Below are 72089 nucleotides of genomic sequence, written 5' to 3'. Positions count from 1 at the left end.
TAGAGTTTAAGGGTTGTGCATTTTTCAGGCTTCAAGGGATAAATGTTGAGATTCTTTGGTGCACCGTATTTACGGTGCAAGGAGGGATATGTAGTGTTCTGCAACATTTATGTTATATTAAAATAGGTTAGTAAGGTTTGAGGTAATACAGAAAAGCAATAACTGCACCACAACACACACAGGTCACACAGTGACCTTACAGACGGCAACAACAACTGTTGCAGACACAGCAGAATATAGGAACACGATTGCGAGACCTGGCTTCTATTAAAAGCACACGATTGCTAATAAGGCTTGATATAAGATCTGTCACACACACACACACACACACACACACAGTCACCCACAGACACACATACACACATACTCTCACTCACACACACACACACACATGCACACACACACACTCCCACAGACACACATACACACACACTCTCACTCACACACACACACACACATGCACACACACACACTCACACAGACACACACACACATGCACACGTATACAGACACACACACACACCCAGACAGATAGTGTATTTAACCAACCGCCTTCACTAGATCTTGGCCTTGGCCTTTGCCTACGCCCGAGGAATGAGGACTGCTGAGGGGGGTACTCCTTACCCCCAGAGTTGAGGCTAGATAACTAGGACAGGGTAGGATGAGATCTGAACTATTGTAATGAATAAGTACCTTTGTGTTCATAGTAGAAGTTGTCTACTAAGCTGATATCCTGTTATGTCAACCCTTCAATAAAGTACCCGTTAGACTGAACTCCTACTTCTCCGTGTCTATCTGAAGCCTGTGAGATGACTCCTCTCTCTCTAGTAATATCAAATGTAGGTAAACAATTGGCCCACTCGGCCACGCCAACACCTCCTTGTTTACACTACAACAGCAATTTTCAAGTCTTGGCAGATATTCTCAATTGGATTAAGGTCTGGATATTAACTGGGCCATTCTAACATATATGACTATGCTTTGATCTAAACCATTTCATTGTAGATCTGGCTGTATGTTTGGGGTAGTTGTCCTTCTGGAAGGTGAACCTCCGCCCCAGTCCCAAGAAAACAAATTTAGTTATGAAATGTGTTCTCATACCCCTCAGGTAACACAACAACCAACTATTTATTTATATGATTCTCTTGAGGTTCATTTAAATTGAGGGGCAGACACAAAAAAGAGGCCCAGCGACATACACCAAAAATATTAAAAAACAATAATTTCAAGGTAACCAAGAGATGAGAAAAAAATTGGATGACAGATAATTGTTTTTAGTTTTTTTTACAGCTGATTTCAGACACGCATCAAAACCGACCCGTTAACACAAGAGATGGTAACAGAAAGTTAACACAGGAGGAAGGTTAAATATTTCATCCCAATTGATTAAATACACATTGCTACTGTCTTCCTCTCATGATACCATCACAGTAGTATCATATCCCTTTGTCCTCTGTCCCTCCAGAGCTCCCACAGCAACATGTCTGTACGGAGGAGGAGGAGGTTCTCGCTGACCAGCAGCTCTGTGTTCAGGAGAGGAACTCCAGTCTGGACCAAGAGGAGCCAGAGCCTCCACAGATTAAAGAGGAACAGGAGGAACTCTGCAGCAGTCAGGAGGGAGAGCAGCTTGGACTGAAGCAGGAGACTGATGCCTTTATGTTGACTCCTACTAATGAGGAAAGTGACCACAGTGAAGATCAGACTATGTACCTGAATGCTGGAAACACTCTACGTGAACCAGAGAAACAGGCTGTTGTCAAAATGCCAGTTATAAGCTCTATTGTATCAGAAGCAAACAGGGACCAGCAGCTCCTCCCCAACAACTCTCATTTAGCTGAGAGCCAATATCACAAAGGAGGCAAAGATGGAGACTCAGGTTTGACTAGACACACACAGCCTGAACGGAAGAAGAGACGACGCAAAAAGGAAAGTAACAATGCTCACACAGGGGAAAAGTCTTTGAAATGTGAAACTTGTGGGAAAGGTTTTCTGTTTAAGTCAAAATTCAAGATACACATGATCACCCATACAGGTGAGAAGCCGTTCCTTTGCAAGACCTGCGGGAAAACATTTAGTCAACAGTATACATTGAAAAGGCACATGACCATCCATACAGGTGTGAAGCCGTTTACTTGCACAACATGTGGGAAAGGTTTCAGAGTCCTCTGTACATTGAAAGGCCACATGACAACACATACAGGTGAGAAGCCGTTCCTTTGCAAGACCTGCGGTAAAACATTTAGTCAACAGTCTACATTGAACTCACACATGACCATCCATACAGGTGTGAAGCCGTATACTTGCACAACATGTGGGCAAGGATTCAGATTCCACAGTGCATTGAAAGGCCACATGACAACACATACAGGTGAGAAGCCGTTCCTTTGCAAGACATGCGGGAAAACATTTAGTGACCAGCCTACATTGAACACGCACATGACCTTCCATACAGGTGTGAAGCCGTTTATTTGCACAACATGCGGGAAAGCTTTTCGGCGTACTCGTGACTTGAAAATCCACATAAGAGTCCACACAGGTGAGAAGCCGTACGTCTGCAAGATCTGTGGGAAAAGATTTGCTGATTTGTCTAATTTCTCACGTCACAAGAGATGTCATACTGTCAAGTAGCCTTGTATTCACTAAAGTTGTGGGGTCGTTTCAGTTCTAGTGGTTCATGGTGAGAACACACAGGAACAGATAGGGGTGAGCATACACACAATTGCAGCTCTTTAGGGAAAAGCTGGACTCAAATCTCAAACTTGAAAAAATTATTGAAGATTATTATATACAATAGAAACCATATAATTGTACCTCCAGTCCAGACTTGTTTATTTACTGAAGATACATATTTGCCATTGCTACATCCCCGTAAGTGAATTGTAAAAAATTTCCTTAAAGATGATGTCCTTAATTTAATGTGAAATTGCCCAACATATTTCTGTTAGAAATAGGTGTCCCACAGGGCTCAATTTTAGGTCTAGTTCTTTTCACAATTTATATAAATAAAATTGTTTCATCGCTAAAAAACTGTCACGCCCATCTATACGCTGACGACACAGTACTGTATTGCATTTCCGATTCGGTGCACCAATCTATTCAGAACCTACTAAGCTCTTTTAGCACCCTGCAGGACTGTCTAGTGTACCTCAGGCTTGTTCTTAATACAGACAAAACCAAATATATGCGTTTCTCCAGAGCAAGAACTACACATTTTAACTAGAACTGCAAGCAGTTGTGAACGGGGGCCAAGCCTCCCACGCGACTCGGGATCGGCCGGCGTCGTCCACGGCGCCGGCCCCTTGCTTCACGGAATCCGGGGATGTAAAATTTTTGAATGTGGGATGTTCGGTTTGGGAGTTATAGACCAAAAGGCAAAGAAATCGCAGAGAAAGATGCTCAAGCGGATAAGGAGATGTTTTTGGCGCCCCCTTTTGGAGCAATTTTCCAATTCTTTTTGAGGATGTTCGTTAGGACAGTACGACCATATTTCTGACATTTTGTCTTGATACGATGTATAGTTTTGGATTCATGATCACTTACGTAAAAGGTATTACAAGGAAGCTAATCGGCGAATCTTTTAAGCGCTACCGTTTGGTCTTCCGATGGTCGTAGAAAAATTGTGGGAGTCGGTAGAGCATAATGCTTTTGGTTTCATGCAAATTGGGCAAAAACTGTAGGAGGAGTATGTTTTGGTGACTGACACAGTTTTTGCCATGTAGCGACAATTCCATACTGGCGGAAATGGGCGTGGCCATCTCCAAAGATGCAGCTGACTTGTGGGCATCTGTGGATATAAAGTTTTTGACTGTCGGACATTCGGTGTGGGAGTTATAGCCCCAACCGCGTTTTCTTTGCTGCTGTTACAAGATATACATTTTTTGTGGTTTCGGCGCCCCCTTTTGATAAATTTTGCAAAACTTTCTAAGGTAGAAAGCTGCAGCTCAACGTACCGAACAAGTGGATGTCAAGTTTTTGAATGTGCGATGTTTGGTTGGGGAGTTATGAGCAAAAGCAGATTGTCAGCCTCTCCATAGTTAAAGCTCCCATATTATACACTTTTCGGTTCTATTATACACCATATTATATGGTCTTAGTGGTCCCTAATACGTTTTTCTTCAATTGTTTGCTGAAAAAAACTTTCAGATAATTTATTGTACTATGCTGATGTTCAGCTAATCTCACAATGGCCTATTTTTTAAAAAGTGCTGCGGCTCCCCTCGTAAATATACAATCTTTGAGCTCCCCCCGCCCCCTGTTCGGAAGCGAAGCCAGATACGCCTCGCCCTCTGTCTGTTTGTAAACAATGATGACGTATAGCCCGTTAGCTCAGTTAGGTTTAGCCTACCCATGAGAAGAACCAAGTCTAGTGCTAGTAACGCACTTTGAACAGTTTGACATGACCTATCCTTGTCTACATGAAAGACTATGTTCATACAGATGCACTGACAGCCACACGCTAATGGTAACGGCATGTTCACAATAAAAATGCTGCAAAAGATGGTGGCTACTGCGAAGCTAGCTCAGGAGCTAGCTGCTAACAATACCACTAAAATCAGTGAAAAAAGTATCTTCAAAGTCAGACTTCTTCAGTATACTTTCCAATCCTTTGTCCTGTTAAAAACGAGGCATTTCCAGACTGGTGTGGGGAATATAAATATGTTTTTATGAGCAAAAGCTGAATGCTTGTCCCAAAGCTAATAGCTATACACCAGTCAGGCAAAAATACCAATAAAACATTTATTTCAGTTTCACTGTTTGAAAAAAAGCAAAAGTAGCTTTCTATCCGTTGTGTTATTAAAAACAAGGCTGCTGTGGTTAAGATAAATTAGTGGATTATGCAACATTCATCATGTTTTGCGTACTACAGGCATCTTGTCGCTTAGCAACAAGCAAACAACATGGGGGTGAAGGAATATTTTTCCAGAGGATCTCGGGGCCGTGGACCAATAAGAAATAGGGGTGTGGTCTGCACAGTGGAAGCTTCTGCCTTTCCAGTTTTTGACGTCAGAAACGAGGAGAATTCTGACTGGAGTATATTGGGGGGGGAGGAGTGGGGGTTTCAGAAAGGGGGAGAGTGAGAAAAGGAGAGATTGTTATTTTATTTGATATTTTGGCAGTCTCTAGGCACACCGTGGATCCATGGATATGTTAGAATACATTTAAAAAGTGCATTTAGCATAATATGTGACCTTTAAGACACTGTTTTGAATTTCCCTCCAAAAGACTTGTAAAATGGCGAAAACAGGAGAAAAAATTAAAAAAAAAATGTTTTAATAAGTCCCGCCCACATAGGAATTTATTGGACATATTTTTTTATAGACTCAGGTATGCCCCATGATAGTCTCCCGTGAGTTTCAAGAAAATCCCTTTTCTTTTTTTTTAAAGGGATTTGCGCGAAATCGCAAATCTTTAAAGCGCTACCTTTAGGTCTTCCGATGGTCGTAGAACAATTATTTATACAACTTTTACTCGTGGGAGTCGGTAGAGCATAATGCTTTTGGTTTCGTCCAAATCGGGCGAAAACTGTAGGAGGAGTATGTTGTGTTATGTTATGTAGCGAAAAATCTATATATACGCAAATGGGCGTAGCCTATCTCAAATCTCAGATGCAGCTGACTTGTGTGCATATGTGGATATAAAGTTTTTGACTGTCGGACGTTCGGTGTGGGAGTTATAGCCCCAAACGCGTTTTCCTTTGTTGTAGCGCCACCTAGTGGCCAGCATGTCTGAATTTTTTCGTCTACGTACCAGGCACAGACCTGGATCTAGTCATGCAAGTGGCATGTCCCAACCCTTTACGGTTTGGCCTGCAGCACCAGTTTTGCACGACGCCAAATAATAAGAATAATCCCAGCAAAAACAATAGGGTTCCCTGCCCAGCAGGGCTATGGAACCGCGTTGCTCTGCAAAACGCGGTCCGAGGCCCTTCTCGGGCTTGGCCCCCTAATGATTTTAATATTTTTACAAAGAATGGATTTTTAATTGAAAGAGTCACAGAGTACAAATATCTCGGCATCTGGTTAGATGATAAACTCACTTTTAATTTTCATATAAATAATCTTGTTTGTCGACTACGACAAAAAATTGGCTATTTTTATAGGAACAAAACCACCTTCCCTTTATTTAGTAGGAAAAGGATTATTGAGGCAGTTTTCATGTCTGTCCTTGATTACGGTGATGTGGTTTACCGGCATGCATCTCATTCATGTCTTAAACTCCTAGACTCTGTTTTTCACTCTGCTTAAAGATTCATCACAGGAGATGCTTATGACACACACCATTGTCTTTTATATGAAAAGGTTGGGTGGTCCTTCCTTAAAGAGAGACGTGACGCACATTGGCACATTTGTATTTACAAAGCCTTGACCGGGAAGCTTCCTCGTTATTTAACAGAAATGTTGCAAATTTCAGATGGGCTTTATCAGACCCGCTCCACTGACATGCTTATGCTTTATGTCCCACAAGCCCGGTCTGAGCTGGGAAAGACAGCTTTTAGCTTCAGTGCCCCCGACTCCTGGAACAACTTACAGCAAAAAATTAAACTAAATACCTTCATATCCTTTAACCAATTTAAACAAACTATCTTAAATCTGCCAAACTCTACCTGTAACCCATTTCATTTTAATTGCTGCCGCTCTTCACCACTGTGTAAATGTTTCAATAGTTTTTTTTCTCTTCACCTGTTGTTGTGTATTTGATGTATTTGCATTGAATATTTTGCATGTATTGTTGTTTTTCCTTTGAATTTGTTTTGAACTCGACGTCATTGTAAATGAGGGTCACCCCTCAATTGGTCTCTCGAGGATATATAAAAGTTAAATGAAAATTAAATGAAAATTTCAGCTTGATTAATTGGTCATGAATATAGTGTTGGATATTCAAGCTGGTAAAGTTGCATTAAAGTGTATTTAATGCTCTGTTAGTCTCTGAGTGGTGTGTTTGTTTCAATGAGCCAAAAATAACCTAAAATAATATATTTTGGTTAGGGCTGTCAAGTGATTAAAAAAATTAATCTAATTAATTACAGGCTCTGTTATTAATTAATCTAAATTAATCGCATACTTATATGACACTTTTATGCCTTTTTATAAACAGCTGTATAGCCTACAGTTTCTCTCTCTCTCTCTCTCTCGTAACTTCTGTCTCCTCCCCTCAGCCAGCTTTCTACATTAAATAAAATTAGGAACTTCGACGAATTTTCTACTTAAAACCACAAAAAAACAAGCAGGCTAAATGAAGACTGTCTATCTCCCACAACAGACAGCGCTGCACTGCCACAGGTTCGCTTAGCCTACGCCCTACGCCGACTCATTTACCATCGTCCTACTCATAGCCAAAAATATTGACACACACACACACACACAAGAGGAAAAAAGGCAGGCTGCATATGCTGGGAAGACTGACAGGGGGTGGGGGGGTGGGGTCCGTTTATGGGGGAGACGAGGCAGCTAGCAAACAAAAGTGAGGCGGAAGATTGAGAGATACTGAGAGTTTTGAAACTACATTGTTAATTAGGCACCCACTAAATCAATAATGCACAGACACTGTGGAGAATAACATAAAATAACTTCCTACCTTCATGCTTATTTGCCCGAAGCTTCCCATAAAATGTCCATAGAACCCTCTCTATGCTTCTTTCTTTACTCTTTAATCCCCTTTTGCACCGGGTCAAAGGGCACTATAAAAGTGCGATTAATCTGCGTTAATTTTTTTAATCGCGTTAATTTTTCTGTGATTAATTAATCGAAATTAACGCGTTAAGCCCTAATTTTGGTATTCTTAAAATGATTCGATATAGTTTTTTCATATTTTGTACTTGACTATAAGTAAAGCTGCTATTTCCAAGAAGTCCTTTTGTGGACTGTGTTTTGTGTGCTTTCAATTTCCACCAGAAAATCAAGTTACAGAACAATACTCAGAACTAATGAGCTGGATGCACAAGTTATTTGCTCATTGTTTTGAATGGTGTGCTAAGGCATTTCTTTTTACACTATGATTTGCCTTGCTGTTTTAAATGTGCTATATAGAGGAAATTGCCTTGAACAGCAATTTAAATACACGTGAGATTTAAAAACATTTAAATACATTATTGTCATACAGTACATCACAGTATGTTTGAGCGACCTTAGGCTCAACTTATCAGTTGAAGGCGGAAAGTAAATCTCCAGCTTTCATACTGTCGGAACTTATCAGTGTAACATCCAGCGGAAGTAAACAACACAGGCGCTCGTAGCGTTAGCAAAGGAGCTACAGTACTTTATTGATTGAGCTCGAGGACGATATTGTAGTGGCGGCTCACAGTTTAATCTGTTACTAAGGGAAAATGTCTTCAGCTGAGAGTTTTAGAGAGTTTGTCAACGAGCGACTCACTTCTGCTGCTGAAGAAATATTCGGAGTTTTTGAAAAAACTATTGTCGGGTTCCAGGAAGAGATAGATCGTCAGCGCAGACTGCTGGATATCGCTTGGAAACCTGAAATAAAGTTACACCGGATAGGTGAGGAACACTGCGTTATTTTGATAATAATAAATGCTTACTTTGGCTTAAGGCGAGACACGCCCTGCATTCCAATAGTAGTTGCACTTCCCCTTGTTCATTTACCCTTGGCATGACGTAACAGCATACGTTGCACGGAGGGAACTTGGAGAGCGGAGGGAGACTGGGCGGGGGAGGAGCGGAGGATTTAAATGGAACCCACTTGCCCACTTGCCCTTGTAGTCGCAATGGACCGTCAGTTACATAGGTAAATCTGAATGCAAATAATACAGAATTATAACATTCTGCTAAGGTAGCCTATGTTGCAGAAAGCCATTTCCATAGCATAACAAACATTGAATTACGACACGGTAACTCAGATTATCAAGATATTGTTACTTACACATGTAAATAGTTTGTTCCGACATATTTTCTTATTTATACTTTCAACCAAAAACATTTGTTTTAAATAGTCCTCTAATTGGCAGCCATCGGTGTTATAGCAGCAATGTGTAAACTGCAATACATTCACTGGATTGTTCGTATGGAAATAGGATAGCCTAATTGAGGCGTTTTGGAATATATTTATATATATATATTTGTCCTGCGGGTGGCCGCGATGTCCCTAAAAGCATACAGTCTACCGGAAAATAAAAGGAGAAGAAGAAGAAGACGAACTGCAATGCACTGTGGGTGATATCCACCTCGGAGTGACCATCCATGTTGACTTGATCACTCAGCCCTCCGAGGGTCTATCTCACGAAGTTCACTTCAGTTTCCAGACTATTGGAACGACACTTAAGATGGCAGCGGGGATTCCCCCGAGGGCAAGTGCCTAGGGCAAGTGAACGAGGGCCTGTTGAACGGGTATTGGAACGTACCTATGGTGTGTCAGGGCAACTGGTGATCAGGGTAGCTGGTGGCATTTGCAGATGTTTCGTAGGCGTGTCTAGTTAGGACCCCTTGTCTAAAAACCCGGAAATAAACCTATTCAAAACATCGTCTCTCTCTGGTCTCTCTTTGCATTCATTTATCGATTTATTTTAAAACATGATGCTATAAACCGTTTGCAGGATCATTACCTTTGGTCCCAAAGTACATATACAATTTGTTGTCTTCTGCGCGGGGGGAAAGAAAACTAATTCGTGGCGGAGTCGAACCAGCGATCTCATCTACTCATTCATAATAAACTACACAGGCCGAATTTTACACGGTGCGCCACTAAGTCGGACTAGTTGCACGGTGCTAGTATTGCGATAGGAAAATAATGAAGTATAAAAGTACAATTGTCAAATATGAGCAAATTGCAGAATAGTGTAGTACAAATAAACGGTCCAAAATGTAGGCTACAAGGTGTTTCTTTGACTAATCCTTTTCTGTTTGCATCTGTATATTTCTCCCATCTTTGAAGGACATTATCTCAACATTAGGCCTAGTTATTTTCTTTTTCGATAACATTCACTTGTACACCTCAAATTCTTAGCACTATTCTGGAGTTTATTAGGCCTACAGAATAATTCTTTATGTTGTTAGTTGTATGATTTATGATACATTTATTCTGGAAATAGGCTACATGTAGCCTAGAAAATGCATGTATAAAGGCCTATAGCAAAGTTGAATATCCATTCAAACATTTCTGTAAAAATTGTAATACATAAAATCTATTTTTTTAATCTAAGTAATCAACTGGCAACGTTTTATGATGATCTATTATTTAGCCTTTTCACATACAGTGTTTCAAATCAAAGTTCAAATATGCAATACAAGCTCTGTAGAGACGAGCATCACAAAAGAAAAGACAACAACAATGATCATTAAAACGAGATTTTATTGAACACAAGCAGTGCAGAAATAGTGTCAGTAAAAGAACAGTAGGCTACTCCCAGTGTGGTAGAACTTCCACAGACTGCACGCAGAAACTCAAGCACTCTAGATCCACTCCACAGTGTCCAGCAAAATGTCTGAATTAAACTCAAATATTAGACTTGTGTCTTATGCTTTCACCTCTCTCTGCACCTACCTCTACCTGGCTCACCTACAGTATCTCCTGCACATCATTTCCTACTAGCACCACTGTTTACGCTCACCTGTTCACTCACACAGACTAATAAATAGGCCTACAACAAAGCAAAATAACAGATACAGGCCTACATGAACCACACTGTCACTGTCATTACAAATATAGGCTACTCCTCAAACAAAAATACACACCTCAATGCGCACTACTGTCAGTAAGCAAACAGAAAGAATATCAACACTCCGTCGCGTCGTAGGCTATGCCTAACTGTCACCATATCTCGCTTCAACTATCGCTCTCCGAACCCCTTAAACCATATGATTAAAACCCACAAATGTGTAAAATAGCATCCTTTTAAGAAAGACTGCACGCCCCTGATCATTTGTTTTCTACACTTACCTAGTCTCTCAAAGCCAGACCAAACTACAGCAAGTAACAATAGCCTACTATCATTCAATCTTCATACTCGAATTTGACCATGTAGGCTAACATCTACATTGGTTCTAAGCAATGACTGTGGTTCCGAGTAGTGAATAACACATTGTAGTGATGATGGAAATACCATCGTATTTCAGACGTTTTTCTAAGTGTAATCACAAATTAAACTGGTTCTATCACACTTAGCCACAGCTAACACAGCCAACCTCACGCTTAACTTGTGACACAAATATCTTACCCGTGGCTACATTTCACTAAAAAGCTGAATGGAAGAATAATCCCAGACCCTTCTCAAGTATATCCGAATATAGCGATATATGTCCAACTTTTTAAAACTGACGAGAACATCTTGTATTCAACCACACACAGCCTATCAACTTATTTACGTTTGCGTTATTTTCACAAGGCATCGACACAGTCACCTACACGCTCCTATAGCTGTCACCAGATAACCCAACAAATAAACCAGGAATAGTTCGTCTATGTCGCATTCATTTGTCGGTTTATTTTTAAAACATCATGATAAGCTTATTTCAGTCACATAACCAAAGTAGACAACATGAACAATAGGACGTATTCAGTACGAAATTATAATTACAAGAAAAGTATCCCGTGCGTGCCGATGTGCTGTCACAAATTAATCTGATCGCCACGATTTGCCCCAAAACCAACAACTGACTCCAAACTTCGTGCTGTTACGCACATGTGTGACATAAATCTTACCTCACACTGTTCCACTAACAAGCTGTAGGCTATGGAAGTCTAAATATTAAGTAGATCGGATATGTAGGCATAATCATTTCACGTTTGCGGGCATCGAGTCTGCTGTCACCAGTTGCCCTGATCTGGATGATTACATTTTCCCCCAACCAAAAAAGAAAAATAATTAGTATCTGTCAGATTCTAACCACCAACCTCATATCTATCTCGACTACTCGGTGTCAGAATTTTATCAGTACGCCACTAGTTTGGTGAACAACGTCTGTGCTAGTTTGTTATTATCACCATTTAAAAAAATAATAATAATAAAAAAAAAAACTCATGTCAAATGAGCGAATTGCAGTTCTATGTCCACCTCGACTAACTAGCCTACGTAGGCTACAATAGCAAAATGCTGCTGTTTTCCTTATACATTGACAATAGTGTAATGTGATATCAGTCACATCATCGATAGGCTCCGAGTATTGAAAAACACATTAGTGATGATATGAAAACGGTATGAAACACGGTAGTACAGATCATTCACAAGTTAAACTGATATCACAGTAAACCCCAGCTAGCACACACCTCCACGCTTCAATGGTTACACACAAATAGCTTACCACAAACAACATTTCACTAAAAGCGTATGGACAAATACTCACCAATCCTTCTGAAGTAGGCTATGCCTAGGCCTAAATCTGAATAATAGCGTTAAATGTACAATTTAAAACTGACAAGGCATCGACAGTCTAGCTCCATATCCTCCCAAGCCTGTCACCACCAGATAATCCAACACATGAACCAGGACTAGGTCTCTATGTCGCATTCATTTGTCGGTTTATTTTAAAACATCATGATAAAAACAGTTTTCAGTCACATAGCCTACCCAAAGTATGCCATACGCACAGTAGGATGTATTCAGTAGCCTAAGAAAGAAAAAAGAAAAGTCTACCACGCAACGCGTTAGTTTTCTGAATTTACTGTCCTCCGATTTTCAAACTGAGAGTCATACAATCTGGACGGGTTCCGAGTAATGTATAGTGATGAGTGGGAAACATAGGTGATGCATATTAAATACGATCGGTGGTATTTGTTGATGTGCTATCACGAACTAATCTGGTCGTGTCAGGGCAACTGGTGATCGGCCACCACAGCCAACAGCTGGCTCGAAGCTTCGTGCTGGTTACGCACACTGTGACACAAATCTTACCTCAAATTGTATATTCCACTCAAAGGCTATGGAAGTGTAAACCGATATTGAGTAGATTGGATTCTTACGGCCAACATGAACATATTAAACATTTGACGTTTACGGGTTTTTGATCAGGCATCTACGTAGCTACCGCCACCAGCTACCCTGATCACCAGCTGCCCTGACACACCGGCAGGCAAAAACATCGTTTTTTTAAGCACTGGTCAATTTTGAGATTTGTGTCTATTTAGCTTCCATAACATGTCTTCTTTCATACTAGTATGGATAAAAGGTCCAAAATATACGTTTTAGGTGTTTGTTTTACTAAACCTTGACTGCTTGCGTCTGTATTTTGCTTCTAAATTCGTCAAAAGTGAGCGTACTACGGTGGCCCTGAGAGCTCACGGCACTGCAACATCAGAAAACACATGCAAGAAGACAAAACGCAAGCAAATTAAGAAAACATCTTCATCAATTTGACAACACATGCGCACCATTTAGAAAACACATGCAAGAAGAGAAAACGCAAGCAAATTAAGAAAGCACGACGGAAGTGTTTCCAGAGGACACTTAAAAGTGATGCACATGTCCAGACAGGCTTTTTGCAAGCACCGGTGTTGCACTGAAAGCTGTGACCTGTCAGAATGTGTGACCCTAGAGGGCGCTGTTCTTATTTCTTAACTGATTTCAATAGACTGTGTAGGCATATAACGACCCTGTCTCACAGTGAAATGTTTTAATAATTATGTTGGTCCACAGCTGAAAACATAGTTTCACAAAAACAGCCCTGCAATTGAGAGATTATTAAAGGGGACATATTATGAAAAACAAAACATTGCAGGTGTTTGGGCACCCTTTTAGGTTATTGGGGTCTCTACCAGCACACACAAGCTTCAAAAAAACAAATGTGTCAGTTTCTTCAGGGATGCTTTTTTAGAAAAAAGGGGGATTTGAAGGTTTCTTCCAAAAAACACAGACTGGTGACGAAACCGGTCGGTTTTCATTACCATAAATACTCCCACGGGAAAGCTTACCAGAAACTCGGTAGTTGATTGGCAAATCAAGACGCCCCGTTGGTAATCACACACAGCTGAGTCTCCACTCGCTCATGCAACAACAGAGGAGAAGCAAGCTGCAGTGTTAGCTCATCCTCAAGCTACCATCACACCCCAGCCTCGAAGCAGACCGGGGCTGAATGGATTTTTTGTTTGGCTATGCCCAGCAAAGGTTGGCAATCTAGTGTGATCTGCTGTTATACTGGAGTGTGGAGGAGATTGTGCCTGGAAGACAGAGAGACACCATCTCTCCTCTGGAAATGTAAGTAGTCCTATTTAAAAACAAATCTGTCCGTTTATGAGTTCAATGTGTGTAATGTGCTTTAATTTATCCCTCCTATAATAACCAACGCCGACTGAAACGAGAGAATGTCTCTGGGTTAAGTAGTTAGCGTTAGCGTTAGCGCCCGTTAGCTTTTATGCTAACGGTTAGATCTGTGAGTCTGTCCGTGACAGCCCCTGTGTGAAAACACGGTGAAACTGTACGGTGTGTTGGAAACTGAAGAGTATTTGTTTGTTGTTGACAGTGTGTAGTTATGCAAGCAGTCGTGGTACATGCAGCAGTACGCCTATTACATCTCCAGTGTCATATAATAGACAGGAATAGCCTACTGTAAGTTGCCTCTGCTGCTGTTTGTTTCCTGTCCATTATATTTCAAAAAGCACACAGTATCACTCAGAACTCGTTTCTTCTTGAGCAAGGGCTATACTGAACTTATTAGTGGCCCATCTTATTTAATAATGGAAGAAAAAATATATTTTCATTAGTTTGTAGCTTTGCCATAACTACAGATGTATCATGTATGTAGGCTACACATGATGTAACATTGAATGTGCCATGTTTTACAGCTATCTGGGTGACCTGACGGAGCGTTGACCCACAAGGACCGTCACACTATCTGTTCCATCAGAGGACTGTTCACTGGGTGGAACAGGTGGTCTTCTTCAGGGCCCACCAGCAACAACTGGACAGTTACATACAATATGGCTTTGCTTCTGTTTGAATTATGTACACTTTATATTTCCATTTCACTGGCTATGAATAAACTGCTTTATTTTTAAGTATGGTTTTGGTCATTTTAAAATGTAATGATACTGTTTCAAAGAAAACATCTTCAGAGAGATAAAGGGTTGAATTAAAAAACGTATAAGTCAATGCATGTAGATCGGTCTGAAAACTAGTCCAACATCCTGACTATGAAAATGTGAGTTTCAAGTAATCCTTTACTACACGAAGCAAACAGTGACAGTAAGCAACACAATACATGTTTCAACAGTAAAACTTTATTATAAATGAGTGATCACAATACAAATGATACATTACCTACTAGATATTGAAAGGGTGTCAGATAATTTGCAGCTCTGACTGTAATTGTTTCTATATATTTTTTTTTTACAAAAGATAATGTCTTTCCAGTGGATCTTGACATGATACATTCCTTTCCTGCCACGTTACTGTACATTTACAGCATGGCTTCACAAGCAAAGCTTTTTCACTCCACTGGGTTGTAGATCATTCCCTAGTTTAACCTGTAGAGACATACATAAAACGTTGTATGTTACAAGTTTAGAGAGTTTATTCATAAATACTTAGCTCATATTCTGTTACTGACTGTGACATATTTAAACTGTATTTACCTGAGGATTATGTCAGGGAAACCAGAAATCTTGATGCAATTTTCACAGTTTTCAGCTCAGACTCCTGCCTGACCAGGTTCAGTTGTAAAGCTTTTGGTTTAGAAGTGATAAGTGTGCTGATATTTGCTGTAGAAATGAAGGTAAACATGGTAACATCGATCTCCATGCTGCATTGGCCAAAAGTAAACAAAACTGACAGCTGGGCGTGTGCCATGCCCATATAGGTAGGTATAGAGTAAATGAGCAGGGCGGTGCATGCACGCCCATGTAGATAGGAGGGGGGTAGATGTCAAAACCAAATTTTTTAGGGAGAGGCCAAAAAAGGCCTGAAAAGGCAATGAAGAAATGGGCATTGGTAGAAAACTAATGGGCTTTTTGTACAATAGACCATTAAAACCTTTTCTAGTAGACCTCGGAAATACACATTTAAACCCGAGTTTTTGCATAATATGTCCCCTTTAAGTTGTTTGCTTCCAATTTAAAATGATTGTGCAGTGGAAAAAGTATAGCCTACACATTTCACTGTGATGGGTAAATAGGTTGGTTATTCACCTTTAAAAAAACAATCTGACCATTTCAGTGCCAATTTTGAGAAACTTCTACGATTTGCGCAATGGACCAACTTTTTTACATAGCCTATATTTCCCTATGAGACTGGGTTAATCAATAAGAACAGCGCCCTCTAGGGTCACACATTCTGACAGGTCACAGCTTTCGGTGCAACACCGGTGCTTGCAAAAAGCCTGTCTGGACATGTGCATCACTTTTAAGTGTCCTCTGGAAACACTTCCATCGTGTTTTCTTAATTTGCTTGCGTTTTCTCTTCTTGCATGTGTTTTCTAAATGGTGCGCATGTGTTGTCAAATTGATGAAGATGTTTTCTTAATTTGCTTGCGTTTTGTCTTCTTGCATGTGTTTTCTGATGTTGCAGTGCCGTGAGCTCTCAGGGCCACCGTAGCATTCTAACGTAACATACAGCACCGCGGCCGCTGTCTGAACCATAATAATCTTGGTACTCTTGGAAAGCTCTGAATCTCAAGCACAGCATTATCGGATCCAAATATGGCAATTTCCTTTGTATCAGTAACCAATCGTGAAATTGTGAGGAGGGATTTAGTGCTAGTAACGTGACCTCATTGGCTAATGTATATTTCTGACTATGTGATTCGCTAAAAGGCATCACGTGATGCTAGCCGCGGGTAGCTCGAAAATCACAAAATAAAATGGGAAAAACGCCGAAAATATGCCAAACCAACACAAAAAAAATACTTTATCAATTGGCTACGGACATAACATGATCGCCATTTGAAGGGGAGACGTGTTAAAGACGTGTAAATCACGCCGATCACGTCGGAGAGACACAGACGATCAGAGGGGGAGATGGTGGGGAGAGAGGGCGTCTGTGCCGACTGCGGAGCAGGTTGACAGACAGTGGCTAATAATGAATGAATCACGTTTAAATTAGGGTGTGGATGTAAATGTTTGCTATGCTATGGTTTATATATGTTGAGCAGTGATATGCCTATATGGTATTGAGGGGTGTAGGGCCTAATTCAATAAATGACTGTAGCTATAATCAGTGATCATCAGTAGAATTCACGTCTTTATCTTTAACGGCCGTTTTCTCAAAATGAGCTTTTTCCAATACTCTGAACAAAATATCTCAACTTCTAGACAACTGTTTTTACACAATGATTTGTTAATATATTGTTAATTGTCTGATTTATGATACATTTTCCTCCTAAAAACATGCATTTCTAAGACATATACATAGTATTTTTTGATTTACTAAATGAAAAAAGGCTGTATCTAAAATCTGTTGTGTAAAAACTTTAGAAACTAATATGTGGTTAAAATAAAATAGAGATTTTAACTCTGGCTTTATCCAACATCTAGATTTTTTTTGGATTTTTTTTTACGCATACTTGGTTAAATATTGCCATATTTGCATATTTAATAAAATATTAAAGAAAAACATGTAATACAAAAAATAATTGTGTTAATGTCAGTAATCAACTGGCAAAGTTTCATGATGATATCTATAAGTTAAAAAAAAATCCCTATTCACCTGGGGTGTCTCGCCTTAACCTTCCTCAAGTGTTAAGGCCAGGACACACCGGCCAGATAATCGCCGTCGTAGTGTCGGTAGGGGGTCGGGACACGAATCTGTTTGGTGTGTGCCGTGACGTCGGCCGACGTAGAGGTCGTCGGGGCATGTTCAATTGGCGGCCGACTGTCTTTCATTTGGAACAATTTGATTGGTGGAGGGCTAGCGAATCAGTGAAGCCCGGAAGTGAGGCGGGTAGCACAAACAGCTAACAACAGCTAGCCATCATTTTATGTGTTTGTTCGTTTCGTTTTGCAAGTACTCACATGCATCAACCCTTGTTGACTGCTTGACACCATGCTCGACACTCTCTGCTAAAAATTGTGCTCTTATGGTCCATAAATATAAATACGTATTTCTATCTATGTTTATGCTCTAGAGAGCTGTCCCATCATTTCCGGCTTTCGTATTTTTTCGGGCCACAATACAGATTAGCGCCGCCTGCTGTTGTGGAGACATTACGTCCCGCGCAAGCGCAGAGCGTACGGAAAATAAGCAGTCGTCTCGGTGTGTTTTTTGGCCGCGACGGGAAGACTGGAGCTTCCTGAAACGGCGACTCCATTTTTTGGGTAGTCGGAACGAGTCGGACTGGTGTGTCCTGGCCTTTAGGGTCGCCACCAACCAGTTTTGAATTTCAAAAGCATAAAAGAACCACATACATTTTTTATTGCATCAAGTCTTCTTGACTTTGTCAGGAACCTCTATTTCAACAAAATAAAAATAAATCACTTAATTATAAAATGCTCTGGTGGAAATTATAATCTCTGTGGTTTTTAGGGTCGGTTTTGACCCGGTTCGAAAATAAGATTTAAAAAACAATAATTAGAGCCAAGACTGAAATCATAAGTGCACTGTCAGCCAACACAATGCCAGCCAGCTCCTCTCCCAATCATGTGAACTTTAAGGGATTGCCTTCTTTTACCGTATACCTGCAGTAAAGCAAAACAAACAGACGGACATATCCAGACATGTGAGGTCAATTCAGTATAGAGTTGGTGACTTGACTTGCAGAGTGCACATCTACTATTTGCAGTATTCAAAAATGAGGAGATTTACAGCGAGCCAAGTTCTGGAATATGTTTTTGGTGAAAATTGCGGCCTGATTGTAAAAGAAAGAGGTGTCAGGTCTGTCGAAGCACTAAGGATAGAAAGACAAACGTATTGTGCTTCACCTGCAAGAAATATATCTGCAAAGAACACTAAAAGTGATGCTTTTTGCCACACATCTGAACACATATACATACACATGATCACAGAGACTTTTACGCTGTTTTTTTTACTCGGTTTGGAACAAGTAATTTATTTTCGATTGGTTTGATTGGTTGTTGTTTGACCTTACAAATCTATATTTTGTGTTATGACTTGTGTGTATTTATATTTCTTTCAACTTTTTTTTTATTGAAATTGAGGGGTATACTGACAAAAAAAAACAGCGGCATACACTGAAAATATTAAAAGGCAATAATTTCATGGATATGGAATCCTAACAAGGTAACCAAGAGATGAGAAACAAATTGGATGATAGATAATTGTTTGTGGGTTTTTTACACCTGATTTCATACACGGGTCAAAACCGACCCATTAACACAAGAGATGGTAACAGAAAGTTAACACAGGAGGAAGGTTAAATATTTCATCCCAATTGATTAAATATATTTTGCTACTGTCTTCCTCTCATGATACCATCACAGTAGTATCATATCCCTTTGTCCTCTGTCCCTCCAGAGCTCCCACAGCAACATGTCTGTACGGAGGAGGAGGAGGTTCTCGCTGACCAGCAGCTCTGTGTTCAGGAGAGGAACTCCAGTCTGGACCAAGAGGAGCCAGAGCCTCCACAGATTAAAGAGGAACAGGAGGAACTCTGCAGCAGTCAGGAGGGAGAGCAGCTTGGACTGAAGCAGGAGACTGATGCCTTTATGTTGACTCCTACTAATGAGGAAAGTGACCACAGTGAAGATCAGACTATGTACCTGGATGCTGGAAACACTCTACGTGAACCAGAGAAACAGGCTGTAGTCAAAATGCCAGTTATAAGCTCTGTGGTATCAGAAGCAAACAGGGACCAGCAGCTCCTCCCCAACAACTCTCATTTAGCTGAGAGCCAAGATCACAAAGGAGGCAAAGATGGAGACTCAGGTTTGACTAGACACACACAGCCTGAACGGAAGAAGAGACGTCGCAAAAAGGAAAGTCAAAGTAACAATGCTCACACAGGTGAAAAGTCTTTGAAATGTGACACTTGTGGGAAAGGTTTTCTGTTTAAGTCAAAATTCAAGAAACACATGATCACCCATACAGGTGAGAAGCCGTTCCTTTGCAAGACATGCGGAAAAACATTCAGTTACCAGGATAAATTGAACAGGCACATGACCATCCATACAGGTGAGAAGCCGTTCCTTTGCAAGACATGTGGGAAAGGTTTCAGACTCCTCTTTGTATTGAAAGTCCATATGAGAACGCACACAGGTGAGAAGCCGTGCCTTTGTAAGACCTGCGGTAAAACATTTAGTCAACAGTCTACATTGAACTCACACATGACCATCCATACAGGTGTGAAGCCGTATACTTGCACAACATGCGGTAAAGCTTTTCGGCTTACTCGTGACTTGAAAACCCACATAAGAGCCCACACAGGTGAGAAGCCGTACGTCTGCAAGATCTGTGGGAAAAGATTTGCTGATTCGTCTAATTTGTCACATCACAAGAGATGTCATACTGTCAAGTAGCCTTGTATTCACTAAAGTTGTGGGGGTCGTTTCAGTTCTAGTGGTTAATGGTGAGAACACAGAAGAACAGATAGGGGTGAGGATACACATAATTGCAGCTCTTGGGGGAAAAGCTTGACTCAAATCTCAAACTTGAAAAAATCATTGAATATTATTATATACAATAGAAACCAGAGTTGTTTATTTACTGAAGATACATATTTGCCATTGCTACATTCCTGTAAGTGAATTGTAAAATGTTTTCTGTAAAGATGATGTCATTAATTTAATTTTAAGTTTCCCAACATATTTCTGTTACAAACATGTATTTTACTTGATTGATTGGTCATGAATATAGTGTTGGATATTCAAGTTGGTCAAGTTGCATTAAAGTTTATTTAATGGTCTGTTAGTCTCTGAATGGTGTGTTTTTTTTCAATGATAAAAAAATAACCTAAAATAATATAGGGGAGAACTGGGTAATGTGAGACACTTTTTACATTGGCTTCCCTCTAAGGGAGCTAAAATGATTTATCAGTCAAATTTACACATTTCCCATTAATTCAGGATGTTTCCTAGAAGATGGCATTAGCAGAATTTATTCATGACAAAGGGCAGTGAAAATATGATTGTTTTAAAAAAAGTTGTCTTGTGTCTCAGTTTACCCCAGCTGTGGGGTAAACTGAGACAGACCAGAGAAATCATGGGGGTAAACTGATCCACTTACCTTTTCCACCATAACAACAAATGTTGTAACAGTTACAGTAATCCTGACAGCTAGCTTGAAAACCAAATATTCCAAAACTAATGTCGGACGAGTAACAGAATCATGGGGTTTGGTCAATTAAGAAAAAAAAATTCTAAACAATTGAAAGTAACTCTGATCAAATAAACCATATCATTCATATTCAATAATTAACATTCAAACGACATATAGAACCAGTTAGATTAAAACACAGTCTGTGGGTGAGAACACAGGACCCTTAGAGCCAGCTAGTGTCTGGGGGTCGGAGCAAAGAACAATCAGAACCAGCTAGAAAAGCCTGGGACTCAGAACACAGGACTAGACCCAGCTGTCATTTTCCATCTTTTGAGTATTTGATTAATATTTTTCTGCATTTGTTTTATTGGGATCATTCATTGAATAAAGACATATTACTTGGAGTATATTGGTGTTAAAGGTCACTCTCCTGTCCCCCATATACATACGTGCCAAACCATGCCCTTGCTGACACCCCTTCAACCATCAACCCCCACCTCCAGCCCACATTGTCTTTTGTCTTATTTAAACTAGTCTCGTTGCTACCTCAAATATAATGGATTCATTAAAAGAGGGCACATACACTGTCTCACTTTACCCTACAGCATTTGTCTCACTTTACCCCACTGCCACAATTGGAGAAAAAACTACCTCTTTCAGCAAATCAGGCTAATCTTCAGTTATCATCATCACATGGTTTCATATGTTGGTAGTTCATCAACATGTATGATAGAAGCTTTTCTACCTGAAGCAATTTGTTTTGGCACAACAATCGATTAAGTTGACAGCAAGAAAATTTACTTTTTCATGCAAAAAAGACATTTTTGTGAAAAAAACATGTTTACAACATCACTAAAAGGTCCTCTCTTTCATGGCCAAGGGGAAATGAGAGGGGCTTGAAAACATATATCTCACATGACCAAAAATGTGTTCCATTGCCTAGATACAGGGGGTGTCACACAGTCCCCCGTTCTCCCCTATTTTGGTATTCTTACAATTATTTTATATAGTTTTTTCATATTTTGTACTTGACTATAATAAGTAAACCTGCTATTTCCAAGATTTCCTTTTGTGGACTGTGTTTTGTGTGCTTTTAATTTCCACCAGATAATCAAGTTACAGAACAATACTCAGAACTAATGAGCTTGATGCACTACTTATTTGCTCATTGTTTTGAATGGTGTGCTAAGGCTTTTCTTTTTACACTATGATTTGCCTTGCTGTTTTAAATGTGTTATATAGAGGACATTTCCTTGAAAAGCATTTCCATGTCTGTATATGCAGTGACCAGATATAACTTACAATTTAGGCTGATTGTCTCCAAACTGTTTGAAAGTCAAGTTGTGTCTACGATATGTTTGATGATAACGATAGATTGGAATCATCTTAGACAAAGAATGATCCATGTATAATTATCATGTAAGAACCCTTTGTCTGTCCACAAATAAAACAACCTTTTATTCACAGACACGAGTAGACAGAAATTATATACAACTCTGCATCTATATTTTCACTCAATATAAAATGTTTAACTAACAGAGTAAACCTGATAATGATAGCCTACATTACTTATATAATCCTACCATGTAAAAGACTCAATGGAATATTCTCATAGGTCAAAAGTATTTAAATAAAACACATTCGATTAAAAACAATTTAAATAAATTATTTTCAATTTTAAAGAGTAGCAAGGACACTCTCAGCTAGAAATCCAGTGGTCCCAGCAGAGACCTCACAAAAGATAAAGATACATTCCGTATACGACACGTGGGATTTTCTTTTAAAATTCTAAGTTAATTATTTTCATACATTACAGTCTGAGAGTATGTTTGAGCAACAGTAGGCTATCAGTTGAAGGCGGAAAGTAAATCTCCAGCTCTCATACTGTCGGAACTTATCAGTGTAACATCCACCGGAAGTAAACAATACAGGCGCTCGTAGCAGTAGCAAAGGAGCTACAGTAGCTTATTGATTGAGCTCGAGGACGATATTGTAGTGGCGGCTCACAGTTTAATCTGTTACTAAGGGAACATGTCTTCAGCTGAGAGTTTTAGAGAGTTTGTCAACGAGCGACTCACTTCTGCTGCCGAAGAAATATTCGGAGTTTTTGAAAAAACTATTGTCAAGTTCCAGGAGGAGATAGATCGTCAGCGCAGACTGCTGGATATCGCTTGGAAACCTGAAATAAAGTTACACCGGATAGGTGAGGAACACTGAGTTATTTAGTTAATAAATGCATATTACTTTGGGTTTAACCTTCCTCTTGGGTTAGGGTCGCCACCAACCTGTTTTGGATTTCAAATGCATAAAAGAACCACATACAGTTCCTTGCAAAAGTATTCATACCCCTTGAACTTTTCCACATTTTGTCACGTAACAACCACACACGTACATTTATTTTATTGGGATTTTATGTGATACACCAACACACAGTGGCGCATAATTGTGAAGTGGAATGAAAATTATACCTTGTTTTAATTTTTTCTAATAAATAAAAGCCTGAAAAGTGTGGCGTGCAAAAGTATTCAGCCCCCCAGAGTCAATACTTTGTAGAACCACCTATTGCTGCAAATACAGCTGCAATTATATGGGTGTATGTCTCTACCAGCTTGTCACATCTAGATATTGACATGTTTGCCTATTCTTCTTTGCAAAATAGCTTGAGCTTCAGATTCAGCATCAGATTGGATGGAGAGCGTCTGTGATCATTTAATTTAGTTAAGAAATGTGTTCTCATACCCCTCAGGTAACACAACAACCAAATATTTATTCATATGATTCTCTTGAGGTTAATTTAAAAAATGTTTTTATTGAAATTGAGGGGCATACTGACACAAAAAAAAGGCCCAGCGACATACACCGAAAATATTAAAAAACAATCATTTCAAGGTAACCAAGAGATGAGAAACAAATTGGATGACAGATAATTGTTAGTGGGTTTTTTACAGCTGATTTCAGACACGGGTCAAAACCGACCCGTTAACACAAGAGATGGTAACAGAAAGTTAACACAGGAGGAAGGTTAAATATATCATCCCAAATGATTAAATACATATTGCTACTGTCTTCCTCTCATGATACCATCACAGTAGTATCATATCCCTTTGTCCTCTGTCCCTCCAGAGCTCCCACAGCAACATGTCTGTACGGAGGAGGAGGAGGTTCTCGCTGACCAGCAGCTCTGTGTTCAGGAGAGGAACTCCAGTCTGGACCAAGAGGAGCCAGAGCCTCCACAGATTAAAGAGGAACAGGAGGAACTCTGCAGCAGTCAGGAGGGAGAGCAGCTTGGACTGAAGCAGGAGACTGATGCCTTTATGTTGACTCCTACTAATGAGGAAAGTGACCACAGTGAAGATCAGACTATGTACCTGAATGCTGGAAACACTCTACGTGAACCAGAGAAACAGGCTGTAGTCAAAATGCCAGTTATAAGCTCTGTGGTATCAGAAGCAAACAGGGACCAGCAGCTCCTCCCCAACAACTCTCATTTAGCTGAGAGCCAAGATCACAAAGGAGGCAAAGATGGAGACTCAGGTTTGACTAGACACACACAGCCTGAACGGAAGAAGAGACGACGCAAAAAGGAAAGTCAAAGTAACAATGCTCACACAGGTGAAAAGTCTTTCAAATGTGACACTTGTGGGAAAGATTTTCTGTTTAAGTCAAAATTCAAGAGACACATGACCATCCATACAGGTGTGAAGCCGTATACTTGCACAACATGTGGGCAAGGATTCAGACTCCTCCATACATTGAAAGTCCACATGATCATCCATTCAGGTGAGAAGTCGTTCCTTTGCAAGACCTGCGGGAAAACATTTAGTCAACAGGGTACATTGAACAGGCACATGACCATCCATACAGGTGTGAAGCCGTTCCTTTGTAAGACATGCGGTAAGACATTCAGTTACCAGCATTCATTGAACAGGCACATGTCCATCCATACAGGTGTGAAACCGTTTACTTGCACAACATGTCGGAAGGCTTTTCGGTGTACTGCTCACTTGAAAGTCCACATAAGAGTCCACACAGGTGAGAAGCCGTACGTCTGCAAGATCTGTGAGAAAAGATTTGTTAATTCGTCTAATTTGTCACATCACAAGAGATGTCATACTGTCAAGTAGCCTTGTATTCACTTAAGTTGTGGGGTCGTTTCAGTTCTAGTGGTTCATGGTGAGAACAAAAAAGAACAGATAGGGCTGAGGATGCACATAATTGCAGCTCTTGGGGGAAAAGCTTGACTCAAATCTCAAACTTGAAAAAACATTGAGGATTATTATATACAATAGAAACCATAGAGTTGTACCTCCACTCCAAAGTTGTTTATTTACTGAAGATACATATTTGCTATTGCTACATCCCTGTAAGTGAATTGTAAAATGTGTTCTGTAAAGATGATGTCCTTAATTTAATGCTAAGTTTCCGAACATATTTCTGTTAGAAACATGTATTTTAGCATGATTGATTGGTCATGAAAATAGTGTTGGATATTAAAGTTGGTCAAGTTGCATTAAAGTTTATTAAATGCTCTGTTAGTCTCTGAGTGGTGTTTTTTTAATGACCAAAATTAACCTAAAATAATATATTTTGGTAGGCCGGCTCCGCCCGTCTAACTACTTCCGCTCAAATTTAATTTCCCCTGCAGTAGTCAGTCTGGGTCTGCGTATATTCTTAGGTTTTCTCCTGCCAGATTTCTGCCAGTCCAATCAGCGCACAGAGGGAGTCGCTCGGAAGCCGATGCATAACATAACAGCCTCGTTTGAGATGTCGCCGTCTTGCTAAGACCTGCGCAATTATGACGCTCGGCTTGCTGAGCGCACAGCATTTTTGCAGCATTTTTGTTGTGCGCTCAGCAAGACGCGCGTCATAGTTGCGCAGGTCTGAGCAAGACGGCTCCAAGTCGAACGAGGCTAACGTCAAGCCCCAAACGCTATGCGATTGGTTGGCAGATCCAGAGTGGCACTGAGTAGATCCAATAGTTTTAAACTTCAACAGACACCCGCCTCCAAGTGAGTGAACGTTTGCCAATAGAGCGATTCCGAACCTTCTGTACAAATGAAATTAGGTACGATGGTCTGGTAGGACCAGGCTAATATTTTGGTATTCTTAAAATTATTTTATATATTTTTTTTAGCGCTCTCAGTTTAACGCGTTATTAACGGCGTTAACGCAAACCCATTTTAAGGGCGATATTTTTATTGTTTATAGTGGGGCGACTGTGGCTCAGGTGGTTAAGCTGGTTGGCCAATGATCCTAGGGTTGGCGGTTCGATCCCAGCCCGGCCACTTGTGTCATGGTCGTTGTGTCCCTGGGCAAGACACTTCACCCACCTTGCCTCGTGTGAATGTGTATGATTGCTGTATGTTTGAGGTGGTGGTCGGAGGGGCCGATGGCGCTGAATGGCAGCCTCGCTTCTGTCAGTCTGCCCCAGGGCAGCTGTGGCTACTATGGTAGTTTACCACCACCGGTATGACTGTGTGTGAACGAATTGTACCTGGAACCCTGTAAAGCGCTTTGAGTATCTTGAAAAGCGCTATATAAATCCAAGCAATTATTATTATTATTATTATTAACAACCACACACGTACATTTATTTTATTGGGATTTTATGTGATACACCAACACACAGTGGCGCATAATTGTGAAGTGGAATGAAAATGATACCTTGTTTTAATTTTTTCTAATAAATAAAAGCCTGAAAAGTGTGGCGTGCAAAAGTATTCAGCCCCCCAGAGTCAATACTTTGTAGAACCACCTATTGCTGCAAATACAGCTGCAATTATATGGGTGTATGTCTCTACCAGCTTGTCACATCTAGATATTGACATGTTTGCCTATTCTTCTTTGCAAAATAGCTTGAGCTTCAGATTCAGCATCAGATTGGATGGAGAGCGTCTGTGATCATTTAATTTAGTTAAGAAATGTGTTCTCATACCCCTCAGGTAACACAACAACCAAATATTTATTCATATGATTCTCTTGAGGTTAATTTAAAAAATGTTTTTATTGAAATTGAGGGGCATACTGACACAAAAAAAAGGCCCAGCGACATTCACCGAAAATATAAAAAAACAATCATTTCAAGGTAACCAAGAGATGAGAAACAAATTGGATGACAGATAATTGTTAGTGGGTTTTTTACAGCTGATTTCAGACACGGGTCAAAACCGACCCGTTAACACAAGAGATGGTAACAGAAAGTTAACACAGGAGGAAGGTTAAATATATCATCCCAAATGATTAAATACATATTGCTACTGTCTTCCTCTCATGATACCATCACAGTAGTATCATATCCCTTTGTCCTCTGTCCCTCCAGAGCTCCCACAGCAACATGTCTGTACGGAGGAGGAGGAGGTTCTCGCTGACCAGCAACTCACTGTTCAGGAGAGGAACTCCAGTCTGGACCAAGAGGAGCCAGAGCCTCCACAGATTAAAGAGGAACAGGAGGAACTCTGCAGCAGTCAGGAGGGAGAGCAGCTTGGACTGAAGCAGGAGACTGATGCCTTTATGTTGACTCCTACTAATGAGGAAAGTGACCACAGTGAAGATCAGACTATGTACCTGAATGCTGGAAACACTCTACGTGAACCAGAGAAACAGGCTGTAGTCAAAATGCCAGTTATAAGCTCTGTGGTATCAGAAGCAAACAGGGACCAGCAGCTCCTCCCCAACAACTCTCATTTAGCTGAGAGCCAAGATCACAAAGGAGGCAAAGATGGAGACTCAGGTTTGACTAGACACACACAGCCTGAACGGAAGAAGAGACGACGCAAAAAGGAAAGTCAAAGTAACAATGCTCACACAGGGGAAAAGTCTTTCAAATGTGACACTTGTGGAAAAGTTTTTCTGTTTAAGTCAACATTCAAAAAACACATGATCATCCATACAGGTGTGAAGCCGTATACTTGCACAACATGCGGGAAAGCTTTTCGGCACACTGGTCACTTGAAAATCCACATGAGAAGAGCCCACACAGGTGAGAAGCCGTACGTCTGCAATATCTGTGGGAAAAGATTTGCTGATTCGTCTAATTTGTCACGTCACAAGAGATGTCATACTGTCAAGTAGCCTTTTATTCACTAAAGTTGTGGGGGTCGTTTCAGTTCTAGTGGTTCATGGTGAGAACACAGAAGAACAGATAGGGGTGAGGATACACATAATTGCAGCTCTTGGGGGAAAAGCTTGACTCAAATCTCAAACTTGAAAAAATCATTGAATATTATTATATACAATAGAAACCATAGAGTTGTACCTCCACTCCAGAGTTGTTTATTTACTGAAGATACATATTTGCCATTGCTACATTCCTGTAAGTGAATTGTAAAATGTTTTCTGTAAAGATGATGTCATTAATTTAATTTTAAGTTTCCCAACATATTTCTGTTACAAACATGTATTTTACTTGATTGATTGGTCATGAATATAGTGTTGGATATTCAAGTTGGTCAAGTTGCATTAAAGTTTATTTAATGGTCTTTTAGTCTCTGAATGGTGTTTTTTTTTTCAATGATAAAAAAATAACCTAAAATAATATAGGGGAGAACTGGGTAATGTGAGACACTTTTTACATTGGCTTCCCTCTAAGGGAGCTAAAATGATTTATCAGTCAAATTTACACATTTCCCATTAATTCAGGATGTTTCCTAGAAGATGGCATTAGCAGAATTTATTCATGACAAAGGGCAGTGAAAATATGATTGTTTTAAAAAAAGTTGTCTTGTGTCTCAGTTTACCCCAGCTCTGGGGTAAACTGAGACAGACCAGAGAAATCAAGGGGGTAAACTGATCCACTTACCTTTTCCACCATAACAACAAATGTTGTAACAGTTACAATCCTGACAGCTAGCTTGAAAACCAAATATTCCAAAACTAATGTCGGACGAGTAACAGAATCATGGGGTTTGGTCAATTAAGAAAAAAAAATTCTAATCAATTGAAAGTAACTCTGATCAAATACACCATATCATTCATTTTCAATAATTAACATTCAAACGACATATAGAACCAGTTAGATTAAAACACAGTCTGGGGGTGAGAACATAGGACCCTTAGAGCCAGCTAGTGTCTGGGGGTCGGAGCAAAGAACAATCAGAACCAGCTAGAAAAGCCTGGGACTCAGAACACAGGACTAGACCCAGCTGTCATTTTCCATCTTTTGAGTCTTTGATTAATATTTTTCTGCATTTGTTTTATTGGGATCATTCATTGAATAAAGACATATTACTTGGAGTATATTGGTGTTAAAGGTCACTCTCCTGTCCCCCACATACATACGTGCCAAACCATGCCCTTGCTGACACCCCTTCAACCATCAACCCCCACCTCCAGCCCACATTGTCTTTTGTCTTATTCAAACTAGTCTCCTTGCTACCTCAAATATAATGGATTCATTAAAAGAGGGCACATACACTGTCTCACTTTACCCTACAGCATTTGTCTCACTTTACCCCACTGCCACAATTTGAGAAAAAACTACCTCTTTCAGCAAATCAGGCTAATCTTCAGTTATCATCATCACATGGTTTCATATGTTGGTAGTTCATCAACATGTATGATAGAAGCTTTTCTACCTGAATCAATTTGCTTTGGTACAACAATCGATTAAGTTGACAGCAAGAAAATTTACTTTTACATGCAAAAAAGAAATTTTTGTGAAAAAAACATGTTTACCACATCACTAAGAGGTCCTCTCTTTCATGGCCAAGGGGAAATGAGAGGGGCTTGAAAACATATATCTCACATGACCAAAAATGTGTTCCATTGCCTAGATACAGGGGGTGTCACACAGTCCCCCGTTCTCCCCTATTTTGGTATTCTTAAAATTATTTTATATTGTTTTTTTCATATTTCGTGCTTGACTATAATAATTAAACCTAATATTTCCAAGATTTCCTTTTGTGGACTGTGTTTTGTGTGCTTTTAATTTCCACCAGATAATCAAGTTACAGAACAATACTCAGAACTAATGAGCTTGATGCACTACTTATTTGCTCATTGTTTTGAATGGTGTGCTAAGGCTTTTCTTTTTACACTATGATTTGCCTTGCTGTTTTAAATGTGCTATATAGAGGACATTTCCTTGAAAAGCATTTCCATGTCTGTATATGCAGTGACCAGATATAACTTACAATTTAGGCTGATTGTCTCCAAACTGTTTGAAAGTCAAGTTGTGTCTACGATATGTTTGATGATAACGATAGATTGGAATCCTCTTATGTAAGAACCCTTTGTCTGTCCACAAATAAAACAACCTTTTATTCACAGACACTAGAGTAGACAGAAATTATATACAACTCTGCATCTATATTTTCACTCAATATAAAATGTTTAACTAACAGAGTAAATGGGATAAAGATAGCCTACATTACTTATATAATCCTACCATGTAAAAGACTCAATGGAATATTCTCATAGGTGAAAAGTATTTAAATAAAACATTCGATTAAAAATAATTTAAATAAATTATTTTCAATTTAAAAGAGTAGCAAGGACACTCTCAGCTAGAAATCCAGAACCATCCCAGCAGAGACCTCACAAAAGATAAAGATACATTCCTTAGGACACGTGGGATTTTCTTTTAAAATTCTAGGTGAATTATTTGCAAACGTCACAGTCTGAGAGTATGTTTGAGCAACAGTAGGCTATCAGTTGAAGGCGGAAAGTAAATCTCCAGCTCTCATACTGTCGGAACTTATCAGTGTAACATCCAGCGGAAGTAAACAACACAGGCGCTCGTAGCGTTAGCAAAGGAGGTACAGTAGTTTATTGATTGAGCTCTAGGACGATATATTAGTGGCGGCTCACAGTTTAATCTGTTACTAAGGGAACATGTCTTCAGCTGAGAGTTTTAGAGAGTTTGTCAACGAGCGACTCACTTCTGCTGCCGAAGAAATATTCGGAGTTTTTGAAAACACTATTGTCAAGTTCCAGCAAGAGATAGATCGTCAGCGCAGACTGCTGGATATCGCTTGGAAACCTGAAATAAAGTTACACCGGATAGGTGAGGAACACTGAGTTATTTAGTTAATAAATGCATATTACTTTGGGTTTAACCTTCCTCTTGGGTTAGGGTCGCCACCAACCTGTTTTGGATTTCAAATGCATAAAAGAACCACATACAGTTCCTTGCAAAAGTATTCATACCCCTTGAACTTTTCCACATTTTGTCACGTAACAACCACACACGTACATTTATTTTATTGGGATTTTATGTGATACACCAACACACAGTGGCGCATAATTGTGAAGTGGAATGAAAATTATACCTTGTTTTAATTTTTTCTAATAAATAAAAGCCTGAAAAGTGTGGCGTGCAAAAGTATTCAGCCCCCCAGAGTCAATACTTTGTAGAACCACCTATTGCTGCAAATACAGCTGCAATTATATGGGTGTATGTCTCTACCAGCTTGTCACATCTAGATATTGACATGTTTGCCTATTCTTCTTTGCAAAATAGCTTGAGCTTCAGATTCAGCATCAGATTGGATGGAGAGCGTCAGTGATCATTTAGTTAAGAAATGTGTTCTCATACCCCTCAAGTAACACAACAACCAAATATTTATTCATATGATTCTCTTGAGGTTAATTCAAAAAATGTTTTTATTGAAATTGAGGGGCATACTGACACAAAAAAAAGGCCCAGCGACATACACCGAAAATATTAAAAAACAATCATTTCAAGGTAACCAAGAGATGAGAAACAAATTGGATGACAGATAATTGTTAGTGGGTTTTTTTACAGCTGATTTCAGACATGGGTCAAAACCGACCCGTTAACACAAGAGATAGTAACAGAAAGTTAACACATGAGGAAGGTTAAATATTTCATCCCAAATGATTAAATACACATTGCTACTGTCTTCCTCTCATGATACCATCACAGTAGTATCATATCCCTTTGTCCTCTGTCCCTCCAGAGCTCCCACAGCAACATGTCTGTACGGAGGAGGAGGAGGTTCTCGCTGACCAGCAGCTCTGTGTTCAGGAGAGGAACTCCAGTCTGGACCAAGAGGAGCCAGAGCCTCCACAGATTAAAGAGGAACAGGAGGAACTCTGCAGCAGTCAGGAGGGAGAGCAGCTTGGACTGAAGCAGGAGACTGATGCCTTTATGTTGACTCCTACTAATGAGGAAAGTGACCACAGTGAAGATCAGACTATGTACCTGAATGCTGGAAACACTCTACGTGAACCAGACAAACAGGCTGTAGTCAAAATGCCAGTTATAAGCTCTGTGGTATCAGAAGCAAACAGGGACCAGCAGCTCCTCCCCAACAACTCTCATTTAGCTGAGAGCCAAGATCACAAAGGAGGCAAAGATGGAGACTCAGGTTTGACTAGACACACACAGCCTGAAGGGAAGAAGAGACGACGCAAAAAGGAAAGTCAAAGTAACAATGCTCACACAGGGGAAAAGTCTTTGAAATGTGACACTTGTGGGAAAGATTTTCTGTTTAAGTCAAAATTCAACAAACACATGATCACCCATACAGGTGAGAAGCCGTTCCTTTGCAAGACATGCGGTAAAACATTCAGTTACCAGCGATCATTGAAAGTCCACATGACAACACATACAGGTGAGAAGCCGTTTACTTGCACAACATGTGGGCAAGGTTTCAGACTCCTCTTTGTATTGAAAAGCCACATGAGAACGCACACAGGTGAGAAGCCATTCCTTTGCAAGACCTGCGGCAAAACATTTAGGTCCCAGCAATCATTGAGCAGGCACATGACCATCCATACAGGTGTGAAGCCGTATACTTGCACAACATGCGGGAGAGCGTTTCGGGTCACTGGTGACTTGCAAATCCACATGAGAAGAGCCCACACAGGTGAGAAGCCGTACGTCTGCAAGATCTGTGAGAAAAGATTTGTTAGTTCGTCTCATTTGTCAAGTCACAAGAGATGTCATACTGTCAAGTAGCCTTGTATTCACTAAAGTTGTGGGGGTCGTTTCAGTTCTAGTGGTTCATGGTGAGAACACACAAGAACAGATAGGGCTGAGGATACACATAATTGCAGCTCTTGGGGGAAAAGCTTGACTCGAATCTCAAACTTGAAAAAACATTTTAGGACTATTATATACAATTGAAAGTGAAACCATAGAGTTATACCTCCACTCCAGACTTGTTTATTTGCTGAAGATACATATTTGCCATTGCTACATCCCTGTAAGTGAATTGTAAAATGTTTTCAGTAAAGATGATGTCATTGATTTAATGTGAAGTTTCCCAACATATTTCTGTTAGAAACATGTATTTTAGCTTGATTAATTGGTCATGAATATAGTGTTGGATATTCAAGTTGGTCAAGTTGCATTAAAGTTTATTTAATGCTCTGTTAGTCTCTGAGTGGTGTGTTTGTTTAAATGACCAAATATAACCTCAAATAATATATTTTGGTATTCTTAAAATTATTTTATATATTTTTTTCATATTTTGTACTTGACTATAATAAGTAAACCTGCTATTTCCAAGAATTCCTTTTGTGGACTGTGTTTTGTGTGCTTTCAATTTCCACCAGATAATCAAGTTACAGAACAATACTCAGAACTAATGAGCTGGATGCACAAGTTATTTGCTCATTGTTTTGAATGGTGTGCTAAGACTTTTCATTTTACACTATGATTTGCCATGGTGTTTTAAATGTGCTATATAGAGGAAATTTCCTTGAAAAGCATTTCCATGTCTGTGTATTGACCATGGAACCAGTCATTTAGGCTGATTGTCTCCAAACTGTTTGAAAGTCAAGTTGTGCCTACGATATGTTTGATGAAAATGATAGATTGGAATCATCTTAGAGTGACAAAGACTGATCCATGTATAACTATCATGTAAGAACCCTCTGTCTGTCCACAAATAAAACAACCTTTTATTCACGGACACTAGAGTAGACAGAAATGATATACAACTGTGCATCTATATGTTCATTCAATACAACATGTTTAACTAACAGAGTAAATGTGATAAAGATAGCCTACATTACTTATATAATCCTACCATGTAAAAGACTCAATGGAATATTCTCATAGGTCAAAAGTATTTAAATAACACAGGTTGGATTAAAAAAATGTAAATAAATTATTTTCAATTTAAAAGAGTAGCAAGGACACTCAGCTAGAAATCCAGTGGTCCCAGCAGAGACCTCACAAAAGATAAAGATACATTCCTTATACGACACGTGGGATTTTCTTTTAAAATTCGAAGTGAATTATTTTCTTACGTCACAGTTTAAGATTATGTTTGAGCAACTGTAGGCTATCAATTGAAGGCGGAAAGTAAATCTCAAACTCTCATACGGTCGGAACTTATCAGTGTAACATCCAGCGGAAGTAAACAATACAGGCGCTCGTAGCGTTAGCAGAGGAGCTACAGTAGCTTATTGATTGAGCTCGAGGACAATATTGTAGTGGTGGCTAACAGTTTAATCTGTTACTAAGGGAACATGTCTTCAGCTGAGAGTTTTAGAGAGTTTGTCAACGAGCGACTCACTTCTGCTGCTGAGGAAATATTCAGAGTTTTTGAAAACACTATTGTCAAGTTCCAGGAAGAGATAGATCGTCAGCGCAGACTGCTGGATATCGCTTGGAAACCTGAAATAAAGTTACACCGGATAGGTGAGGAATTATTTAGATAATAATAAATGCATACTTTGGTTTTAAATATATAATCCAAATTGATTAAATACACATTGCTACCGTCACAGTAGTATCTTATCCAGAGGCGGCCTTAACGATCTGGGGGCCCATTTCAAGACCCAGATCGTTTTTTTATTTAAAAAAAAAAAAAAAAAAAAAAAAAAAAAAAGTGGGCACTGGGTCCCCCCACTTTTTTTTTTTTTTTTAAATAAATAATGCTCGTGCATGCTCCCTGCGAAAATCAAAAAGATTGTGGAATCCAGTTGGTTCATAGACTCGTACAGGGCCCCCGACTCCTCCCTATCCGGTCAGGTACATTGACTTTTACACACAGATACATAGGGGAGAGTGGCCTAAGTTGTGCAACTTTTCACTCAAAGTGACTTTAAAGTAAGGCCTTGACAGTAAAGTCTCCAACTCAAATATGTACATATATTTCAGGGTGTTGTGCATCCCTGGCAATAAAAGCTTTGGATCTGGAATAAACTGTTGAAGAAATATAGCTTTCGGAAAAAAAAGTTGTCTCGATGCACAACTTGCCCCCGGTGTGGTGTAATGCCTCGTTTCCACCGAGTAGAGCGGGTCGGATCGGAGCGGTTCGGTCCGGGTAGTTTGGCTTTTCATTTGCCAAAAGTTGGGTAGGGTACGGTTTAAGCGCACCTAACCGCTCTGAGCCGCTCCCGATCTCAGTACTCCTCCGTAGGGGTACTAGCGGCCTGAAAGCGGGCCGAAAATGCATGAGAAGGCGGAGCTACACACTGCCGTAATTTGATTGGTCGAAAGAATCATTTCCGCCATGTGTAGATCTCGGCAAGAGTGAAGAGTCTTGTGTTTTGGCGAAAATGTGAGCACAGCTCTGTTTATTGTGTGGTGTTTTTCCTCGTCAATAAATTAATCAGTTGGTTACCATAGTCACGCTGCCGCAGCCAGCACTGTTTGTTCGCTCACTGTCTCTATGAGTTGCGCCGAGCGGTCTCTGTGTGTTTACGCCATAGATAGTACTAGCCTAGTAAAATACACGCTCACAACAACACGGGGGGAATAAATAAAGAAGCGGCTGGTTTGAATCATTTCCGCCGTTTGTAGTCACCTCGGCTAGAGTGAAGAGAGTTTTGGCGAAAATGTGAGCGCTGCACTGTTTATTGTGTGGTGTTTTTCCTCGTCATTAAATGAATCAGTTGGCTACACTGTGTCCCACTGCTACGATGTCACGTTGCTGCCGCAGCCAGTGCTGCTCGCTCACTGTCTCTATCATTTGCACCGAGCCGTCTCTGTGCTCACAACACGGGGGGAATAAATAAAGAAGCGGCTGGTTTGACCAAGCAAAAACAAGAGACCGCTGGCTTGACCACAGTTGTTCCCACAGCCCGATAGTTTGACCCACATTCTGGCGGCGGCTATCGCAGTCCAGCCTAAACCCCGCCCTACCAGTAAGGGTAGGGTCGGCGGTGGAAACAACACCGAGATTGTTAAAAGTGAGCTGTCCCGCTCTGAGCCGCTCCGATCCGACCCGCTCTACTCTGTGGAAACAAGGCATTAGTTGTGCGGTTGGAGAGAATACCATGGGGTGAATTGTGCCATTGATATATATATCATAAACTGTAATGCAAGACAAATCCATTAGACAATCACTTATTTAAGGTGTATTTAAAGTAAATAAAGTAAATAGTTGACAAAGATTGAAGGACACTTTTCTTAAACAAGGCCTAGCAGATCTAATGGTTTTACCTGCAAAGCTCACAATGACAAAGTCACCATCATCATCTTTCTGGCCATCTGAACTCTCATCAGTGGTGTCGTTAAGTGGAATTGAGATGTCACGCTCTTCTGAGCTACTGTAGACAATCACTTTCTTTTGGTGACCAGCGTATACAGCCATGCCACTGGCACAACTCTCAGAAATGTACTTTGCACTAGTTGCTCCGTGCTTGTGGAACCAACTGCCACATGACAAATGTGATTCCCCTACATTTCTGCCTTTAACCCATTGATGACTGCTGCTGCGCGATGCCACATTGGCTCTCCTGCCTGATGCTGCGTCGCGCAGCATTATTACTTTATCTGATTTTCATGGCATTCCCAGCATTGGATATAACTTAGATATTAAGGTTTTGGTAGACTTGACAATTCGTACTATTTTTTCAGAAAACCCTCAGGCATTAAGGACATGCATCCTAGATTGCCATAGTCATCAATGGGTTAAATCAAGGCTCAAAACCCATATGTACACCCTGGTGTTTCCTCCCCATTAACTATCTTACCTCTGCACTACTATCTGTGTTTATGTGGATGTATGGGCTTTACGTCTTTTATTTTGGTTATTGTTATTTTACCTTCATTGTTTACCTACTGAATGCACTATGTACAGCACTTTGGACAGTGCAAACTGTCATAAATGTGCTTTTATAAATACATTTTACTTACTTACTTACTTACTTATAACTCACCCAGGCCCTTTTGCACAAATCACCCCAATCCCAGAAATTTGGATAATAAGCATGATGCAGCAATTTAGGGCTGACATTGTGCTAACTGTATAGACTCAAAATGTAGCATACCAAAGCACTAAAACATGTGTCAAATGTTTTCAAACTTGTCTATAATTGTTCAGACACAATAATCAAAAAACCTTGATCATGGAAATTTTACTTTGAAAGGCAAAAACAGTTTTTTTTTAGCTTAAATGTGCTTATATCTTATTCCTTGTGTCTCCCTTCTTTACAGGATGAGTCAAATGGATGGCTCTTCTTAAATATGTGGTCACATTTCCAATTTCTTCCACGGTTTTCTAGAAACAAGGGGTGGCACATCTTCCAAAATGCACAACTTAGGCCACTCTCCCCTACAATTAATGTTCAAAAACATATTAAAGGTCCCATATTATGCTAAATGCACTTTTTAAATGTGTTCCAACATATCCATGCGTCCACGGTGTGCCTAGAGACTGCCAAAATATCAAAAAAAATAACAATCTCTCCTTTTCTCACTCTCCCCTTTTCTGAAACCCCCACCCCTCCCCCCAAAAACACTCCAGTCAGAATTATCCCCTTTTCTGACCTCACAAACCGTAAAGCCAGAAGCTTCCACTGTGCAGCCCACACCCCTATTTCTTATTGGTCCACGGCCCTGACAGACAGAGGGCGAGGCGTATCTGGCTTCGCTTCCGGACAGGGGGCGGGGGGAGCTCAAAGATTGTATATTTACGAGGGGACCTGCAACTCTTTTTTTAAAAATTGGCCATTGTGAGATTAGCTGAACATCAGCATAGTACAATAAATTATCTGAAAGTTTTTTTCAGCAAACAATTAAAGAAAAACGTATTAGGGACCACTAAGACCATATAATATGGTGTATAATAGAACCGAAAAGTGTATAATATGGGAGCTTTAAGGAAGTCAGTGTTTCCCACAGGGTTTTGGAATACTGTTGGGGGGGTCTGGGGACATGGTCCCTGGGAGAAAATCTGTACCTTTAAAAGTAAAATACTACACTTTTTATGAACAGTATGGAATTTACACATATAAAGATTATTCCTGTATGTGTGTGGGGGCCTTAGAGGCCCCTCATGAAGCCCAAAAGACAGAGCTAATAATGCTGTTGTTTTGGACTTACGTTTGTATTTCTCTCCCACTAGTTGAGGCGCCCATGATGATTTATTTCCTTATATTTAGGATATTCCTTTTTGGAACCTGTTATTAACATGAGTGAGCTCTTTGACAATGCAACATGTAAAGTTACTATCAATATCTCTGGCTTAGGGCCCACCTGAGCCTTGGGCCCCTGGGAATGGTAGCATGCACAAGCATTATTAATAAAAAATACAAATAAATCTGGGGGGCCCCCCTAATCGGTTCCTCCCCGGCAGGAGGGGCCCGTTTGAATTGAAGCGGGTGAAACAATGGATAAGGCCGCTACTGATCATATCCCTTTGTCCTCTGTCCCTCCAGAGCTCCCACAGCAACATGTCTGTACGGAGGAGGAGGAGGTTCTCGCTGACCAGCAGCTCTGTGTTCAGGAGAGGAACTCCAGTCTGGACCAAGAGGAGCCAGAGCCTCCACAGATTAAAGAGGAACAGGAGGAACTCTGCAGCAGTCAGGAGGGAGAGCAGCTTGGACTGAAGCAGGAGACTGATGCCTTTATGTTGACTCCTACTAATGAGGAAAGTGACCACAGTGAAGATCAGACTATGTACCTGAATGCTGGAAACACTCTACGTGAACCAGAGAAACAGGCTGTAGTCAAAATGCCAGTTATAAGCTCTGTGGTATCAGAAGCAAACAGGGACCAGCAGCTCCTCCCCAACAACTCTCATTTAGCTGAGAGCCAAGATCACAAAGGAGGCAAAGATGGAGACTCAGGTTTGACTAGACACACACAGCCTGAACGGAAGAAGAGACGACGCAAAAAGGAAAGTCAAAGTAACAATGCTCACACAGGTGAAAAGTCTTTCAAATGTGACACTTGTGGGAAAGGTTTTCTGTTTAAGTCAAGATTCAAGAGACACATGATCATTCATACAGGTGAGAAGCCGCTCCTTTGCAAGACATGTGGTAAAACATTCAGTTACCAGGATAAATTGAACAGGCACATGACCATCCATACAGGTGTGAAGCCGTATACTTGCACAACATGTGGGCAAGGTTTCAGACTCCTCCATACATTGAAAGCCCACATGACAACACACACAGGTGTGAAGCCGTTCCTTTGCAAGACATGCGGTAAAACATTTAGTCACCAGCAATCATTGAACAGGCACATGTCCATCCATACAGGTGTGAAGCCGTATACTTGCACAACATGTGGGAAAGCTTTTCGGTGTACTGCTAACTTGAAAGTCCACATAAGAGTCCACACAGGTGAGAAGCCGTACGTCTGCAAGATCTGTGAGAAAAGATTTGCTGATCCGTCTTATTTGTCATATCACAAGAGATGTCATACTGTTAAGTAGCCTTGTATTCACTAAAGTTGTGGGGGTCGTTTCAGTTCTAGTGGTTCATGGTGAGAACACAGAAGAACAGATAGGGGTGAGGATACACATAATTGCAGCTCTTGGGGGAAAAGCTTGACTCAAATCTCAAACTTGAAAAAATCATTGAATATTATTATATACAATAGAAACCATAGAGATATATCTCCACTCCAGACTTGTTTATTTACTGAAGATACATATTTGCCATTGCTACATTCCTGTAAGTGAATTGTAAAATGTTTTCTGTAAAGATGATGTCATTAATTTAATTTTAAGTTTCCCAACATATTTCTGTTACAAACATGTATTTTACTTGATTGATTGGTCATGAATATAGTGTTGGATATTCAAGTTGGTCAAGTTGCATTAAAGTTTATTTAATGGTCTGTTAGTCTCTGAATTGTGTGTTTTTTTCAATGATAAAAAAATAACCTAAAATAATATAGGAGAGAACTGGGTAATGTGAGACACTTTTTACATTGGCTTCCCTCTAAGGGAGCTAAAATGATTTATCAGTCAAATTTACACATTTCCCATTAATTCAGGATGTTTCCTAGAAGATGGCATTAGCAGAATTTATTCATGACAAAGGGCAGTGAAAATATGATTGTTTTAAAAAAAGTTGTCTTGTGTCTCAGTTTACCCCAGCTGTGGGGTAAACTGAGACAGACCAGAGAAATCATGGGGGTAAACTGATCCACTTACCTTTTCCACCATAACAACAAATGTTGTAACAGTTACAATCCTGACAGCTAGCTTGAAAACCAAATATTCCAAAACTAATGTCGGACGAGTAACAGAATCATGGGGTTTGGTCAATTAAGAAAAAAAAATTCTAAACAATTGAAAGTAACTCTGATCAAATACACCATATCATTCATATTCAATAATTAACATTCAAACGACATATAGAACCAGTTAGATTAAAACACAGTCTGGGGGTGAGAACACAGGACCCTTAGAGCCAGCTAGTGTCTGGGGGTCGGAGCAAAGAACAATCAGAACCAGCTAGAAAAGCCTGGGACTCAGAACACAGGACTAGACCCAGCTGTCATTTTCCATCTTTTGAGTCTTTGATTAATATTTTTCTGCATTTGTTTTATTGGGATCATTCATTGAATAAAGACATATTACTTGGAGTATATTGGTGTTAAAGGTCACTCTCCTGTCCCCCACATACATACGTGCCAAACCATGCCCTTGCTGACACCCCTTCAACCATCAACCCCCACCTCCAGCCCACATTATCTTTTGTCTTATTTAAACTAGTCTCCTTGCTACCTCAAATATAATGGATTCATTAAAAGAGGGCACATACACTGTCTCACTTTACCCTACAGCATTTGTCTCACTTTACCCCACTGCCACAATTTGAGAAAAAACTACCTCTTTCAACAAATCAGGCTAATCTTCAGTTATCATCATCACATGGTTTCATATGTTGGTAGTTCATCAACATGTATGATAGAAGCTTTTCTACCTGAATCAATTTGCTTTGGCACAACAATCGATTAAGCAAGAAAATTTACTTTTACATGCAAAAAAGACATTTTTGTGAAAAAAACATGTTTACAACATCACTATGAGGTCCTCTCTTTCATGGCCAAGGGGAAATGAGAGGGGCTTGAAAACATATATCTCACATGACCAAAAATGTGTTCCATTGCCTAGATAAAGGGGGTGTCTCACATTCCCCCGTTCTCCCCTATTTTGGTATTCTTAAAAATATTTTATATCGTTTTTTCATATTTTGTACTTGACTATAATAAGTAAACCTGCTATTTCCAATAATTCCTTTTGTGGCTTTTAATTTCCACCGGATAATCAAGTTACAGAACACTATTTAGAACTAATTAACTGGATGCACAAGTTATTTGCTCAATGTTTTGAATGTTGTGCTAAGACTTTTCATTTTACACTATGATTTGCTTTGCTGTTTTAAATGTGCTATATAGAGGAAATTTCCTTGAAAAGCATTTCCATGTCTGTGTATACAGTGACCAGATAGAACCAGTCATTTAGGCTGATTGTCTCCAAACTGTTTGAAAGTCAAGTTGTGTCTACGATATGTTTGATGATAATGATAGATTGGAATCATCTTAGACAAAGACTGATCCATGTATAACTATCATGTAAGAACCCTCTGTCTGTCCACAAATAAAACAACCTTTTATTCACAGACACTAGAGTAGACAGAAATGATATCCAACTGTGCATCATCTTTATTTTTATTCCATATAAAAGTCTAACTAACCGAGTAAATGTGATAAAGATAGCCTACATTACTTATATAATCCTGCCATGTAAAATACTCAAAGGAATATTCTCATAGGTGAAAAGTATTTCAATAAAACACGTTGGATTAAACATTTTTTAAATCAATTATGTTCAATTTAAAAGAGTAGCAAGGACACTATCAGCTAGAAATCCAGAACCGTCCCAGCAGAGACCTCATAAAAGTTAATGATACATTCCTTATATGACACGTGGGATTTTCGTTTAAAATTCTAAGTCAATTATTTCATACGTCACAGTCTGAGAGTATGTTTATTTTCGTTAAATCAAGGTTTGATGCTTCAATTGTTCTGTCTGAGTCTATCTGTAAGCAATTTGAATTTTTGGTATTGAAGGTGGACATAGCAAAGTCCCTCTCTATGACTGTTATAGGCCTCCATCTGCCACAAAGGAGGCATTGTCGTCATTGCAGCATCTTTTGTCCAAATTAAATTACAATGAGCTTTTAATGGCTGGAGATCTGAATTGGGATTGGCTAAATGCAGTTTTGGATGAATTTAAATCTTTCTGTGACTCTATTAATCTTATCCAGCTGGTCAACCTACCTACAAGGCCAAATCTTAAACATTCTGAAAAGTCCACTTTGATTGATCTAATTCTAACAAATGTTCCTCATAAATTCTCATCCCTGGGAGTTTTCTGCAACGATTTGAGTGATCATTGTGTTGTTGTTACTTGCAGGGACACAAAAATCCCCAAACGTAAACCACGCATTATTTTCAAGAGGAATTTAAAAATATTTAATGAACAGGCTTTTCATCATGATTTGTCTTTGGTAAATTGGGGGCACATAGGTCTTTTGCCGGATGTTGAGTTAGCTTGGACATTCTTTAAGGAACATTTTGTGAAAATTGTAAATAAACATGCCCCCATCGGGAAATTCAGGGTTAAGGGACGAGATAATCCCTGGTTTTCCCCAGAGTTGTCAGATACCATCCATCAACGTAATGTGGCATGGGCCAAAGCCAGAATAAGTGATTTTGCCTCTGACTGGTCTATGTTCAGGCAACTAAGGAACAAATGCACTTCCCTTATCAAAAAGGCTACATCTGAATATTACCTATCTGTCACAACTGAGTACCTTAATAATCCACATACATTTTGGAAAGTGATTAAATCTATATCTGTAAGTAAAAGCCCTCAGGCTCTTCCGACATTTGTTCTAAAAGATTCGGTCTCAGTCTATGATAGAACTGAGGTTCTAAATTCTTTTAACAATCATTTTGTATCATCTGGTTCTTTGTTTGACTCTACAGGAGCTGCCCCTGTGTCTCCCTGCACAGAGGCTCCAAGGTTTACAGGAGAACCTTTCAATTGTGTACCTTTTACTGTGCAGCAAGTGCATCAGGCCCTCACAACATTGGATAGCAGAAAATCCCCTGGACCTGATTCAATAGAACCCTACTTTTTAAAATTAGCAGCTGATTTTGTAGTACCGCCTCTTACAATCCTTTTTAATCTCTCAATTGAAAACAAAGAAATCCCATCCGTTTGGAAGTCAGCTTTTGTTACCCCCTTATTAAAAGGAGGTGATCCAGCGGCTTTAACTAACTACAGGCCAATATCAAATCTGTGTGCCTTGTCAAAAAATCTTGAATCTCTTGTGTGTGATCAGTTAAAAGAGTTTCTAACCTCCAATGATCTTCTCTCAAAACTGCAATCAGGCTTCAGGAAAAAGCATAGTACCATCACTGCAGCTACAAAAGTGATTAATGATATATTAGTTGGTCTTGATAAGAAGCAGCACTGTGCTTCACTTTTTATTGACCTTTGACACTTTGGACCATGCTGTTTTAAAGCATAGGCTTCTTTGCTTGGGTTTGTCAAATCATGTAGTTTCCTGGTTCACAGATTATTTGAGTGACAGCACTCAGTGTATTAAATATGATGGTCTGTGTTCTGAATTTGTGAGTGTCCACAAGGGGGTGCCACAGGGTTCAATATTAGGACCCCTCTTGTTCATTATGTACTTAAACTATTTGGGAAACAATGTGTCAGATGCTAACATGCATCTTTATGCAGATGACACAATTATTTACTGTTTTGGTTCAACTCCTGTTAGAGCTGTTGAATCTCTGCAGAAAGCTTTTGATGTAGTCCAGCAAACACTCCTGCAGTTAAAACTAGTCCTCAACTCTGACAAGACTAAACAAATGTTGTTTTCAACTAAAAAAGTACCTCAAACTGTCCCCACAGTGTCCACTCTTGAGGGAAATGTCATAGAGGTGGTTCGTATGTACAAATATCTTGGTGTGTTGATTGATGACTCCCTTTCCTTCAAACCCCATATTGATAATCTTGTGAAGAAACTGAAACTCAAATTGGGTTTCCTCTACAGGAACAAATTTTGCTTTTCTTTTGAGGTCAAAAAGCGGCTTGTCACTGCAACGTTTTTATCCAGTTTAGATTATGGAGACTTGATTTATATGAATGCCTCAGCTAAATGTCTATGTAAGATTGATGCTGTTTATCATGCTTCTCTGAGGTTCATTACTAATTGTGGAGCCCTGAGCCATCACTGTGACTTGTATTCTCGAGTGGGTTGGCCCTCTTTGTCCACCAGAAGGCTGGGACACTGGTGCACTTTTATTTATAAGGCCATGTTAGGGCTACTTCCCTCCTATATTTGTAACTTAATCACACAGAAAAGTGTTGCTTCCCACAATCTGCGTTCAAACAATCAGATGCTTCTGTCAGTTCCATTTGCACGCACAGAATTAGGAAAAAGGTCTTTCATCCATTCTGCTCCCACCACATGGAACTGGCTACAAAAAGATTTTAAATGAACCGAAATTATTTATTTGAACGCTTTTAAATCTAAGCTGAGAGCATTTCAGACCACCTCTTTTACTTGTAGTTGTTTTTTATGATTTTTAATTTACTTGGAACTGTTTTTATTATTTTAATTGAAAACTGTTTTTTCTGATTTTATTTGATAACAGCTTTTTATCATTTTAATTTGTTTATATGTTGTGAGTGTATTATTGTGAGTGAACATGTAACTTGTTGCTGTCTCTTGGCCAGGACTCCCTTGAAAAAGAGGTTTTTAATCTCAATGGGACTTTCCTGGTTAAATAAAGGTTAAATAAAATGAAAAAATGTTTGAGCAACAGTAGGCTATCAGTTGAAGGCGGAAAGTAAATCTTCAGGGGCCTCATTTATCAACAGTGCGTAGAAAAGGTTCTAAATTCACTCTTACGAATGAAATTTAGTATGTGCTTAAGTACAAAAAAATCGGTATTTATCAAACGTGCGCTGGCCTATCGTACGCACACCAGTAAGTCATCAATCTTGATAAATCCCACATGTTCTTAAGTGTCATGCTCGTTCACGCTCAGCCCATTTGCATTCAGAAACGCCTCCAATTAACCATATATGGTCACAACACATCCCTTTATCAACCATCTGAATGTGTTTTACCCCTCTCCGCTACAATGGCAAAGAGGGCAACGAAAAGAAACTTCTCCAACACATAAATGGAAACCCTTGTAAACGAGGTTGAATCAAAGCAAAACATATTTTGTTGGCTCACTTAGTGCAGGCATTAAAACAAAAGAAAGCTTGCTGCATGGGAAAATGTGATATTTTCGAGCAAGTTGTAAGGCAACGGCATTGTTTGCCGCGATCTGACAACTTTACGTGCAGTCATTCATAAACTCTTTCAATAAAAAAGAGATGAAGATAAGCTCCTAACAACAATAGAGTTAGCCTACTAAGTGAAATGAGTGATTGGCGAGTCTGGCGAGTCACCGCGGCTCGTCCAGCTCACAGCTGAGTGCTGAGACGCACAGAGAGCATCGGAGGGATCCTCCGCTTCAAAACATGTAAACGTGACACATTTAATGAATAATCAATTAGAGCTTACCTAAAAATAAGTGTGCCATATTTATAACTAGTTATTGCATTTAGGATGTTAGCTCATTTGGACGCTGTTTTGACCATCTGTTTTCATTGATGTATTGGCGATATTATATCTACTTCAGTTTCATTACTGAGTCGTGATCAGTGTTCTTAAAGAAACTTAGATTATAAAACAAGAGGTCCAAAACACAGATGATGATTAAACAAACAAATGTATGACTTTATATTACCCTAGAAATGCACGGGTGGATTTGACGCGTGGCGATTATAGATATAAAGAGAACGCTGGCGGTTCTAGTGTTAATGCAGACGTTGAAACTCTGAAATGCTTTGCTTTGTGCTTGTAATATCGCTATTCTACCACTAGATTATGTTCGTAAGCATGGTCAGAGTTGTGCTTACATTTACACACATTCATAAGTCTAAGTACATTTTGGTAAATGCCATACTTTGCGTGGCAATGTTCTTACGCCCTACTTACGCACAGATTTGTGCGTAAGTACGGTTGATAAATGAGGCCCCAGCTCTCTTACTGTCGGAACTTATCCGTGTAACATCCAGCGGAAGTAAACAACACAGGCGCTCGTAGTGTTAGCAAAGGAGCTACAGTATTTATTGATTGAGCTCGAGGACGATATTGTAGTGGCGGCTCACAGTTTAATCTGTTACTAAGGGAACATGTCTTCAGCTGAGAGTTTTAGAGAGTTTGTCAACGAGCGACTCACTTCTGCTGCTGAAGAAATATTCGGAGTTTTTGAAAAAACTATTGTCGAGTTCCAGGAAGAGATAAATCGTCAGCGCATACTGCTGGATATCGCTTGGAAACCTGAAATAAAGTTACACCGGATAGGTGAGGAACACTGAGTTATTTTGATAATAATAAATGCATACTTTGGGTTTAACCTTCCTCTTGTGTTAGGGTCGCCACACACCCGTTGTGGGTTTCAAATGCATAAAAGAACCACATATAGTGCCTTGCAAAAGTATGCATACCCCTTAAACTTTTCCACATAACCACACACGTAACATTTTTTTATTGGGATTGTATGTGATAAACCAACACAAAGTGAGCATAATTGTGAAGTGGAATCAAAATGATACCTTGTTTTTATTTTTTTAATAAATAAAAAACTGAAAAGTGTGGCGTGCAAAAGTATTCAGCCCCCCAGAGTCAATACTTTGTAGAACCACCTATTGCTGCAAATACAGCTGCAATTATATGGGTGTATGTCTCTACCAGCTTGGCACATCTAGATATTGACATGTTTGCCTATTCTTCTTTGCAAAATAGCTTGAGCATCAAATTGGAGGGGGAGCGTCTGTGTGAACAGCAATTTTCAAGTCTTGGCAGATATTCTTTATTGGATTAACGTCTGGATATTAACCAGGCCTTTCTAACACATGACTATGCTTTGATTTACCATTCCATTGTAGATCTAGCTGTATGTTTGGGGTAGTTGTCCTTCTTTGCCCCAGTCCCAAGAAAACAAATTTAGTTAAATGTATTCTCATACCCCTCAACAACCAAATATTTATTCATATGATTCTCTTGAGGTTCATTTTACAATCTATTTTTATTGAAATTGAGGGGCATACTGACAAAAAAAGGCCCAGACGCATACACCATTGACAAGTTATTATGGGGTTTATGTGGTAGATTTGAATGGTATTCATCAAGAGTGCTGAGCAGATAGACTCTAAAGGTTAACGTCAGATCCCTAGATGGACGTGTGTTTGACTGGTGTTGCACAAGCAATGAAACGATATGTCTATTTGCAGATATTAAGACACATGATACCCCACACACACAGATATAAACGGGTCCTGTAACTAGCAACTTCAGTGCCATTGCGGCCTCAGGCTGCTTCGATGCTCCATGAAATCCTCTGTAAATGTCTGATGGAAATCTCCTGAAATAAACCTCTTTGAACCACAATGATGATTGTCCTGGCTTCACCCTTTGTCCTAGTCGCGACGGGGAATTCGGGTACCACATTTGGCGTCACGATAACGGATATGACAGGAACACAATGTAATCTACCTGTACTTGGACGGAAATCATCTGATGAGAGGAAATGCAGAACGAAGTGGGAATCCCAGATGAACGCTCAAGTTGAAAGGTTCATGTCTGTTCCAGTACCTAAAAATAACTGAGAACTGCTACGGGAGATGAGGTGTAAACGGCTGATAGTGCTCTGTGCCAAGTTCAAGGTCACGGCGTGAGCGTCCGGGCTGGGGGACTAAACACAGAGGCTCCGTTATGGCCAGGTATCCAGTAGTTCCACTGTTATATGAAAGAACCGTGTGCTTGTTTTATTGACTAAGACTTTGGGAAAAAGGCTGGACTGGATTCGAGCTTGTTACGTCGCTCTGTGCTTTCTGTACGCTAAGAAAATGAGGAAAAAGATTGGAGACCAATGTCTGTCATCAAGAAAGCTGACTGCTCGGGGTACTGCCCCCGCGCTGTCGCAAGTGCATTCCGTGGTCATGGCTGATAGAGGAGATGGCTAAACGCATACCAACCGCATGCCAGCTTGGACTTTCCTGGGCCGCTGGCCACCAAATTCCACGTCTGGCGGAGTCTGCCAATTATCAAATGGAGGAGTCATCCTCTGTGCCAAAGTTGGATGGACTACATTTCCCATGCAAGCTGACCATGGCTAAAAATATCTGAATTTGAGACTCTTGAGATTCGGCTGCAGAGGGCTCTCGCACCCTATTCTCATTTTATCTTCGTTCAGTGTTTAAGCAGTTGCATTGTTGGTCCCATTCATATGTAGTTTGCTGCAGTAATGTGTTACACCTATGCATTGTCTCCTACATTACTCATAAAGAGTGTTTCTGTGTTTTCTTGGGGGTTTCTGTTAGGCCATTCAAATATGTATGGTTACATCTGATTTTGGTAGAAGTAGTTACTTCTAAATGGAGGAATGTGGTAGATTTGAATGGTATTCATCAAGAGTGCTGAGCAGATAGACTCTAAAGGTTAACGTCAGATCCCTAGATGGACGTGTGTTTGACTGGTGTTGCACAAGCAATGAAACGATATGTCTATTTGCAGATATTAAGACACATGATACCCCACACACACAGATATAAACGGGTCCTGTAACTAGCAACTTCAGTGCCATTGCGGCCTCAGGCTGCTTCGATGCTCCATGAAATCCTCTGTAAATGTCTGATGGAAATCTCCTGAAATAAACCTCTTTGAACCACAATGATGATTGTCCTGGCTTCACCCTTTGTCCTAGTCGCGACGGGGAATTCGGCTACCACATTTACTTTGTCCAGCTTCTGCCCAAACTTGAAAAATGGCCTGGCCAACCATGAAGAAAGCAATGGGACAACTCTTTTCCTTCTCTCACTTTTATTTTCTTGTGGCAGGAATTATTAGGTTGAAAACCTTCAAACACAAACAGAAATGCACAACCATCATTACGTTCAACAAACAAATCTCTTAAATGGTTTAGTCATATTTTAACATAATCTATTATTCAATTCATAATTGTTATTAACTTTAACTTAAGTGTTTTAATCTTTACAATATATGATTACCATGTACCTCCAGTTTATCCAGTTTAACATTTCAACACAATATAATTTTGGTTCATCCATACCAGTAGCCTTTCATGGTTTGACCCAAGCTGGATAGTTCTTTCTCCTTTGTTGTCTGAATCACCACTGAGTGCAGAGTGAGTGATCCTGCTGAAAAAGCTGCAGGCAGGTGATCTCAGTCAGCTAATCAGCTGGAGTTGGTTTTGGGGATTTTCCTCTCCTTACTAGGGAGTCAATACACTACCCCACTTGTCCTCCGGGTGTCATGATTTCTTTTGACTTTAGCTTACTTGACTTTTGACTCAACAACCATAAATATTAAAAACAATAATTTCAAGGTAACCAAGCGATGAGAAACAAATTGGGTGATAGATAATTGTTTTAATTTTTTTTTACAGTTGATTTCAGACACGGATCAGAACCGACCCGTTAACACAGGGGTTCTCAAACTTTTGATAGCTGAGGGCCAATTTAGGAACCCAACATTCGACCGAGGGCCGCCGAAGGAAAAAAAAATATAAAACTGAAATAATTTCAATGGCCAGCGTCTTTGCGTCTTTACAGTTTACATGTATTGGTCAGCATCCAATACTGTGTAATTAACAAATTTAAAGTAATAAATGAAGGGCTAGGTCTCATTTCAACATTGGGGAACACACATTAAAAGCGGGGGTCTGTGGGTTGTCCCCCAGAAAAATTTGAGGTTCGAACACTTCATTTTGTGCATTTTGGTTAATTTTTATGCAGTAATTTGTGTCTTCTATATTTATTTATGGTGGAAATGTTAAGGAAAAGACAACTCGCTCCCATTGACACACATCTAATGGAATATAAATCAAGGCACTGCGGCATTCTGTATTGCATTCAAATATTTATTCTACTTTATTGTTCAAAACTTTCTACACATTGAAAACGTATCACCTTTTGGAGTGTTTTTTTGTAGAACTCACTACTCATGATGCAGCAGCAGTGTTAACTATTATGACACTACATTGTAAATAAACAGGCTGGGCTATCAGCAGTCAACTAGGCAGATAGTTCCATGGCTATCAGCAGCTAGCTAACGTTAGTTTGTTAGCTAAACTTTAGGCTGTTAGCATCCATCCTTAGACACTTGACCTAATCTAATTCACCTTGAATGTGAGAAAGTGCATCGTATTGGGCTTGACAAGCTCACTATCTAACAACTTACATTGGGACCACTACACTGCCTGCTGCACTGCGGGAGGCTGACCAGCCGTCTGCAATGAGAGGCAGAGGCCAGCCGAACTTCGCAAGTTTAATAAGTGGGGAATGAATACAAACAATTAGGAGGGATATTTAAGTGTTTCGACCCCTGTACTGTTTTTACTGTTACGGGGGACGCATCCCCTCCGTGCGTTTCAATAAAAATAAATAAAAATAAAAATATGATAATTTTTTTTTTTTATAATTCATAATTCAATGCGGGCCGCCAGATATGCTTCCGCGGGCCGCCATTGGCCCGCGAGATGGTAACAGAAAGTTAACACTGGAGGAAGGTTAAATATATCATCCCAATTGATTAAATACATATTGCTACAGTCTTCCTCTCATGATACCATCACAGTAGTATCATATCCCTTTGTCCTCTGTCCCTCCAGAGCTCCCACAGCAACATGTCTGTACGGAGGAGGAGGAGGTTCTCGCTGACCAGCAGCTCTGTGTTCAGGAGAGGAACTCCAGTCTGGACCAAGAGGAGCCAGAGCCTCCACAGATTAAAGAGGAACAGGAGGAACTCTGCAGCAGTCAGGAGGGAGAGCAGCTTGGACTGAAGCAGGAGACTGATGCCTTTATGTTGACTCCTACTAATGAGGAAAGTGACCACAGTGAAGATCAGACTATGTACCTGAATGCTGGAAACACTCTACGTGAACCAGAGAAACAGGCTGTAGTCAAAATGCCAGTTATAAGCTCTGTGGTATCAGAAGCAAACAGGGACCAGCAGCTCCTCCCCAACAACTCTCATTTAGAATTCAAGAAACACATGATCACCCATACAGGTGAGAAGCCGTTCCTTTGCAAGACATGCGGGAAAACATTTAGTCAACAGGGTACATTGAACAGGCACATGATCATCCATACAGGTGAGAAGCCGTTCCTTTGTAAGACATGCGGCAAAACATTTAGTCAACAGGGTACATTGAACTCACACATGACCATCCATACAGGTGTGAAGCCGTATACTTGCACAACATGTGGGCAAGGTTTCAGACTCCTCAGTTCATTGAAAGTCCACATGACAACACACACAGGTGAGAAGTCATATACTTGCAAGACCTGCGGGAAAACGTTTAGTTACCAGTATTCATTGAACATGCACATGACCATCCACACAGGTGTGAAGAAGTACACTTGCAAGACATGCGGGAGAGCGTTTCGGCGTACTGGTCACTTGAAAATCCACATAAGAGTCCACACGGGTGAGAAGCCGTACGTCTGCAAGATCTGTGAGAAAAGATTTGTTGATTCGTCTAATTTGTCACATCACAAGAGATGTCATACTGTCAAGTAGCCTTGTATTCACTAAAGTTGTGGGGGTCGTTTCAGTTCTAGTGGTTCATGGTGAGAACACACAAGAACTGATAGGGTTGAGGATACACATATATGCAGCTCTTGGGGGAAAAGCTTGACTCAAATCTCAAACTTGAAAAAATCATTGAAGATTATTATATACAATAGAAACCATAGAGTTATACCTCCAGTCCAGACTTGTTTATTTACTGAAGATACATGTTTGCCATTACTACATCCCTGTAAGTGAATTGCAAAATGTTTTCTGTAAAGATGATGTCATTAATTTAATGTGAAGTTTCCGAACATATTTCAGTTAGAAACATGTATTTTAGCTTAATTAATTGGTCATGAATTATATAGTGTTGGATATTCAAGCTGGTCAAGTTGCATTACAGTTTATTTAATGGTCTGTTAGTCTCTGAGTGGTGTGTTTTTTTCAATGACCAAAAATAACCTCAATTAATATATTTTGGTATTGTTAAGATTATTTTATATCGTTTTTTCATATTTTGTACTTGACTATAATAAGTAAACCTGCTATTTCCAAGAATTCCTTTTGTGGACTGCGTTTTGTGTGCTTTCAATTTCCACCAGATAATCAAGTTACAGAACAATACTCAGAACTAATGAGCTGGATGCACTACTTATTAGCTCATTGTTTTGAATGGTGTGCTAAGACTTTTCATTTTACAATATGATTTGCCTTGCTGTTTTAAATGTGCTATATAGAGGACATTTCCTTGAAAAGCATTTCCATGTCTGTGTATGCAGTGACCAGATATAACTTACAATTTAGGCTGATTGTCTCCAAACTGTTTGAAAGTCAAGTTGCGCCTACGATATGTTTGATGATAATGATAGATTGGAATCATCTTAGACAAAGACTGATCCATGTATAATTATCATGTTTAATTTAAATTTTTTAATTTAACTTTTATTTATCCTCGAGAGACCAATTGAGGGGTGACCCTCATTTTCAATGACGTCGAGTTCAAACAAATTCAAAGGAAAAACAACAATACATAAACAATATTCAACGCAAATACATCAAATACACAACAACAGGTGAAGAGAAAAACAATTGAAACATTTACACAGTGGTGAAGATTAAGTGGCAGCAATTAAAATGAAATGGGTGAAAGTACAATATAGCCTAATTAAAACAGTTACAGGTAGAGTTTGGCAGATTTAAGATAGTTTGTTTTAATTGGTTAAAGGATGTGAAGTTATTTAGTTTAATTTGTTGCTGTAAATTGTTCCAGGAGTCAGGGGCACTGACGCTAAAAGCTGTCTTTCCCAGCTCAGACCGGGCTTGTGGGACATAAAGCATGCATGTCAGTGGAGCGGGTCTGATAAAGCCCATCTGAGATTTGCAGCATTTCTGTTAAATAACGAGGAAGCTTCCCGGTCAAGGCTTTGTAAATAAAAACATGCCAATGTGCGTCACGTCTCTCTTTAAGGGAGGACCACCCAACCTTTTCATATAAAAGACAATGGTGTGTGTCATAAACATCTCCTGTGATGAACCTTAAAGCAGAGTGAAAAACAGAGCTGGAGATTAAGACATATGTAAGAATCCTCTGTCTGTCCACAAATAAAACAACCTTTTATTCACAGACACTAGAGTAGACAGAAGTTATATACAACTGTGCATGATCTATATTTTCATTCCATATGAAATGTTTAAGTAACAGAGTAAATGTGATAAAGATAGCCTACATTACTTATATAATCCTACCATGTAAAGTACTCAATGGAATATTCTCATAGGTCAAAAGTATTTAAATAAAACACGTTGGATTAAACCAAATGCAAATTAATTATTTTCAATTTAAAAGAGCAAGGACACTCTCAGCTAGAAATCCAGAATCGTCCCAGCAGAGACCTCACAAAAGATAATGATACATTCCTTAGGGCCCGTGTCCACCTAACGCCTTTTTCCAGCGTTAAACGCTGGCTGTGCGCTCGGGAGTGTGTCTACTGAGCGTTTTTTACAACCGGTTTTTTCGACCGCTTTTTTCAAGCGTTTTATGAGCTGGGAGAGAGAGTGCTGTGATCGGGGGAGAGAAAATGCTGATCGTCACCTGTCAGTCAGACCTATCAACACTGGTTTAACTGTTTAGGTTTGCTGTTTTCTATTTAAATCGTTACATTTTAATATGAGTAGTCTTATGAAACAGAGAATACTTTCCACCATCCTCTGTTTGGATAAGGAGTTATCGCGGCTCCTGCAAACACACACGGAGCAAGTTGTAGGCTGATGTGTGCGCATGAAACGATCCGTAGGAGATAAAAAATACAGAGAATCAAGTGTTCGCCTAATCTGCTCCCACAAACAGGCTCGCCTCCCTCTGTTCTGGTCATTTTAAGTCACTATTTTCGTACAGTTTCGGGTAAACAGAGACGGAAAAAGCAGTTTCTCTTCCGTCTTCTTTGTTGCCAAGGCGACGAGTCCCGACGATCTACTATCTGATTGGCCCTTTGAAAAAAGCGGCGGTGACGTCCCCACCGCCTTTCTGAAAAGTTAAACTTTTTTCAACTTGCAAATCTCGAAGCGGCCGCACAAAAAGACAAAAAGCGCTCGAAAAAAACCGCTGGGCGCTGCGCCTTTTCTCAGAGCGGCCGCCTTTTCCCGAGGCGGCCGCTTCTCATTGGGAATCAATTGAAAAAAGGCGCTTGCGGTGGGAAAAAGGCGTTAGGTGGACACGGGCCCTTATACGACACGTGGGATTTTCTTTTAAATTCGAAGTCAATTATTTTCATGCGTTACAGTCTGAGAGTATGTTTGAGCAACCGTAGGCTATCAGTTGAAGGCGGAAAGTAAATCTCCAGCTCTCGTACTGTCGGAACTTATCAGTGTAACATCCAGCGGAAGTAAACAACACAGGCGCTCGTAGCGTTAGCAAAGGAGCTACAGTAGCTTATTGATTGAGCTCGAGGACGATATTGTAGTGGCGGCTCACAGTTTAATCTGTTACTAAGGGAAAATGCCTTCAACTGAGAGTTTTAGAGAGTTTGTCAACCAGCGCCTCACTTCTGCTGCTGAAGAAATATTCGGAGTTTTTCAAAAAACTGTTGTCGAGTTCCAGGAAGAGATAGATCGTCAGCGCATACTGCTGGATATCACTTGGAAACCTGAAATAAAGTTACACCGGATAGGTGAGGAACACTGAGTTATTTTGATAATAATAAATGCATACTTTGGCTTAACCTTCCTCTTGTGGTAGGGTCACCACCGACCCGTTTTGGATTTCAAATGCATGAAAGAACCACATACATTTCACAAACATGGATTAAGCCTAGTTCTGGACTAAATTGTACTTTCAATGGACAATTTCCATTCAAAATTCTATTAAGTCCAGGACTAGGCTAAATCCATGTCTGTGAAACTGGCCCTATGTTTATTGCACCAAGCCCTTTTGACTTTGTCAGGAACCTCTATTTCAACACAATCTTTTTTTTTCACTTAATTATAAAATGCTCTGGTGGAAATTATAACCTTTGTGGTGTCAGGGTCGGTTTTGACCCTGTTGTAAAATAAGATTTAAAAGACAATAATTAGAGCCAAAACTGAAATCATAAGTGCACTGTCAGCCAACACAATAGGCTCGTTCGACCTAACTTTCAGCTCGTCTGGAAAGTAGACGAGAGTAGCCGAGTGCAGTCGGGGGAGTGACGAAAATGCCTGACTGAAGCCGGACAGCTCCGAGTCGGAAGTAGCGTCCTTGTTGCGGATGCAGTTCGTTTTCTAGTTTTATTTTGAAGGCCTATTAGAAACATATTCGCAGGAGAGTCACACATGCTACAACCGATTAGAAGCAGAACACAACACAAAGACGAGTAAACACTTTAAAAGCGAGGGGCATTTTCAAAACAAGAAACGAGATATAAGCTAATATCCCCATTCCCCACACATCTTTATCTTTCTTGTTACTTTACTAGAACACCTACTTTTAAGTGATAAAGAATAATTTACAAGAATAATTTACAAATCCAAATAAAGGAGGTTTAGTATTTCTCCCTTCACATAACGAATATGATCGGCCTAAATAAAGAAGGTCTAAGAAAAGATCCCTTATTATTATTGTAGAGATGGATATGATGAACTGTATTATGATGTGTAACAAACAAACTACTTGTTGTAGTTTTGGTCTGGCTTTGCAACACTACATGTAAAATACAATCCCCAGACCATTTAGATCACTTGAAATAAGCCTATGATTTAATCTTAATGGTATAAAAATCACTTCACCAAGATCTTATGTGACTCAAGTTTGTGTTCACTTTTAAATATATCTATACAGGAGAGTTACACATCCAAATTATTTCTATGTCAAGGGTTCAGAGGTTTAACTCTGATTAAGTACATTTCTGCTTAAATGCATATTGTGGCGGCCTAATGATTAAACATAAATTAAAATCAAAAAGAATGGATCGTAATTTAATTTTGAGCGGTGATGTCAGACTTTTGCCTAACCAATTGGGGAAACGCATCAAAGGCACGAGGTTTAAACTCCCAATTAGCGCTCAGCTCCGCCTGTCAGCAAGACGTTTCCCATCAGACATTTCGCTCCCGCAGCCCGTGGGGAGCAACTGCAGCGACTTGCTCCAGTGTCTGTGTCCGTCTTGATACCGCGGGACTTCAAAGTCTCAAGCAGCCGAGCCGCAGCCAGCCACGGGTGCAAGTCATGGACATATAAAGAAATGGACACCGTATTGAAAAATGGCGCTCATTCATTCCTATGAAAGCTTCTCATTGGCGCAGAGAAGCAACAAGGAAGCTGCCATATTGCTTTCATGAGAGCCCTGGCACGCCCGAGTGTATGACGTAGTGGCGCCATCGACCTATCAAGAAAGAGGGGGCGGCAACGGGCGGCAAGCGTAGCGGGCTGCCCACTCCCTCCTCCTCCCTCGAAAACAAACTGAAAGCCGTTAAAAGCCGTTGGGCTAATAAAACGCTTGATGTGGCGTTTTGAAATGAAAAAACTTCAGGTTTAATAGTATATGGTCTAAAGATAAGTTTGAGCCTATGATTGATATCCAGAAAAATTTTGCGGCGACACAATCTTGTTCGCCGCTTGTATTGGTGTGGACGGGAAAATCTGCCTTAGGGCTTTCATGGAAAATAAGCTCCCATTCACAGCATGCAGTACTAATGGGTTGGCCACTAGTCCATGCTGGTTGCTCGGAAAAGGCAGTGTCCTGGGGCCCTGGTGCAAGTGGGACAAAAAGTCTAACCATAATGCAGTGCGCTCAGCAAGACGAGCGTCATAATTGCGCAGGTCTTAGCAAGACGGCGACAGGTCGAACGAGCCTAATGACAGCCAGCTCCTCTCCCAATCACGTGTGTTTGGTGAAAATGGCCACCTGATAATAAAAGAAAGAGGTGTCAGGTCTGCCGAAGCACTAAGGACAGAAAGACAAACGTATTGTGCTTCACCTGCAAGATATATCTCTGCAAAGAACACTAAAAGTGTTGCTTTTTGCCCCACATCTGATCACAACATACACATGCACACAGAGACTTTTACTAGTTTTTTTTTACTAGTTTTGAAACTAGTAATTGATTTTGATTGGTTTGATTTGTTGATTGCTTATTGTTTGTTTGACCTTACAAATCTTTATTTTGTGTTATGACTTGTTCTGGTTTTCATTGTGTGTTTGTATATTTCTGAAATAATAGGCTTTTTGCTCTTTTCTGAAATAAATATGGATCGAAATTTACCAGTACCACCGTAGATGTTACTATAGTCAATAAATTAATATGAAAAAAAAATAAAACTAATTTAGTTAAGAAATGTGTTCTCCTACCCCTCAGATAACACAACAACAACATATTTATTTATATGATTCTCTTGATTTTTCATTTTACATTTTTTTTAATTGAAATTGAGGGGCATACTGACAAAAAAAGGCCCAGCGGCCTACACCGAAAATATTTAAAAAACAATAATTTCATGGATATGGAATCCTAACAAGGTAACCAAGAGATGAGAAACAAATTGGATGATAGATCATTGTTTTTAGGTTTTTGTGCAGTTGATTTCAGACACGGGTCAAAACCGACCCATTAACACAAGAGATGGTAACGGGAAGTTAACACTGGTGGAAGGTTAAATATTTCATCCCAATTGATTAAATACTAGGGCTGTCAAATTAACGCGTTAATTTCGATTAATTAATCACAGAAAAATTAACGCAGATTAATCGCACTTCTATAATGCACTTTGACATGGTGCAAAAGTGCTGCGCGGCCTGTAGCCAATTGCTTACACGGCCCGCAGGGGAAAGGGGGCGAGAGGCGCGCTCGATGGACGGTTTATGGGATGCTTCGGGCAAATAAGCATGAAGGTAGGAAGACATCTTACTTTATTCTCCGCAGTGTCTGTGCATTATTGATTTAGTGGGTGCAACAATGTAGGTTCAAAATAGTGTCTCTCAATCTTCCCCCGTGTGTCTCAATCTTGTTTGCTAGCTGTCTTGTCTCTGTATAAACGAACACCCGCCCCGTGTGTGTATGTGTGTGTGTGTCAATATTTTTGCCTATGAGTAGTACGACGATGGTGAATGAATCGGCTCAGTTGTGGGAGATGGAAAGTCGTCATTTAGTCTGCTTGTTTTTTTGAAACAATTTGGCGCTAGTTCGAAACCTGACTGAGGGGAGGAGACAGAAGTTAAGAGAGACGGAGAGAGAGAGAGAAACTGTAGTAGGCTATTCAGCCGTTTATAAACAGGCATAAAAGTATCATAAAAGTATGCGATTAATTTAGATGAATTAATCACAGAGCCTGTAATTAATTAGATAAAAATTTTGAATCGCTTGACAGCCCTATTAAATACACATTGCTACTGTCTTCCTCTCATGACACCATCACAGTAGTATCATATCCCTTTGTCCTCTGTCCCTCCAGAGCTCCCACAGCAACATGTCTGTACGGAGGAGGAGGAGGTTCTCGCTGACCAGCAGCTCTGTGTTCAGGAGAGGAACTCCAGTCTGGACCAAGAGGAGCCAGAGCCTCCACAGATTAAAGAGGAACAGGAGGAACTCTGCAGCAGTCAGGAGGGAGAGCAGCTTGGACTGAAGCAGGAGACTGAGGCCTTTATGTTGACTCCTACTAATGAGGAAAGTGACCACAGTGAAGATCAGACTATGTACCTGAATGCTGGAAACACTCTACGTGAACCAGAGAAACAGGCTGTAGTCAAAATGCCAGTTATAAGCTCTGTGGTATCAGAAGCAAACAGGGACCAGCAGCTCCTCCCCAACAACTCTCATTTAGCTGAGAGCCAAGATCACAAAGGAGGCAAAGATGGAGACTCAGGTTTGACTAGACACACACAGCCTGAACGGAAGAAGAGACGACGCAAAAAGGAAAGTCAAAGTAACAATGCTCACACAGGTGAAAAGTCTTTGAAATGTGACACTTGTGGGAAAGGTTTTCTGTTTAAGTCAGAATTCAAGAGACACATGATCATCCATACAGGTGTGAAGCCGTTCCTTTGCAAGACATGCGGTAAAACATTTAGTCAAAAAGATACATTGAACTCACACATGACCATCCATACAGGTGAGAAGCCGTTTACTTGCAATACATGTGGGAAAACATTTAGTCACCAGCGATCATTGAGCAGGCACATGACCATCCATACAGGTGTGAAGCCGTATACTTGCACAACATGTGGGAAAGCTTTTCGGCAAACTGCTCACTTGAAAATCCACATGAGAAGAGCCCACACAGGTGAAAAGCCGTACATCTGCAAGATCTGTGGAAAAAGATTTGTTAGTTCGTCTGATTTGTCAAAACACAAGAGATGGCATACTCTCAAGTAGCCTTGTATTCACTAAAGTTTAATTTCATTTCATTTATTGTTTATTTAGCAGGGACAGTGCACAATATACAATTGAGCCAGATTATAGCCACATGGCTAATTTTCGTCTGTAGTCCCTGGACAGGAATTGGTGTTAAACTAAAAACAAAAAGGATTAAAATGAATAATAATACAAGAATTTGATAATACAATTAAAAGGTGCCCAATGTGCAAATATAGGCTCACAATATTGCATGACCAAGAAGGCCTATCTAGTTAAAAGAATACACCAAAACAAGATGTATAATAAAGTAAACATAAAACACCAAACATGAGATAAATGACTAAAAATGTTCACATCGCTGCCTTGTTTTTAGCCATTTCTTGAGACCTGATTTAAAACTACTGAGTGTGTTGCTTTGCCTAATACCTACAGGAATACTGTTCCATAGCCCTGTTGTTTTTACAGAAAAGGCACTTTGACCAAAAGTGGTCCTTCTAAACACACTTAATGAGTCCCCTCTAGATGATGCTCTTGTGTTGTTTTCTGCTCTACTCAGACTCACAAATTTCTTAAGAGGGGGGGAGCAAGATCATTTACAATTTTAAAAAATAAACAGCAGTTTGAAAAAGAAATAAAATTGTCCAGACTAAATAAACCATACTTCTGTATGATGGGACAGTGATGGTATAAATTAGATTTTTTGTCCAGAATTTTAAGAGCCTTTTTATAGGATTTGCGAATCAGTGACAGGGCAGTTGTATTTGCTTGGGACCAGGTGGTCAAGCAATATGAGATGTGAGTTAAAATCATTGAGTGGAAGTAAAGTTTCGCTGCCTCTGTGGTCAACTGATTCCTTATTATCTTAAAATGTACGAGGTTCATTTTAACTCGACCATTGACCTTTTTAATATGTTTTTTAAAACTTAAATGGGAGTCAACAATGACCCCTAAGTATTTAAAATCCTCTACTACCTTGAGCCTTTCTCCCTTAACAAATATGTCTGGCTCTTGAGTGGTCTTTTTGCGTATAGTGAAATACATGCAAACTGTTTTTGACGTATTAAGTGTCAAACAAGAATTATCCAGTTGTGGGGGTCGTTTCAGTTCTAGTGGTTCATGGTGAGAACACAGAAGAACTGATAGGGCTGAGGATACACATATATGCAGCTCTTGGGGGAAAAGCTTGACTCAAATCTCAAACTTGAAAAAATCATTGAAGATTATTATATACAATAGAAACCATAGATTTATACCTCCACTCCAAAGTTGTTTATTTACTGAAGATACATATTTGCCATTGCTACATTCCTGTTGGTCAAGTTGCATTAAAGTTTATTTAATCTTTAAAATAAACCTTTAGGTGAGTGTTGTGTTTTTTTCAATGATAAAACATAACCTAAAATAATATATTTTGGTATTCTTCAAATTATTTGATATTGTTTTTTTCATATGTTTTACTTGACTATAATAAGTAAACCTGCTTTTTCCAAGAATTCCTTTTGTGGACTGTGTTTTGTGTGCTTTTAATTTCCACCAGATAATCAAGTCACAGAACAATACTCAGAACTAATGAGCTGGATGCACAAGTTATTTGCTCATTGTTTTGAATGTTGTGCTAAGACTTTTCATTTTACACTATGATTTAACTTGCTGTTTTAAATGTGCTATATAGAGGAAATTGCCTTGAAAACCATTTCCATGTCTGTGTATACAGTGACCAGATAGAACCAATAATGTAGGCTGATTGTCTCCAAACTGTTTGAAAGTCAAGTTGTGTCTACGATATGTTTGATGATAACGATAGATTGGAATAATCTTAGACAAAGACTGATCCATGTATAACTATCATGTAAGAACCCTCTGTCTGTCCACAAATAAAACAACCTTTTATTCACAGACACTAGAGTAAACAGAAATGATATACAACTGTGCATCTATATTACTTATATAATCCTACCATGTAAAAGACTCGTGAATATTCTCACGGGTGAAAAGTATTTCATACATCACAGTACGTTTGAGCAACAATAAGCTATCAGTCGAGGGCGGAAAGTATATATCTAGCTCTCATACGGTCGGAACTTAGTAGTGTGGTGAAAGCTTTGAAACTGCACTTCTATCAACATATGGGAGAGAATATCATTAATCAGTTGAATGGCTAAATATATGTTGGGCTAAGGACGTTCGCAGCTATTCTGGTGCATATCCTCCGAGCGATGGGGTTGAATTGAATTGAATTGAATTGAATTTTTTTTTATTTCGAACAAGTAAATTATAAAAAATAAAAAAGCAATAATAAACAATAAAATAAATGAAACAAGTGGACAGTTACAATAAAGTAATATTTACACACAATGAAAACCACAAATGAAAATAAACTGTCTTACACTTGCTTTACCTGTTCGAAAAGGGGTGAGAAGAAGAAAACTTATTTAATCTCACCCCTTCTCCCTGATTTATATATCTATAATGACTATTTGGCTTCCTTATTAATGATGTAATAATAATTGAAAAATAATAATACATATTAATATATATTAGTTTTCAATATGATACAATTTCTTACCAATTGCATATTTATCTAATAATATCGTCGTATTTATCTAACAAGATTGTCAAGTAATCTTATAATAATAATAATAATATCTAATTAAACATTCAATATTATATAAATACCGTCAAATATATACAAATATACATACATGTAAACATATACACTATGTTAAACACCTTCTTCATCCCTGTACCTTGTGAAAATCAATTCTTTGTATTTTATTTTAAACTGGTTAATGTTTGGACATTCCTTGATCTCCCCACTCAAACTGTTCCATAGTCTTACACCACATATTGAAATGCAAAACATTTTCCTGGTCGTACGGACGCTGTTCACTTTGAAATTTAATTTTCCCCTTAAATTATAACCCCCCTCACGATCACTGAATAATTTTTGTATATTTAAGGGTAATATGTTGATTTTAGCCTTAAACATTATCTGTGCAGTTTTAAATTCCACCAGATCTGTGAATTTTAATAATTTTGACCATATGAATAATGGGTTAGTATGATCCAGATATCTCACATTGTGAATAATGCGGATTGCTTTTTTTTGGAGAATAGTAAGTGAATGTAATGACGTTTTGTACGTGTTGCCCCAGACTTCTGTACAGTAACTGAGGTATGGTAAGACTAGTGAACAGTAGAGAATACGGAGTGATTTTTGATCTAGAACCTGTTTTACTTTGTTTAATACATAAATGCTTCTTGATAGTGTTGATTGTACGTGTGTAATGTGTGATTTCCAACTGAATCTATCATCTATTATAACCCCAAGAAATTTATTTTCGTAAACTCTTTCAATTTCAACTCCATTTATATTGATATTTATTTGCGTGTTCATTCTATAGTTACCAAATGACATTATTTTTGTTTTGCTTAAGTTTAATGATAGTTTGTTTTTATCAAACCATGTTTTTATTTTGCTCATTTCCTTATTGATGATTTCTTCTAGTTGTTTTAAATTCTCCCCAGAACAGAACATATTAGTGTCATCAGCAAATAGAACCAACCTCAAGACATTGGAAACATTACAGATATCATTAATATACAGGATAAACAGTTTCGGTTTACCCCTAGATAAAGAATGTTTAAACACTGGAACACAGCATATCTTCAGCGGTGATGGATACATTAATAAAAAACCGTGGATTTCACTTTCTTGATGAGAGGGAGCCAAAACAAAGAGGGCCCACAACTTTTTGTGTTCGGAAATATGCCTATTTAAATATGTTACCGTATATTCCAATGTGTGTATATCATTATCCCTGATTATTTGCACTTACCTCCCATATTAATATGCATATTGTGAAAGTCTGATTAAACATGTCATTTAAATGTAAACGTGAATAGTACAGACATTGCATACAGGCATAAGGTCGGGCAGCTTGGCGCGCAGAGGTCCGCCCGGTTGTAGGCGCTGCTCCAAGCGAAGCTGCAAAACACGGATCGATTGTTTATTTTGTGTTTGTTTACATTTTTCCAAAGCAAATATAAATGGCTTCGACTTTGTTATCGCCAATGGTGGATTATTACAACGACGAGGAAGAACTTGACAGCGTGGACGACGACGACGATCGAAGTTTCAGGGGGAGAGACTCAGAAGAAGGTAACATAACAAAAAACAATTGACCCAAAAATCTCAGGCTCGGTCTAATTGTTGGAAAATTGACGGAAACGCGCGATAATCGCAAACATCTAGCTAGATTATTTAAATGCATCGTTTAAAGTGGCGTGCCGACTACACTCCAGTGAGGATAATTTTCTCGTGTATCAGATATTTTATTTTTTATTTTTAGCACTTCCGTAGCTAAAATGTAACTGCCTGCACCAAACGCACGGAAAAGCATCAGCCACACGTAGTTAGCTTAGCAACAAGTTAGCCGCTGGACTACCGACAGGGAAATGCATACTTTATAAGCAGCAGGTGATGTGGTAAAAACCCACAAAAAACGCTAAACACTTTCTGAAAGTTTCTATTGTGGGGAGGAAATTAACCAACAGTATCACCAACGATTTAACTCGACTTTGTTTACATGCTAACTAGCTACCGTTTCAAGTATAACGGTAACGCTTGAACAACAGCTTTATTTCCCAGGTTGGCTCGATAGTATTGGGCTAAAATTGTTTAGTTAAGTGAAGCTACCTTAAGGCATGTTTCAGCCCGACTGGCACTACAACACATTTTAATAAATTATACGTCAAATGGGGCACATAGCGTCAATTAGCCAGCTAGCTTACTACGTAGTGTTAGCCCGGATCATTGACAGGTCTGCAGTCAGGCAGGCTGTGTCCACTGCGCTGCACCTTTTCACACTATCCACTGAGACAGGACGAAAGAAAGCAAAAGACAAGAGGCAACCAAGGCGATGACAGCACTACAAGGTCAGCTAAGTTTACCCCCACGACGTTGACTTCAATACGCGAACAGCTGACTTTAGTTTGTTAGCTCGTCCCCGGGGGTTGTGTTGTGTTTAAACTGCGTACGCTCTACAATCGGGGTTTCTATTTTCTTTTTTAAAACTGTGCTAACTTAAGCTAGCGCAGTAATGCTAACCGAAAATGAAAGCTGCTGTGTCAGCTTTAACACACCGAGTTAACAAGGCCTTACCATAACTCTCTTGTGCTCAGTGTTCGGCCGGTGGGTTCTCCCACACAAGTTTTTGCCACATCGCAAGAACATGCCAGCTTTGCCTTTGGAGAGTTTGTCTTCGGACTGACAGCACGACCAAGTTAGCAGTGGGACCTTTGCTGATTAATCCCAACCATGCGGCAAATGCTTGACACTCAAAGTAATAGAGCTATATTGCTATCGATCGTTATATTAATGACATTGGATTACATTCCCAAAACCTTAGCTTTGTCGAGCTGAACTTTCTCCCCCTAGCAAAAGTCGATACAGTATTATACAGTGAACAATACGTGCGTATGATATTTCATGGCAAATTTGTATTTTTCCCCCCAGGTTTCATAATCTAACACATTTGAGGGCATTACCAAACAGAGTTCACCATTACCTTACCAGTGCCACGCACGTCTTTTGATCTGCGCAGATCTGTCTGTCTCTCTGTCAATGGAACTATGCAACTACTCTTGTTACACTGCTACATTTATGTTTATTGTTGCTGTTATGTATAGGTCTCTTTGATATTATATTTGTACTCCTTATTTTTACCTTGTTATAAGTATATTATAATTTGCTGAAATGATGACATGTTGTGGGGTTTTAAGACGGTGAGTTATGAATGTTTTTTTTATACATGTTTTTTTTTCTCCTATCATGCCCTTTTGCAGACACAGAAGATGCCAGCGAAACGGACCTCGCCAAGCATGACGAGGACGACTATGTTGAAATCAAAGAGCAGTAAGTGTTGTACCAACCGCCGATCAGCTGTTTTTTTATACCTTTTTCAATAAAAGCCATCTGAAGGTGAATGTTTGCACTGAATGTGATATTAGCGCTTGTTTTGTTTCATTGCAGAATGTACCAAGACAAACTGGCCTCTCTCAAAAGACAGTTGACGCAGTTACAAGAAGGTAACCGCTTCTTCTTTTTTGTGACTAGAAAGTGTGTCAGGAATTTTCCAAATGTGAATGACTGACTGACTGCTCTTTATCTTGTTGGATGGGATTTGTTTCAGCGTGGGTGGGATTCATATTCATTGGAGTTTTTTGTTGGAGGACACAGCCACGTTTTTTGACTGGCCTCGGCTTACTCATTATGTCGGGATTACATCATCTTGCTTTGGAGGCAGTTTAAAAGTCTTGCCACTGTTGCAGTCATGAGTTATCACCACTTGCTCAGCTGGTTTCTCTTTGTAGCCAAAAGTCCACCACTATAAACGGCTCATTATAAGGTATGTCTGTTATATACTGATACAAGCTGTTTCCGACTGTTGCAAGGTACTGTAGCACCGTCAGCTGTCATTTGAACTTTAATTGCTCTGACTTATGATGACTTTAGAAACTGTCCAGTGACATTTTGTGGGCTCTTTGTAAATTAAAATTTCAGCTGCAATGTCGGTGTTCTATAGTCTAAACTGTGGGTGGGTGATATGTGTAGGTATAGGATAACAAGATGTTGCTAAGTTCTCAATGAATATTGATGACAGCATTTAATAATAAAGTTTCTATTGGAATATCTTCATAATGTGAACTATGCTTTCTCTTTGCAGGAACACTGCAGGAGTATCAGAAGAGGATGAAGAAGCTGGACCAGCAGTATAAAGAAAGACTCCGAAATGCAGGCAAGATGAGATGATGATTGTTCTAACCCAGATACATTTTTCAATGAACAATTATTTAATTCAATCTCTAGCATGCCTGGAATTTTGGTTTTATTGTTTAATCAGTTAGACCGCTGGTTTCCCACATGATGCCTTCTTCATTAGTATTTTCACATGTTGTTGTTGACCGTCGTCCTGACCCACAGTCTTTCCTTTGCTGTGCTTTCTGTTTAAGTAAGTACTGAACATGATGCAGCCATTATTTTGGTTGAAATAAAACTTTATTTTAACTGTCAATGGACCCAGCAGAAAGTTTTTTGTTTTTGTTTACAACAATGTTACAAGTGGACAATTGAACTATCAATTGTGAACTTAATTGTTGTACATTTTGGATGCACACAAAGGGTGATTTAAAACGTGTGTATACCCAGTTAAAGACCTCATAATGTAGATAACTTACAGGAACGTAAACCTGAATTGTTATGAAAAGGACTGAGCTGTCTTCCTATCCCCTTCTCCCAACCTGTCGGTCCATCTTCCACCAGTTGACTGTTTGAATTAAAACTGTTTATTTTTCTCTGACTCGTGGCTTTTGTGCCATCAGCTCTGGCTCACAGGCTCTGGTAATTGACCAACAATAGCCCCAGTGGAGGACAGTAGTTGCATTCATGAATAAGTCAATTGAACATAACACTGCCAAAAGCATTCTTAATTACTGGGGGAATTTTTCCGCCCTTGTTTTTTTTAGTTTATATACACTCGCTAAAGATATTAGTATCGTTGAAAACAGTTAGATCTAATAGTTCATGTATAAAGACATTGAACTGACCAGTCGTGTTTTTCTCCTCCTTTACAGATCTGTTTCTCCAGCTTGAGGTGAGTGTAAGTTATCTACTGATGTAGTTTATACTGAATATACTCTTATTTTACTAAATTTTTGATATTACAAGGATAACATCCACTCCTTTTTTTCCCCCCCAATTTTCCATCTCTCAACCTTCCGCAGACAGAGCAGGTGGAGAGGAACTACATCAAGGAGAAGAAGGCGGCGGTGAAGGAGTTTGACGATAAAAAGGTTGAACTGAAGGAAAACCTAATCGCAGAGCTGGAGGAAAAGAAAAAGATGATCGAGAACGAAAAATTAACAATGGAGCTGACAGGCGGTAAGGGAGCCGGAACAGGGCTATTAATCAGGGACTTGCCTCGGAGATGACAGAGAAATTGGGGTTTAAAAAAAAAGTATGTCGGTGGTAGTAGAAGTTTCTAATATAAAGTTGTGTGATTTAAAGTAGGACTGTCGGATACAATCAATTTTTAAGTTTTTGCTAAATTTTATTTTTTTCAATTGTCTGTGAGGGAAGTTGTTTTTGATGTTGAGATTTTTGTAAAATTTGAACACTTTTGTTTGTTGGATCTGAGTTTGGTTATGTTTTTCATGCATAGACTCGATGGAGGTAAAACCTATCATGACGCGGAAGCTGAGGAGACGGCCCAACGATCCAGTCCCTATACCGGACAAACGGAGAAAACCTGCACCAGATATCCTTCACATAACCTTGCAATGTCTGATTGGCTACACTTAGCTGTCTCTTTAGCCAAATATGCGAGAGGTTAAATATTCAGAATTATATGTACTTTGTCCAGATAGGTCTTCAGTCAGAGTTCGCCTGTGAAACTTGCTGAATTCCTCGGCTGAGCTGTGTTTAAAAAGAAATGCTTTCCTTAACTCTTCAAACCTCAGCTAAATTACTTGTTAACAGACGATCAGATAATGGAAGATTTAAGAACACTTAATAAGGTAAGTGTTTCTGAATTCCTCCATGTTATGACATTTCCATTTTAAAGCTGACTTTTTCGAAATATTTAACCTGAAAAAAGTGTTCCTCATTTTTACAGCTTAAATCACCCAAACGACCAGGTATGTCAATGCTTTCTTTTTGAAGTCAAATTTCACTTCACATGCACAATGAGTTCCCATCATGTTATATGCTTTATTTTGCTGAACTAGATAAGAAAATAGACAGCGCTCATTCCTGTTGGCTAACAATGAAAACTACAGACAGCTTAGATTAGCCTAAACGACTGGAAACTGCGGGGGAGAAAAGGCTAGCCTGGTTTGGTCGGAATGTATCTAAATCTGGACTGTTTATTATAATTTGCGGTAACTTCCTGAGTTTTTGTCTTGAGGAAGTCTCCCAGTCAACAAATAGTCTGACACTGTATAACCTGCACATACCACTGCAACATCATTTTCACTTCAGCTTTTGCATGTATTAAATATACAGTATTGTGTTATTTAGTGAGCTTGTGGGCAGATTCCAGTCTATACGTTGAGATAAGCTACAGGGTGCTGCATGTTGTAACTTCATAGGCCACCATCTCCATCCCCAAAATTTCCAAAACCACGTATTGAAACCTGACACTAATTAAGGTTTACTCATCAGGTGTTCCTCTCTCTTCAGTGTCTCCCACGACTCCGGAGCACGTCCCCACAGCTCCCATGGAGAACCCCTCCCAGCGCTACGAGGCCCGCATCGAGGAGGGCAAACTTTACTACGACAAGAGATGGTGCGTTTGGAGGTCCATCCTAGAAAACTATGACATTTCAGTGTTTCTCTCTGACTCTGTGTCACCACTAGAGGGCCACATTGCCACAGGTTTGATGGCTCTGGTGTTAAGTTGGCCTTCAAAAGAACCGTTTCATAACCACTTTTTAATGGCAGCCTCTTTTTGTCTAGAATATGGAAAAGAGATATTTCATAGGAACCACTGAAAACCCAATGACTACTAGACCAAAGCTATGCGTCAGATGTGTGTGTCAGAACAGAGGTTCATTTGAAGAGAGGTAAAATAAGAGAATTCTGTCTGATTTAGACAAAAGGAAAGTTGAGAGGAGCCAGCTGTGAGGTGTGTGCGCTTTTGTTTTCAATGTAAAAGGCTTCAGTTATTCATTGTGAAAGAAGACTCCACCACCGGAATCTTGTCTTCTCAAAGAGCTGCAGGGAAACGCATGCGTCATTATTCTACAGCAAGGCCTTTAATGATCAAATGCTTTCAGTTGTCAGTGTCTTCCCCCGGGTTTGTTCTGTCCTCTGACAGTTTTGAAACCGACTATTTGTTCTGACTTTCCAGTCCAATTATGTATTTAGTGTCATCTGTAGGGGGGGTGTTATTATGTTTAATTAAGGAGTCTCCTAGCTGTACCCTACCTATACCCTGTACCTCACCTTGAACTCTTTTTAATTCTCACAGGTACCACAAGAGTCAGGCCATCTACCTGGAGTCAAAGGACAACACAAAGATTAGCTGTGTCATCAGTTCAGTGGGGACCAATGAGGTGAGCGTTAGTTCCCATTCAGCACCTGTCACATGTACGATTACTGCTTTAAGGATGAGGCTAGTGATATTCCAAAAAAATTAAAAATCTTGTCAACAAATCCCATGGAAAGAACAATTAATTGAACCTACTCATAAGTTGTAGCCCTCTGTGCCATTCATATAGCTCTGTTATTGTCCCAAAGCGTTTTAAAACAAATCATTGAGGCTCACTGTTGCACTGGATTAAATAATGTTTTTTGTTTTATGGCTAAATAATCAAAACCATAAACTTTGTTTTGTCTCCTTCCCATCTGGCCCATGATAGATACTGTTGGTTTATATTGTTGTGTCTTATCAGTAACAGCTTCTTTGGAACGTATCACTTACGAGTCACTGTCTCCATTCTTTTGTTCTCCAGATTTGGGTGAGGAAGACGAGTGACAGTACAAAGATGAGGATCTACCTGGGCCAGCTGCAGAGGGGAGCGTTTGTCATCCGCCGACGGTCGGCAGCGTGAAACATTACCCCAACCTCCCCTCCCCAACTCAACCCCTGATCTGTTCATTTATCCATCCATCCATTCATCCTTCTGTTTATCTACTTGGTGCATCTACGTTGACTTTGATATGGCCTCTTCAGCATATACATTGCCTGTCACTACACACACACACACACATGTTTGTCGTTTTTATGTGATCTTTTTTCCTTATGTGAACGATCTGGATGAGTTTGACTGTATTAGCTGGCTGTTTGTACTGTGTTCCATTTTATTAAAATGTTTTCTGCTTTTTAATAATTTGATGAGAAAGATAATTTTTTTATTTAGTATTCCGAAAAAAAAACATATATATATGTTATTATATATATAACAAGTTTCATACAAGTAGTCACTATGAGCTTTGCCAATTGTGCACTATCGATACTGAAGTCATGCTAATAATTTTGTGAAGCGCTATGTTGCTAATGCTTATGTTCACCATCTTAGTTTAGCATGATGTAAGTATGCTAACACTTCATAATTAGCACTAAACACAAAGTGCAACTGGGTATGATAGGAAGCGTCATGAGTATTTAGTTGTAAATCAAGGTATTGAAATATACTTATAGATCCATATTTCACTGGTTAAGTGAAAACATTGACTTTTGAGTGACACTAGAGCAACAGTAACTTGATTTCTCCTCCCCAATCCTGGAGGGACCAGGAATGGACAGATTTTAAAGATGCTCATTAAAACATGTTTGATATTATCTTAAATTGAGCATTAATGTTAATAGCAGGGTAAAGACAGGCATTTGAATTGATGTGCATTACTCTATTCTAGTGCTCGGTGTCCATTGGGGTATATTTTTTGGACATCACATTGATTTACCAGCGTCTCAGACAGTAACCTCACAGTTCCACCCCTCTGACTCAGATGCTCTCAACCATCCAATGTGTAAATAAATAGCTGAATTATTTGGCATTCGACACAGATGTCTGTTGGCAAGGAAGGGCAATTACTGTTTTACCATGCAGTACAGAATGCAAGGCTCAGCTCAAAAGGCTTGTTGTCCACGAGCCGTCAGGTGTGATTGCTCAATCTCTTTCAAAGGCACAAAATGAGCAGCTAGTTAATGTGATGCCTGTCTGCTCCCTTTATTGCCTGTCTTTAGGTTAAGACCAGTATAACACACACTGAGGCCCTTTATGTGAGATGTTGTGGCATCAGTGTTATGCGCAATCCATGTGTTTCATCACAGTCGGGCCATTATAATTCATTTGCAATCAGGGGTGGGGACAGTGGGGTAGACATCAGTGGCGCGAGCTGGCCCTCCTTCTTAAATATGACAAATGTGAAAAGAAAATACAAAAAGATGCAAAATCAACACAATACATCAAAGATAAGATAAGATACAACTTTATTAATCCCCTGTAGGAGAAATGTGTTTGTTGCGACCTAAGAGCGACACTAACGCGTGTAGTGTGTTCGCACCTTAAGGGACCACGAAGAGACAAGAAGACAATTAAAGGAAGAAAAACGACAATTAACAGACACAGAATCAACATTTTTAAAGTCAATGTGTGGGTGTCTTGCACCTTTAGAGAAGGGATTAAGAGCCTTCTACATGTCCAGGGGCCCATTTTCTCATATTCATGGCTGTATGCTATTAGGAGATAGGAATAGCTGCTATTTATCGATGTGCACATACAATGGATATATGCTATGTCATTTTTTACAATGCAGTTTCTTATTTTGGAG

At 39.6% G+C, this 72089-nt stretch overlaps 3 protein-coding genes across 11 annotated transcripts; all 3 read left to right on the top strand.

Annotated features, from left to right (window-relative positions):
• The first annotated feature begins 23056 nt into the window (after window positions 1–23056).
• Window positions 23057–52380, top strand: LOC307256850 (uncharacterized protein). The gene is made up of 7 exons (XM_080035962.1): window positions 23057–23291; window positions 24212–24727; window positions 31032–31091; window positions 32008–32418; window positions 34542–34703; window positions 38672–39160; window positions 51027–52380. The coding sequence occupies exons 1-7, from the start codon at window positions 23120–23122 to the stop codon at window positions 51935–51937; spliced, it is 2721 nt and encodes a 906-aa protein (XP_079892088.1). The 5' UTR covers window positions 23057–23119; the 3' UTR covers window positions 51938–52380.
• A 2476-nt stretch (window positions 52381–54856) lies between these two features.
• On the top strand, window positions 54857–60832 carry LOC307269302 (uncharacterized protein). The gene is made up of 2 exons (XM_080052234.1): window positions 54857–55098; window positions 58851–60832. Exons 1-2 carry the CDS (start codon window positions 54927–54929, stop codon window positions 59768–59770), a joined length of 1092 nt encoding a protein of 363 aa, XP_079908360.1. The 5' UTR covers window positions 54857–54926; the 3' UTR covers window positions 59771–60832.
• A 2894-nt stretch (window positions 60833–63726) lies between these two features.
• suds3 (SDS3 homolog, SIN3A corepressor complex component) lies at window positions 63727–70645 on the top strand. Of its 9 annotated transcripts, none has more exons than XM_080042388.1 (12): window positions 63727–63914; window positions 65600–65669; window positions 65787–65842; window positions 66481–66552; window positions 67388–67407; window positions 67538–67694; window positions 67975–68070; window positions 68268–68329; window positions 68428–68449; window positions 68994–69099; window positions 69784–69868; window positions 70268–70645. In XM_080042388.1, the coding sequence occupies exons 1-12, from the start codon at window positions 63803–63805 to the stop codon at window positions 70364–70366; spliced, it is 957 nt and encodes a 318-aa protein (XP_079898514.1). In that variant the 5' UTR covers window positions 63727–63802; the 3' UTR covers window positions 70367–70645. The 9 variants fall into 9 exon arrangements, with proteins under 9 accessions (XP_079898514.1, XP_079898513.1, XP_079898515.1 ...); XM_080042387.1 differs by having other exon boundaries at window positions 68976–69099; XM_080042389.1 differs by having other exon boundaries at window positions 68410–68449.
• Window positions 70646–72089: the final 1444 nt, after the last annotated feature.

This window comes from Ammodytes marinus (assembly GCF_949987685.1).
Source record: "Ammodytes marinus genome assembly, chromosome: 2".
NCBI classification, from domain to species: domain Eukaryota; kingdom Metazoa; phylum Chordata; class Actinopteri; order Uranoscopiformes; family Ammodytidae; genus Ammodytes; species Ammodytes marinus.
The sequence above is the reverse complement of the archived record's forward strand: the minus strand, read 5'-3'. Positions and strand labels throughout refer to the sequence as shown.

What these genes read in the sequence shown, in the direction of transcription:
- LOC307256850 (XM_080035962.1), top strand. Translation starts at nt 23,120, where the DNA reads ATGTCTTCAGCTGAGAGTTTTAGAGAGTTTGTCAACGAGCGACTCACT. An exon ending in AATAAAGTTACACCGGATAG is followed by an intron (nt 23,292 to 24,211) that starts GTGAGGAACACT and finishes CTGTCCCTCCAG; the next exon opens with AGCTCCCACAGCAACATGTC. An exon ending in AGGCAAAGATGGAGACTCAG is followed by an intron (nt 32,419 to 34,541) that starts GTTTGACTAGAC and finishes ACATGTCTTCAG; the next exon opens with CTGAGAGTTTTAGAGAGTTT.
- LOC307269302 (XM_080052234.1), top strand. Translation starts at nt 54,927, where the DNA reads ATGCCTTCAACTGAGAGTTTTAGAGAGTTTGTCAACCAGCGCCTCACT. An exon ending in AATAAAGTTACACCGGATAG is followed by an intron (nt 55,099 to 58,850) that starts GTGAGGAACACT and finishes CTGTCCCTCCAG; the next exon opens with AGCTCCCACAGCAACATGTC.
- suds3 (XM_080042381.1), top strand. Translation starts at nt 63,803, where the DNA reads ATGGCTTCGACTTTGTTATCGCCAATGGTGGATTATTACAACGACGAG. An exon ending in AACAATGGAGCTGACAGGCG is followed by an intron (nt 67,695 to 67,974) that starts GTAAGGGAGCCG and finishes TTTCATGCATAG; the next exon opens with ACTCGATGGAGGTAAAACCT. An exon ending in CTTTACTACGACAAGAGATG is followed by an intron (nt 69,100 to 69,783) that starts GTGCGTTTGGAG and finishes TAATTCTCACAG; the next exon opens with GTACCACAAGAGTCAGGCCA.